This window comes from Manacus vitellinus, unplaced genomic scaffold (assembly GCF_001715985.3).
Source record: "Manacus vitellinus isolate BGI_N305 unplaced genomic scaffold, ASM171598v3 scaffold_2_pilon, whole genome shotgun sequence".
NCBI classification, from domain to species: Eukaryota; Metazoa; Chordata; class Aves; order Passeriformes; family Pipridae; genus Manacus; species Manacus vitellinus.
The window spans coordinates 30,171,175-30,243,263 of NW_021940208.1; the positions used below are offsets into that span (position 1 = coordinate 30,171,175).

General features: G+C 41.5%; 1 protein-coding gene across 1 annotated transcript; it reads right to left on the bottom strand.

Moving 5' to 3' along the window:
* Positions 1-1,535: 1,535 nt before the first annotated feature.
* RUBCNL (rubicon like autophagy enhancer) lies at positions 1,536-25,641 on the bottom strand. The gene is made up of 16 exons (XM_008929107.3): positions 25,625-25,641; positions 24,920-25,029; positions 22,838-22,946; positions 18,887-19,555; positions 14,573-14,658; positions 11,267-11,474; positions 10,284-10,388; positions 8,178-8,220; positions 7,688-7,820; positions 7,120-7,265; positions 6,265-6,329; positions 5,029-5,267; positions 4,218-4,279; positions 2,796-2,949; positions 2,588-2,678; positions 1,536-2,113 (listed from the first exon to the last, which is right to left on the bottom strand). The coding sequence occupies exons 2-16, from the start codon at positions 24,989-24,991 to the stop codon at positions 2,001-2,003; spliced, it is 2,295 nt and encodes a 764-aa protein (XP_008927355.3). The 5' UTR covers positions 24,992-25,029; positions 25,625-25,641; the 3' UTR covers positions 1,536-2,000.
* Positions 25,642-72,089: the final 46,448 nt, after the last annotated feature.

Here is a 72,089-nt window from a genome sequence, read left to right on the forward strand (position 1 = left end):
AAATACAGTCAGCTGCACAAGCAAGCTCTTTCTTACCCCATCTCACCCTGCACTGGTGATCTTGAGTAAGAGACGCTAATCTTGCTTCAGACCAGTAGGTAGGCAAGCTGCTTTTGGCCACAGGAAAAATAGCTTAGTGGAAGTGTTAGTGAGTTTAGTAGTATCATTACCATTAAAGTGGAGGCAAACTTACAAAGCTCCAGGTAACAGATCCTTTCCTTGCTAAAAAGTGGAGCAAGTAGGTGAGAGGAAGCACAAAGCACAAAAATGACAGCAACAAATTCAAAATATTAAAAGCATCCCATTAGAGAGATCAGAACTTTGGTATGTGCTTTACAGTTCTGGGGTTTCTCTGTTCATTGGTACTTCATAGCACAAACAAAAAATGGTTTTACAGGTTCAAGCAGCTATTCTACCTTTCTGAAGGCAAGGGCTGCTTCCTCAGCCAGTTTCATTAGAAGTAACCAATCAGGCAGGGAAAGCAAGCTGCTTTCCATTTCCAGCACTTCCCCTTTAGGCAAGGACTCAGTCTGCAAGTGTGAGGGTGGATTTAAACAGGAGCTCTCTCCTGATCACTCATTGCCTCTCCTCACATTTATAAGTGCTCTGGAAAGAAACTTCTAGAGTAGAGTACCGGGTGTAACTGGCAAGATGTTGGCAGTGAGGGACTGCATGGTGGCTTCTCTGCGAAGAGGCCAAGACTGCCCCATGCCAGACACAACTGCTTCTAGCCAGCTCTGATGGACCCACCGCAGAACACAGCCAAGCACCTCAGCCAAGATGGTGCTACCTCTAAGAGAGCGTATTTAAGAAAGGGCACGAGAAACAGCAGTACAAACACCAAGGTCAGTAAAAAAAGGAGGGGGAGGAGGTGCTCTAGGCAGCAGAACACAGATTCCCCTGCAGTCCATGGAAAGGGTCCCACTGGAGCAAACAGATACTACTTGAAGGAACTACATCTTCCTGGAGAGCCCATGCAGGAGCAGGTTTATCCTGAAAGACTGCAGTCCATGGGAAGGACCCACATTGGAGCAGGTAAACAGTGTAAGGAGGAAGGAGCAGCAGAAAGTAGCAGTTATAGCACTGACAGCAACTCCAGTTCCCCATTTCCCTGCACCATTTGGGACAGGGCATAAGGTAGAAGAGTCGGGAGTGAAGAAGAGAAGCTGAACCTGGAAAAATGGGTGGGTGAGGTAGGGGAAAATTACTGTTCTAATCTTTGCTTTTCACCACTTTACTCAATTTCTAATTGGTAATAAATTTAATTTTCCCCAATTCAAGTCTGTTTCACCCATGACAGTAGTTGGTAAGTGATATCCCTGTCTGTATCCTGACCTGTGAGCTCTTCCATCTTGTTTTCTCCCTCTGTCCTCTGGAGGAATGGGGGTGAGAGAGCAGCTGAGTGAACACCTAGCAGTAGGCCAAGGTCAACCCACCACAAGCTGCTGAATAGATCTGTTTAAAAGAAGCTTAAAATCCACTGGTTCACATTAAGCATTTGCCATAACAATCCCAGATCAGCATCTGCCTAAAACTTGTAGACAAGCCTTTTCTATTTATTGTAGAGCTTTTCAGAGAATGATTTTGTACATTACCACTTTTTCCCCATTTCCAAAATCTGACACAGATAACGATTTCGAATGCTCATTTACTATCTATACATTATTTGCAGAATTACAGAGATGAACCATTTTTCTATGAAAAAAATATAATATTAAAAATCTTACATACAAAGACAAAACATAGCAACAAAAGGCTGCCCACAGAATTAACATCCAGTCTTTCTGTCACCAGTTAGGATGAAATTCCTTTTGGGTGAGTTTTCAATGAGGATATTAAAGTTGTTGTTTGGTTTTTGTTTAGCCTTCCCCCCCCCCCCCATAAAGGAGACATGCATTAAAAACAGTAATGTCTAAAACAACATTATTTAGTTTTTAGTCATGCATTTGAAGATTTGGCTTTGAGCATCTTCTGAAGTTAGCAGTCAGAGGAATTCAGTTTCACTGAAGTACCAGTGATGGAGTTTCTGAAAGTGTCCTCCGAGCTGAGATCCGCAGACATCTGGGGCAGCCTCCAGATCTGAAGCATGCTTTGTGAAAGCATGTTTTGCACTCTGTTTATACATACAGAATAGCATTCAGGGAAAAAAAATAAAAAAAAAAAATTAAACAATAGCTGTGTTCCTTGAATGATGTTCTATCAAATACATACAAGCACAAAAGTAAACAGAAGCAGTGCAAGGCCAGGACAACAACCACCACTGCAACAATTTACAATGAATGTGGGCAAGATCTGATAAAACAGCCCTCTCTCATGCCCAGACCCAAAATAATAGCCTACCCCCGGGGGCATAATCATGTTCAGGCAAATCCCTGGTCTTGCTCTCTGAATTCACTGATGCAAAACAGCTGCCAGAGGCTGATTTTCAAAGATACACGCTGTCCACGGTTTCCAAATCCACATTCAGGTTTCCAAATATACATGCTTTCAGCGAAGCTAGTTCTCAAGGTTTAAATTAAGTCCAAACAGTTTTATGCACCAAAATTCCGCCAAGGAAGAAAGTAAAAACATTCACTCTGGAACATACCTGTGCACCTTTTACATTTGGCAGTCTGATATGGAAAGAGCAGGTCGGCGCTCTGACAGAATTCACAGATAAACCCCTTCGCTTGACAGAGCTACAACGACAGCAAAATTTAAATTTAAATCTAAGAAAAAATTATATGGGAATGGCAGCAGGGATATTCCTCATACTAGCAGCTGCAAGGACATTAAAAGCCCTAGCTTTTCCTTACCTCACAGCCATCTACATGGGAGATAGAGCTCTTCAGAATATCTTTAAGAAGGGGCAGTAACTGCCCTCGTTTGATCTTCACTAAATCATCCAGTGAGAAGAGATGCAGCCCATCTGTCAGATGGCTGGGGACCTGTTCAAATTCTTTCAGTACACTGTAAAGAGAAATGGAACCCAATTCAAGCTACAAAAAGTTGTTTTTCAAGTACATTTCAAGAATAAGCCTCTTTCACTTCTCTGGTCACACAGGAGTTATACAAGGCAAGTTCATGCTGAATCCTACCTCCCCTCCCAATCTGAGATCACTTTAACAAAAACTGGGGTTTGGGATTTAGAATAAACTGTCTGCTTTAAATGTGCATTCCTCAGGCATTGGAGTTGCCATACACAGTTATCCCAGCAATTCTTAAATAATATGTAAAGGGTTCTCTCCTACCTCAGGAACAGTAGGTAAAATCCCATATAGTATCTAATATAATAAACTAGGTTTATTTATTTTCTTTTGCAAAGAGAAAATTGATGAGTTTTATCCTATGTAAGTCACCACTGGGTGAAACTGTGCTTGTACTGAGTGGGTGAACACTGAAAATACAGCTCCTGCTTCTAAAATACCACTGATGTAGATATAGGTACAGTGAGAATTCTAATGCTTATTTCTATAATGGAATCACAGGTGGTTGATCAGAAGAGAGACATAAAATTACATTTCTTCTTAATTTTGGTGACTAACACATAATTGATGCATAAAAGAGGCTTATATCAAAGAGAGAACAGAACCTACTTACAAAGCTTATTTTGCTTAAGTCTGTTTTTAAAAAGGTCAGCAATTCTGCAGTGAAGGTCTTATTACTCACATGTCTACGCATTAGTTAAGCCCATAGTTTGGGAAGGTGAACACCACAAATCTTTCATTTGCAGCAACAAGCAAGGTCATGTTTTGGTCTTTATCACTTTTGGTTACTACTTTCATTTGAATAAGTTTATAGAAAAAACTGAATGTAGCATTATGACAGAGTCTTGGAAGAAATGTTTTAACCCTCGAGGAACACATCTGTTAACTTAAAAAAAATCTAATTTTTTTTTAAAGATAAATATTTTCAGAGAGATAAGTATCTTTGACCTTTTAAGAATGAGTGAGAACTTAAGAGAGATGGAGCAGGAAAAAAACATACACCAAATTAAAATCATTCAACATCTAAAACCAAATGTCTTTGGCCACAAGAAACAGAAAGCTACTACATAAAACCTATACTTCACTCAATATCTGCAGTGCAATAGAAGGCAACTTTGTTATTAGAATTTTCTCTAATGATCACATTAAGTTACTTAAAACTAGACTCTAATGTTGCTAGAGAAGAAGGCTCTATAAGCACCTCATGTACATTTTACTAAGCTATTTTTCACACACAATCACGGTCCATACCTTTCACCAAACCTGCAGGTTTTCAAAAGCTTTTTCAAGTGAAAAAGCTGTTCTTGGGCCTCCTAAAAGATGAAGGAGAAAAGACAATCAATTTTTAAATAAAAAGCAATTGCATTTATGTATTCATAAATGAGAAACACCATTGAGTCAGCAACCCTTGCAACTACATCAAACCATACCTAAAAATAGGAACTTCACATTTAGCATAGAATTAAACAACTGGATTTTCTAATGCACAGAAAACCAAGGCAGGCAAAGGCTGTTTTTATTTCCCAACAAGTAAGCAAGTCCTAATGCTACAAATGACTCCATGTCTGCACATCAAGATGCTAGACCCAAACCTGTGTAAGAACAGGTAAGTGTCTCCTCAGCCAAGAAGGGAGCACATGGCCACTTGTAATATTCAGTAGAACACCCTTCCTCAAGCTGTAGGAGGTACAGCCCTTAGATGAGCCAAAGGTGTTTTTTCCAATGGCCCACAAAATTAAGGAGTCATTCAAAACTTTCAGAACTTCGCAACAGCTGAAAACTAGGTAGAGGTAAATATTTACTGTTGGAGCCCAACTCTCCTTCATGAACTGAAACTGCAAACCAATAAGGAGACACTTCTCAAAGACAACAAGACAGACCTCTGGCATAATCTTCATCTGAGGTTAAGGAGAACAAGTCCCAGAAGCAGTGATGGGACAAGCAAGAGAAACCAACTCTCCTCCTTCACACATACATACAGAGCAACAGACATCCTGCCCTAAGGAGTTTTCCCCAAAAGTCTCTGACCCATAAATTCCTAATAAAAAAAGGCTGCACTTACCCTCACTCTGTCCATTTCTTTACTTTTTGTGTAGAGGGTTTTGTTAATACAGGACACATTGAAAATTGGTTGCTGCCATATGCTGTCCAGTAGGTGTTTGGAGAAGTTGCATACATAGTATTTTTTGAAGTCCCATTTTGAAAGTATTCGGGCAGGAATAGAAGACTGGGCATAGCTGTGGCAGCAGTCACAAAAGTATTTTCCCAGGTAGTCACAATAGCGGAGTCTCCTGATATATTCTGCAAGTAGACAGGAATTAAATTGTGACTATTTCTAAAATGGGAAATTTAGATTCAGAAATTTTATGGGACATACCTCTTGTTTGTATGCCTATTCTGTCTTAATAACTCCAATCTACTGGAGTGAGGGGAAAGGGATTTTTTTAAAGTAGGGTATTTTACTATTGTGGTAAACACATGCACAAGCTCTGAACTTTGCATTAGAACAGAAAGCTTTCCTCGTTTCCACATTTGTTGAACTGATTATAATTATCACCATGAGATCTTAAAGAAACTATTGTTGCTTTACCCACAAAAGAGACACATGATGAAATACAGAACAAAAAACTGCCACCAATATTGGAGTCACATTTGTATAATAGTTTTTCATATAAAGAATTTCGTGGGTTTTTCCCAGCTATTACAGCATCTCAGACTTGCTTGAATTAATGTGCTGCCATAGATTGTTGATACTTTGCAAGCCAAATGCTGCTCTCGTGAGCTGACCCAGAACAAGTCCTGGTCGCCACTTCAAAGATTTCTTAGGTAAGGTCTGTTTGTCATATCTGTAAATAATTGTGCTTTTGACCAGTTCTCACGAAGTATCACAAATAAAAAATTAAAAAGACACCCCAAAAGAGCAAAGCCACACATTCCATAAGCTTGCATAAAGTCTCTCTGGCACAGAGAAAGAATTATTGAAAGAAACAATTGGAAGATGTAAAACCAGCACTTTCCAGCGTGGAAGCTTGATTTTTTTAACAGTTTTTCCTGTTTTGTTGTTGACTGTCATAAATTTTTATTGTGTATGAGAAGGACATCTATCAAGTATTGTATTCTGTCCACAATGAGAAACTCCAGACACTGGAAAGATCCCACTGTCTGTTTTACTATTGCAGGCACATCCAACAATGAGATTTTTCTTCTAGCTCAGATAATTTTACAATTGTGGTACAATTATGGTCTGATTACTAGTAATGCACTTAGTAGTTTTTTTTCTGCTTTTGGTAATACTTACTGCTTTCTATCGGGGTTCCACAACCAACACACGTGAAGTTTTGAGCAGCCACCACTGCATCTCTCCTGTGTAGAGCCAAACAGTTAGACCTTTCAGCATTCAAGATACAGTTTTAGTTAACTTTCTTCCAAAGTACAAAAGAGCTACACTGGCACCAATGAAAATGCCCCAACTTAGGAGCTGAGTCCTACTCCTCCACATGAAGAAGGGGGGTTCTGTAAGGAGACGCAGATTATTATTTTAGTGGGAGACTCTCTATGCTCTTCTGTGGAGAATATATAATCAAATACAGCTTGCTGAAAGAATTAAATTATTTTACATTTCTTAAGATGGCATCAGTATCAAGTGGTTAGGAGAGGGGAAAGTCCATATCTGCAATTGAAAAAGCAAACAAACCTGCAGCAACACAAGGATTAGCCAGTTTGCCTTCTGTGTGCACTTTACAGCACTTTGTGCAGAGTGAGACAGCAATTTCCCCAAACATGACCTGTTTTCCTCCCCACTTTCTGAAAACCTACTATCCATAAAATATTAGCAGGAAAGTGGGGAAAGTCAAGAATATTCTTCAGGTAGTGTCATAAAATGAAATTTTTAGGAGCCATCTAAGTATGCTGCCACTAACACCAAATGGTATGCACATTATCACATGCAGAAGTGCACATGCCATGTTAATCAGGACATGCCAACAGAGAGAAAAAGATGGCATCTGCTTTCTATTGAGGCTGGTGACAGATACTGCAGAAGGTTGTGCCATGCACTAGCTCTAACCTTAGGATCTCTTAGTCACCCAAGCTCCTTCCATCAACTTCCCCCCTGCTATACTAAATGATAGTGCTCAGATCCCTCAAAACTTACTTGACTGAAGGATGAATATTAAATATAATCTGTGATCTTGGTGGGGACCAGCCAGAAGATCCTCTTAATTTGGATATGATCTTTATTTCTTCAGCCAGATTCAAACTGGACTCAAGTTCTCTTGGAATCTCTTCTTTCAGCACAGACTATTGGGAAAGAAACTTGTGAACACAACCAGCCCATCAGCTGGACATACATTAAATGCTATGGGAGATGTCTATCTCTCTTTATACTCCAGGATTTTAAAGTTCAGTTTTCACCTGCATGTAGTCCACCCTTAGTTAAACTCCCTCATATCAGTCCCAGAAGAAAGCACATTCTGATTGTTCATAACTCCATGTCTTAAATATATTGAAAATTGCTGGAGAAAGGAGACATTTTCTAAAAATTTATCTAAAGTGAAGCAATAAACTGTAAGCACTCATCTATATTTGTTTGGGTTTGTTTTTTTGTGGTTTGTTGTTTTTTTTTTAGCTTCCCCCTTTTGCTAGCAGTGAAACAGCTGCAGTGAGAAAATGATTATTTGGGGAACTGAATAAAGAGCTTGTTGTTTTCAGATCAGACTCACTCTCTGCTTAGATGAGCTCAGGCAACCAGACAGCTGAACTACAGAGTCTGTCTGCAACCAGTATTTTCTGAAAGCTCTGCACAACTCCTGGGCTGTTGCTTCAGCAGAATTGCTGCCTGGTTCAAAAGATGATCTGAAAGTTAAGGAATACAGTTAGTGAAAAATAGCAGCATGTCATCAGCATCTCCAGTGCCTCTTCTACATCCCTGAAAAGTTTTCTCCCATCCCGTCATTTCTACCCTCTTTCTTTGATACACCCAGGCCCTTGAAGAGCCACAGACACCACCCTCCAGCAAGACTCAGGGACGAGAGAAACACTCTGCTAAGCCAAGCACCAGAGACATTTGCTGTCAAGCAGCATTCCTTCCCCTTCTTTGGAAGGACCAACTTTACCACTCCCACACCTTTCCCTGCCCCAGCCAGAAAATCCACCAGAAAGCTGCTCCAGCAGAAAACGTAGTGCCACCGGGTTTGTATTAGAGATACACACCTTTTATCTGGAGTGACAGACAGATTTTCAAGGTCTTCAAGTTCTGTGGTAAAGGAGAAAACATTATCAAGCCATCTAAGAAACAAAGCTTCTGTTACTCAGCACTGTTTTACATCTACCTTCTGTATTACCACAGAGTCAGTTTCAAATATATTCATCTTTACAACACCCCTGCTGGATGCAGGAAATAGCCTCAATCCTAGCTGTAAAACAGGCATAAGGAGTCTTATCTCCTCTGCATATCTCTGACAGCTGCAAATGAAGAAGACTCCCTAACACCTACACTCCCTAATATCACCATCAGCTTCCCTTCAAGAGCAGAAGTCCTAAGGACAGAAAGTGCCTGCTGGTCAAGGTCCAGCCAGAAGGCACTTGAGGTAAGTAATAATATACAGAGCCAAGAGAGTGCACATTAATTTTCTTGGACACTGACAGATACTTGGAGACACTGATCACAAACTTACCAGCTAATGCTATAAACAAGTTAGTAACAGGTGAAATGAATGGAATTAAAGCACACACTTCTTCATTATGTTTATACACACAATATGCTTATACCAACAAGGTATTGGTAGCATTAGTTTCAGCCATTCTTATTGCTCTCAAGACAAACGTTTTCCCATTCATACATCTCTAAGTAGCACTTCCTACTAGGAATGGAGTTTTGAGAGCTAGTTCTTCATTCTTTGATCAGGGAAAGAAGAGGTGAAAAAATAAATCTCTAAAACCAAAGAGAGCAATAAAACCCCTACTTTTTATCAGGAAAAAATAAAACAGAGGTTAAATGTTGTGCAGGTTCTTTTAAGGGTTTCCGTTTCTGTATGTGTTAAACCCAGAAGCTAACCAAAGAAAAATCAGGATGTCCTGATGAGAAGCAAAACATGTGACGATAAGGGAACAGAGACATTCTGCTCTAGTCCTGAAGCAGAGGGAGGGCTGCCTAAAACCTAGTCAACCTGTTTAATCAGGAAATGATCATATCCTAAATTCTCTTGAACTGAGAGAGAGTGGCTGAGGCTGTGCCAGTTTCACATTTTTCTCACCTATATTCCTTGGGTTTAATCCTTAGCCATAACTTCAGTCCCTGTGTTGGGTTTGCATGGCAAAATTTTGGTAGAGGGGTCTACTGGGATAGCTTCTGTGAGAAGCTGCCAGATGTTTCCCCTATGTCTGACAGAGCCAATGCTAGCCAGCTCCAAGATGAACCCACTGCTGGACAAGCCTGAGCCCATGAGCCATAGTGGTAGCACCTCTAGACATAATAGAGTTAAGATGGGGGGAAAAAAAACCTGCACAGTTGCAGCTGCAGAGAGGTGTAACAACATGAGAGGAACAGTTCTGAGACATGAAGGTCAGTGAAGAAGGAAGGGCAGGAGGTGCTCCAGGAGCTAGAGTAGAGATTCCCCTGCAGCCCATGGTGCAGACCATGGTGAGGCAGCTGTGCCCCTGCAGCCCATGAAGTCCATGGGGGAGCAGAGACCCACCTGCAGCCTGTAGAGGAGCCCACTCTGGGGCAGATGGATGTCTGAAGGAGGCTGTGACCCAGAGGGAAGCCCATGCTGTAACAGGCTCCTGGCAGGACCCGTGGGAAGCACCAGGAGGTAGAGAAATAGGGAGTTAAGTTTATCCTAGGAAGGGGGGGGGAAGGTACTTTGAAATTTGGTTTTATCTCTCATTACCCTGCTCTGATTTGATTGGCAATAAAACTAATTTCCCAAGGTGACTCTGTTTCGCCTGTGACAGTAATTGGTGAGTGATCTCTCCTTGTCCTGATCTTGACCTACAAGCCTTTCCTTGTATTTTCTGTCCCCTTTCTAGTGGGGGGGGGGAGTGACACAGTGGTTTGGTGGTCACTTAGTATCCAGTCAGGGCCAGCCCACCACACTCTCAAATCAGCAAAGATATTCTTTTCTAGAAGGAAATCCTGCACCAGTCTGGTATTTCTGCATGTGTTTTAATAAAGAACCATGCATACATCGTTGTTTCCATCTTCTCATGTTATTTCTCCTGCAATAACCTCTAGAAAGTCAATGGAATTCCCAAGCAATGGAATAGATTCAGCTGAACAATAAATCTGTTTTTGCAGTTATAATTTTAAAGTCTTACCGATAATTACATATTCATCCTCTGAGTCACTGTGGCAACAAAATCTGGTAACCTCATGATGTGATGGTAGATGCACTGGGGAGCTGACAGGCAGCAAAGCACAGCCTGTCCAGGAAAAAGACAGTCAGTTAAACTTTTCCAGAATATAAGTATCTAAAATTATATTTACATTTTTCATCACTTAACAAAACTTTAGCACACAGACTGTATTTATGGAGTAATTTTAATTATTTATTTCTATACATACACAGAGAAAGCCAACTCTTGGGAGTCTGTCATACAGTATATCCTTCAGTTTCTCAGCAAGAAGCTTCAACTGATAGACCAAAATCTTTTATATTATCAGCGGCCTCTCCCCTTCTCACATGCAAGCACACCATTCATTTTTCCACAGAAGTTATGACATTTAGACTTGAGACTTATGATCCATCACTAAGAGCTGTATTACTCAAGCAACTAAAATCTACTTAAAAAATGTGTGTGCTGACTCAAGCATTACAGTGCCAGGAGTATTTATTATTTGCCTCAAACTATATGTGAATGAATACTCTGGGCAGTTTCATACAAACTAATTGCATAGCCTGATCTGCATACTGCAGAAGTAAGCATAGATTTAAAAAGCCAGGCTGCAAATCCTTTAAAAAAAAAAAGGATTTAAGCAGAAAGAAAATTAGCCAACTACAGGCACTCTTTTTGGAGAGTCATGCTTGGTATGTAGCACTTGAACTTTATATTTTCTTTTAAATGTATAAAATAATTTAATTATAATAAATAAAACATAGATGTGAGCATTCAAAAGGAAGTATTTGACCCACAGGAAAAACACTTGTGGTATAATGATCCTTGAGGGGTACAGCTCTCCAGAGAGAAGGGAACAGAGGATTTGATTCCATGCAGTGCCCCAATTAATTTAGTATTTTCTTGCACAAAAACAAATGGCAAAGGCTTTCAGACAAGGTTACGTTCTAGACTAAGTAACTTGCCTTCATAACCACTGTCTGAAGAGGCAACAGAAGAATCAGACTTCTTTACTTCAGGGTAAGAATTTAACTCCGAATCAGTGTGATAGCTGCCATCTGATCCACTTGTTTCTTCCACACCCCAGGACTCTGCTTGTTGACTTAAGATATTACATTTCATTTTTTCTAGTGATGCTATAATCATATCTGCAACAAAGAAGTGTGCGTTTTCCTGGACACAAGAATGGAATGCTCATTACTACCCAGCATATTTGATATTTACTTAAGATGAACTGAAATATATACTCTCCCCCTGCACTTTTTCAACTCTGTAAATAAAAATGCAAACCTATCTCACCTTTCATTTAAACACATAAAAAAATCACCCCAAGGGAAATTCAGAGACAACACACAAAAGTCAACTGCCCAGATAATTGTCTCACCCTTGATTAAAACATACAATTTACTTTTATCTTACCCATCTATTAGATAAAAATAAACTTCATTACATGACTAACTGATGAATATGTATGCACTTTAGGAGCACAGTCTTCTAGTTACACTGCATTATTTAGTATGCAAGTGTGCATCCATGTAACCTATTTAATATGATTTAATTTCCAGTAAAGGTGTACGAGCAGTTTTGCACACAAGCTAGCTTGGAGGGGGCCAGAAGTGGCAAGTTTTGGAGGGACTGCAGATCCTCAGGCAGTGGATAGTACAAGAGCTAGTAAAATGCTTTCATGGGTTAGAGTTGAGGCAGTGAAGTAGGGAATATGCAGTGAGATAGCTTACATGGTCAACTCAATGCTACATAGAAAGTCTGTGATAAGGGTAAATGGAAACCTGGCTCCCCTGGGCTTCATACTGCCTTCAACAAAAGGTAGCTGTTTCAAAGTTTCACTGTAGTATGTCCCTTGTCATCTTGCCTGCCTGGTTCACCCATTCTCTAGGAAAACAGATCACTGAGACATCGAGACAAACCCGGGGCTCCCTGTCCCAATGTCACTGCTGTATCGTTTGCTTCCTGTGGGCTAACACCAGCCCCACCTGTGCTACTGCTACTGCCATGGGCACAGCTCCCCAAACCAGCCTCAGCTCAAAAGTGGATGCATCATGGAGAGACAGGTGCACTCAGACACATGGGTGTAAACCAAGAGATGCCCAGAACACTCTCCCTCTCTCCCCTCAGCTGCATTATGCAAACCTAAACTTATGTCTAAAACGTTATAGCAGTATCTAAGGCTAGAGATTCCGAGTGCAGAATAATTCAAGCTTTATAAAAGTGGCTTATGTTCAGAAAATTGTACCACTTGACATCAGTATTTATGACGTACCCTCAACTTGTATGGGAAGCATGAAGAAAGACATCAGTGTTTAGAAATAGCTAAATCTCAAGGAGCACAGCAGACAGCAGTTTTCTTATTGCTCTCAGATAAATACATTTAGACAAGATTAGTTTCAACATTAGAGAGTGCCCACCAAGTCCCTGCAGGTGTTTAAAAAGACTTTTATCTTTTCCCTAACACTGATTAACATCACTTGCGTGGTATACAGTTTCTCCAGAGACAACTTTCAATGAACTTCAGGAGTCCAGGACTTTGCTACATTAGAAAAGCAATAATTAAACAGCTTTTCTTCCTTTTGGGAGATATCTCCTACTTCGAAGATTCAAAAAGTATCAAGTTAGGGGCTGAGCACAACCCTATCAGCCTATCAGTCCTGCTGATAAAAGCAATTACAAGTGTAAGAGAGAGCTACATTGCAAAAAGCTGGAACAGAATACAAGGACTCCTGTACTCAGCATGACTATCAACTTTCATCTTTGCCTACTGATATCTCCCTCATCCTAGGAAGCAGTCCCAACTCAGCTGTGACACACCAACCTTCTCATTTCTGTTCTGCCCCACTAACATCAACGGAAAGTCCCTCTAAGATTATCTGGCCCATTTCCTTCCTGGCTCACAACTACAACTTGACTACAACTCTCAGACTTGCAGACACCACACATACCTTAGTTTTCAGTCCTAAAGTTCAAATAAATTATTTAACAATCTAGAAGTATTTTTGCTTGTTTGGGTTTTTTCTGTTCTGGTTTTCATAAAGGCAGCATTTGGAGCTCATTTGGACTGAGCTCTTACTATCTTTTAACCTGTAATCACATCAGGCCCCAGTCCCCTGCACAGTAGTAGTAGCTGATATGATCTTGACTCACTCAATACTTGTCAGACTGTAGTTTCTAATCCAGATATCTAATCACTGGTCTGGTGACTGAAAGCAAATTACTTTTGTTCTCGTTCCCACATTATAGACAGAAACCTTGTCTCCTTTCTGAAACACCTTTCATAAAAAAGCACATGAAAACCTAATTCACAAGTTTGTTGGGTTTTGGCATGTGATTTAGTGGGTCGAGGTTTTTTGTTTGAAATGCACCTTAAGGATTCTGAGAGCTTCAAATCAAAAGCAGAACTTGTCACTCCAGTGAAACCAGTGCTGTGTACAAAGATGATTACTTCCTGGGCCCAGGACATGGGACCACTTGCACATCCACAGTCCAACAAAAAAATCTCCTTTTCTAGGCACATTTTTAAGGCTCTTTTGTATTAAGTCCTACCTGTTGCAATTCATTAACCTCTCTTTTCCCACTGTTAGGAAAGAATAATATCTAGCACAGAGAGTGATGTGTGACAGCATTATCTCCTCCTCTTTAGCTCTGTTTATAAGCTTGAGTGGACTGCCTCTCTGTCAACACACCTAAGACTGTTTGGGTCCCTTATTAGAAACCATGACAAACTTCTTAAATTACTGCAGTTTTTTGAGTTATTGTGCTTGTTATTCATAGTGTAACTCTTTGACAGCAATCTCACATGATCATCATAAGCAGATGCAAAAAAAACCCCCAGCTTCTCCCATCTTCTGACAGTAAAAGCACAAGGTAAATCCCATCCATATGCACATAGCTGCAACAAATTCTACATAACATATTGTAATATAACTTTAAAGTTACTAGAGTAATCCTATTTTTCTCAAGAGATGTGCAGGAAAATAATGGAATGAAAAGTGGAAATGTACGGTGTTCCTAAATAATTCCATTATTTTAAAATAATTAAAATGTTTAATTAAGGGGATTTAGAGTAGAAAATAAATTATAAAATAGGCATGTTACGTTTGTAAGTTCACCCACAGAGGGCAAGAAGAGGGAAAATACAGTATTTGTAAAGATTAGTACATCTATCAGGAAGTTCTTTTATTGAGAAACACCTCTTGTCATTTGGTTTTCCCACTATAAAATGGAAAAAACATTATGATGATAGTATTTGTTGTCCTCACCTTCTCCACATCCTCTGGAAGCATGCAGATGTCCTGCAATGAGCGATTCAAGGGTATAGCACTTATGTTCAAAGGAGAAGTAGAACCTGTGGGTAAAACAAGAACTTTTATTAGTTATTTCTTTCTCTGCTGCTCTCAGGATGTGTGCAGAGAGACTTCCAGAAAGCAAAGCAAGCTTTCTTTCCCAAACAGAACACTGCTGGGGCTGGAGGCTGTGGTGGAAGTTAGAGGAGAGAAATGTGAGGGACACACTGGCATTTAAACTACTTTGGCAACCTGAAGCATAAGTATCAACTATCAGAGAAACGTAGTTTAAACGTCATGCAGTGACAGCACTGCACTCCCACACCAGTCCTCTCTCAGCTACAGCCTAAGCTGCCGGGGACAACCACAGGCAGAACACGAGGCTGGGTTTACAGTGATGCTCTGCAGTTGGCAACACAGCCAGCTGACACTGCGTTCTTCTCGTTCACAATTCCTGGAACAAAAAGAAATCTCACTGCTGTCTGGGCGTGCAGAGAGATGCATCAGCCTTAAAAGATTCCCTGTATCACTGCCGTGACTACAGCAAGTTGAGAAAACACTTTGTCGTTATGTTTCCATACCCCAAGGAAATCTCTCTCCTGTTTCCAAATGCAACCCATACTGCATGGTAATAAGTACATTAGGCACAGTACTCCCTGCTTTCCAGAATAGCAGTTTTCTTCTCCTGGCATTCACTGATGAGTATGGTTGAGCATATGAAACAAAATTAATCTCTTTTTCCCCAATAAGAACTTTTCACTATGCAGCAGAGCGCACATCAGGTTTTTTATAGATGAACCATGGACTGCTTTTTATATGTAAATATACGTATAGCTGTAATATTCTTTCCCAGAAAACTGAAGGTGTGAGATCATGCCCTCAGAAGCATTTGGACAACGCTCTCAGGCACATGATGAGGTTCTTGGAGTGTCCTGAGCAGGGCCAAGAGTTAGACTCGATGATCCTCATAATTCCAACTCAGTGTATTCAATGATTCTATGAATTGTTTACAAAGCACTCACAGCCACTGGTACAAGAAGTTTACTGGAAAGATGATAAAGATTATATATAATGTCTATGAATGTACACACTAATGAGATACGAAAGAAAACAACTGATAGTGACAGGTGTTTACTACCTCTTCTTTCACCTTAAACTCAAGCAATTTCTCTTTCATTTTCATGATGTTTTCAGGATAAAACAGACTGAAAGTAAATGGCCACCACACACAGTATTTAAAGCCTTTGCAGATAGTATGCCTTAATCAAAGGCTTTTTATTTTTAAAAAAATGTAATTTTTAAATTTGTTTAAAATTCACAGAAAGGCTAAAGAGGTCCCACAAGATATGATCGTAGTTTATAAAAACTTTTTCTACAACTAAGGGGCACTGACTCTCAGGCCTAGTTTAGATTATTTATAATGCCTTATTTATAGAAACCATGTTATGCTGCCCTGAGCATCGATGACATCAGGCTGAAAAGTCAATACTGCGCTTGAGCGTTGCAATGTAGTGTTTTTGTACAGAATTATTAATACCTCCATTGTGAATACCATGAAGGAAAAATGAAAAGCCTGTCAATATGACTTTTCAAAACAGATTTAATGGCCTAATCAGGCTATTTTCATACCTACTTGATGATTCATCTTACTGGATAAGCAATGCTAAAAGTTCTACAGGTTGATAAAAGCCTGCATTCTCATCTGTTAAGATAACAAACACTACTCTCTGAACTAAAACTAATAAGCAGAAATAAGGAAATGAGAAAATTATTCCTTTCGCTTTCAAATATAAGGTACAATTCATCCTAAATGTAATTTGGAAATCTAATGGGAGCTTTCTCTTTTTCACACCTCTTGCATCCCATTTGCGTCTTAAAGCAAAAAGAATGTTAAGTGAGAAGAAGCACAGGAAGGAAGCTGGCTCTGATGCAAAAAAATTATCAGGTTGCCGTTGCGCTCCTGAACATTATTGCCTGGAAGCTGCTGGGGTTGAGGAAAGAGCCCTAAAGAGCCAAAGAAGGAAGTGACCTCGATGTACACAGAGGTCAAAAGCAAGAACAAGCCCTGTGAACTGTCAGTGACACATCAGCCACAACAAAGCCCCCAGAAAACAGCAAACTCAGTCACAAACTCTTCATTAACAATGACAGAGCCTTTTCAGAAGGTTGCGTGAGGCCACAAGAGAATGGCCCTTAAACATATGAACAAGGCCTAAAAGAAATCTCCTAGGACCAGCAGAAAAATCTCACTAAACAAAAACATTAAACCCTACTGAAAAAAAAAATTATTTATTCTGATTTAAGTTATATTATGTAATTTTCTTACATCTTGTGCATCTGTCACCAATTCTCCTGTGAGAAACCCCCTCTGAGATAGCAATAGAAAGGATAGTAAGTCAGGAAATGCTATTGCATAATTCCTGCCTTCAAATTAGGCATTTTGTTTCTTCATTTTGCTATCTGCTTTTCATATCCTCATAGCAACAAGGAATGATGAAATGTAGAAGTTTTCACTTCGTACAGAACAGGCCAGAGTCTAAACAGAGAAAGCCCACCACATTATGCAGTGTCTAACAGGATCCTTTACTCGTATTTTTAGTAAAATCAAGGATGCTACTTTTTCAGTCACTTGACTGCCACATTCCTCCCTTTGCTTTCTGGAGAGCCAGCAGTGCTACTAACCCAACATAAGCTTGTGGCACGTCCGACTCATGCCAGAAGATCGAGTCACGCACAATTTATTTGTTCTTACACACGTGCCTCGCAGTCCCCGCTGACCCCGAGAGCCTGGGCTGTGTTTTCCAGACCCAGCTACCCAAACCCGCGTGACTGGCTGCAGCCAGCCCAAACTGCTGGGTGCGGTTTCCTTCTCTCTGACGGGCACTTCTCGAAGGCACTGAGCCAACAAAACACCCAGCAGAAGGAAACAACCATAATCGTCACCATCCTAACTGTTGACGACAGCCTATCCCGGATGACAAAGGTGTAATTACTAAGAGTTCCCAGTCTTGCAATGGCACGTTCCTGTTTGAGTTCTGGTTGCCAACTTGAGACCTTGGAGGAGCTCTGGGTGAATAGCTAGGAAGGATCAGGAACAGTTCCAGTCTAGGACTACTACTGACCAAAGGGAGAAGAAAAAAACCAAAACAGAAACAAAAAAACCACAAATGCTAGCCTCTGTCATGTTTATTTCTAACAGAAAGGCAGGATGAGAACTCCCTGCTGTTCGCTTTTATTCCAGTAGAAAAATCAGGCCTCAACTGCAGCATCTTTCTGAGGCTCAGTGTCTGTCATCATGAATCATAGAATGGTTTGGGTTGGAACGGACCTTAAAGATTATGTAGTTCCAACCCCCTGCCATGGGCAGGGATGCCACACACTAGATCAGGTTGCTCAGGAACCCCTCCAACCTGGCCTTGAATACTGCCAGGGACAGGGTATCCACAACTTCCTCAGAGAACCTGTTTCAGTGCCTCACTCATGGCCAAACCAGCTGCTCCCCTATCCATCTCTGGGGTACGTACCGAAAATTCCCACTGAACAGCTCCTTACAGGCCTGTGCTGCCCTGAGCCCCCTGACACTGCAGGGACAGAAAACACTCTGCTCAGGGGGCACCCTCTGCCAGCAGCCCTCAGCTGGTGTCTCTTCACAGACAACACACAGGATATCCGTATGGTTGGAAACTGGTGATGCGTAAAAAGATCCTCTTCTGTCTTGGCTGGGGGTTTGTGTGTCTAAGACCTCAGGTGCACTTGGAAAGGGGAAAAGGAAAAACAGTCCCACTCTGGCACAAGCCTATTTAGTCGTAACAAGAATGGATGTTAATGCCCTGCCTACAAAACCCCAGAATCCAAGGACTCCCTCTCCTCCAGCTAACGCCAAACACAAGATGACTCAGGGAGCCCACGCACACCAGTGCCCCGATTCATGCTCTCTGCTATTCGGAGAAGGGCAACAGTGAAGACAAGACAAAGTTGGTAGAAAGCCCATCCAGTGCACGTTCTACATTGCTCACAGCTCAGCAATTTTTACATTTTACCAACAGTTGCATATTACAGATGCATTTCTGCATCACGAGAGATGCCTACCACAAGCATGGGAGCCTCCTGTTTTACCAAGTTCAACCTTCTGATTCTCCTTGTTTTTTAAGCTTTTTCTTTCTCCTCTCTCTCCTATTTTGAATGACAGCATTTGTCTAATTTGCAATCACCATAAGCAAGGCCCACTTCAATTACAGTTGTCTTTCCTAGTGTGAAAATCTTACAACAAAAATGCACCTGCAAAGTTACCTGTTGGATTGACTGGCTCTGACTGGGGAAGGCCACTGGGAGAACTGCTGTCACTGTTGCTGACGGGCACAGGCTCCAAGGCATCAGGGTATTGCACCAGATCTGTTGGCTTACCAACAGCTGAACTGGAAAGAAACCTTGTTGAAGTCAAGTCTCTTTCAGGGGAAGTGTAACATTCTTTTCCAGAATGCACAACAGCCGATGTGACAGTGCCTCCTGTTAACGTCACCTGGGTAAAGCAGTCCTGTTTCAGAGGGGACACGTCCGAAAGAGTGAAACCATTCAAGGAGGACGCAGCGGGATCTCCATCAGAGAAACGGGGACAAAAAAAAGTATCCAGCAAAGGTTTGGAGGAATCAGAGTCTGTGTTGTTCCAACACGCCCGGTGCCTTGTAAACCGAATGTCTGTTTGTGTACAGGCAGTGTTGCGATGTGCAGAATCGCTGTCGCTGTCATCGTGGCTATCCCCAGCACTGCTTTCTTCCCACTGCTCCATATCACTGTCTGGATGCTCTGTTCCCTGCATTGTGTTCTGCTCCAGCACCAAAGAGGGCTTCAAACCGGATGCATTTAAAACAGACATGAGAATGTCTTTGATAGCTTCAGCATTGTTTGGATACGATCCAAAACTTCCAGCATGTCCAATCACCGCTGGCCTTGAAGATTCATCTGTTCAGAAAAAAGAAGAAACCAAAAGGTTAAGAAACAGTCCTAAGAAAAGCTTAATATACAATGTGAATAAAATGCACATGAATAAAATTATTTTTGACACAGGCAAAAAGACAGGAAGGAGATGAATTCACTCACCACTCGGTGCTGTCTCTTCCTACAAGAAAGCTCTTGCTTTCTGTAGAAGCAATTCTGTCAGTGATAAGGCTAGGCAATAAAGCAACAGTAAAGTATTCTGCTGTTAGCCAAACACAGTTAGCTAAGACTTTAATGGTGACTGATTGTCAGCATGCTCAAAAACATCACTGTTCTACAAAACAGGATGAGGCACAGTTGCTGATACAGGTACTGGTCCTATTGCCAGTAAAAGAGAAGATTAAATTATAGCAACACAGATGGAGGATCAATAGAGTAAAAAGAAAAAAAAATACCCTTAGTCACAGGGTAATAAAAAGTCAAGTACTTGTGTGTTTCAATTCATTCAGACACTCTTTCTCATGAGGAAATGGCTAAAGTAACCTTCAGTCCATTATTTATAGGGGTGGCAACATTTACATGAACCCATAAAAAACTTAACTCTGTCACAAGTTCATTACAATGCCTCTGAAGGAATCAAAAACACTGCCTGCCAAGATCCTGCGTGATCCACTGCAAAACTGTAGTTCAACAGAAAACTGAAAAACTGCTTTTAGTGGCAGATATAGCAACATTAGCAGGGCACAGAAGCACACACTGCAATCAGTAGCTGTTGAAGAATAAGTTGAAGTCCTGTACCTCGAAGAAAAACGTCTCAAAGGAACTGCCATAATCCAAGTAATTGAGAGATTAGAAACGAGGTCTACGTTCAAGAAGGAACCACTGACCATATCAACACAATGAAGTTAACAACTGTCTCCTTTGGGTAAGATAAGTGGTTGTAAAATTCTAAGAATAGATACGATCAAGAAGAATAACTTCCAGGACAAAGAACTCCTAGCTAGGACCACAAGGAATGTTAAACACTGCTGGTGAAAAAAGCAGCAAGTCTTGTAGACTGCAGACTTTGTCCAGAGGTTGCTCTCCTTGAACATAATCTCAACAGAAAACAGTAAACTTCTGCACCAGTCACTCACCTGGAAGCCAGCATGCACTCAAACAACATAAGAAAGTTTACAAATTAAGGAATCAAAACCAAAACAAAAACCCTCACATACTTTGGAATAGCAAGTCTATATAAAGACCAGTCCTCAACAAGAAAAAGCTGAAAAAATTGAGAACATCACGTATAAGCTAGAGTGTGAGAGCTGTTAGCAAAGCTATCCTAGTAAAGTCAGAAGAAGAATGTCAGAATGAAGAGCATGTCAGTAACTGGGATCAGTCACCTGCCACTTAGGACAGATCTCTTGCAGAAATAGCAGCAAAACTGTGCATTTTACTGGCTGCATCTGCAAAGAAATACCTTGCCAATGTAGCCAGCCATGGCAGTACAAGGGCAGGAATGGGAAAATTAAAACTAGCTGACTTTCAAGCAAACATATTTCAATCTTTTCAGGAAAAGAAAGCTATTTTGGTAATTATTAACATTTCAATTGCACACAAATACCCTAACTTGGGCTGCAAACATCTTTTCCATGCAAAACAAAACATTTAGTGTTAGAATAAAAAAAAAAAAATCATTGAATTGTATGGGTTGAAAGGGAATTGAAAGATCACCTAGTTGCAACCCCCCTGCCATGGGCAGGGACACCTTCCACTAGACCAGGTTGCTCAAAGCCCATCCAAGCTGGCCTTCCAAGGATGGGTCATCCACAACTTCTCTGGGCAACCTAATGCAGTGCCTCACCAATTCCCTAGTAAAGAATTTCTTCCTAATATGTAATCTAAATCTACCCTTCCAGTTTACAACTATTTCCCCTTCTGTCACTACATGCTATTGTCCCTCTCCAACATTCTTGTTGCCCCCCTTTAGGTACTGGAAGATAGCTAGAAGGTTTCTCTGGAGCCTTCTCTTCTCCAGGCTGAACAGCCCCAACCCTCCCAGCCTGTCTTCATAGGAGAGGTGCTCCCACCCTCTGAACATTTTCATGGTCTACTCTGGACTTGCTCCAACAGATCCAAGTTCTTCTTATGTTGTTGGTCCCAAGAGCTGGATGCAGTACTCCAGTTGGGGTCTTACAAGAGCAGTGGGGCAGAATCACCTCCCTTGCCCTGCTGGCCACACTGCTTTTGATGTAGCTCAGGATACAGTTGGGTTTCTGGGCTGCAAGCGCACGCCGCTGGGTCATACTGAGCTTCTCATCAACCAACATCCCAAGTATTTCTCCTCAGGGCTGCTCTCAAACCATTCTCTGCCCAGCCTGTATTTGTGCTTGTGATTGCCCCAACCCAGATGCAGGACCTTAAACTTGGTCGTCCTCAACCTTCACGAGGTCAGCACAGGCCCACCCCTCAAGTCTGCCAAGGTCTCTCTGGATGGTATCCCTTCCCTTCCTGTTGACCACACCACACAGCTTGGTGTCATTTGCAAACAAGCTGAGGGTGTGCTCAATCCCGAAACTGTCTTCAATTCTTCTGCTCTGCTCTCCTATCACAAAGCCACTCCACTAGTCTTTCAATCCCCTTTCCTCCTTTGTCATCTCCACTTCTCTAGCATCATGGTACATCTCTAGTACTAATCATACAACCATGCTGACTAAATCCGCTAAATCCTAGTTCTCAGTGGATTATAAGAGAAAAAAGAACAAGTTTTAAAAATTTAATTTGTTCTTCTGCTCTGTGAATCTTAAAAAAAAAAACAACCCCACAGAAACAAAACAAACAAAAAACTAAACCAACCAAACAAGAAATAAAAAAACAACCCGAACCCAAACACCCTATTTTAAGATACTATCAGAAATAAGTTAGTTCCAATTAAAAAAAAAAAAATCTCAAAATCAGTTTTGTAACTGATACACATGTAATTATAATAATCTGTTAAAATCTGAGAAACTATTTCCTGAATGAACAAGAAGTTAACCTTCCAAGGATCATCTGAACAGTTCAAGTATTTTAGTCATGAGCACACAAAATGTCAATGTAAGTAAAATGGCGAGACTGCCATTTAAAAGACAAAAAGCACTCATACTTTCAAATTGTATAATATATTTTGACATTGTATAACCCTCAAAGCCAATAAACAAGTGACCCTCTTCAGTCAGACTACAGTTGTTTAGTACAACCAAACACTGATAGCTTTTGTTACCACTACAAGCACCAGCAAAACTCCCCCCACAGAGGCATTTTAGAACTAACTGGCTGGCATACCTGAAAGAACGGAGATTTGAGGTGTTGGAGCAAGGCAGCTAATCCTCGCTGAGGGATTTGAAGAACACGCTGACTCAGTGAAAGCCACTTTTAGGCTTTCGTGGTTTAACTAGAACAAGAACACAGAGGCAGACAAATTCGTTATAAAACAACAGCACTCTGCTAATGATAATCTCGGTCTCACGCTCATCCCAGCAGGAAAAACACTGTTCTGATGCCTGCCGATAGTCACCTAACCACTCCCTACATTTCTGGCTGTCTGACAATCTCCCCAGAAGCATGCACTGTCTGAAGAGCGCTGGCATCTCAGCTCTGCATCTCTCATTTCACTCCAGAAGGCAGGTGACCAGAAGAAACTCTCCACAGTAGGAGGATTAAACACGTGCATAAGGCATATATAAGACAAAATGCTGAATCGGAAGTCTGCGTATCTGCCAAAACAACAGCAATGAAGCAGAAAAGAACTGAAGGAACCACCAATCTGTATCTGGAAGCGTAGGCCTATTTAGATGTATACAAGGTATAAGCTAAATCTATGAGGCCCAAACTCCACAAACACCCAATCCACATGCTACTTGATGTCCCAGCTCTAAAAACTGGGAGGAAGCGTGGTCATGTCATCTAATTTGATAGAACACACTACGTGTGGTTCACAACAGCAAGGTGGTTGACCCAGTATAAAGAAGCACCACAGATAAATAATACTCAACCTGGCATACAGTCTGGTTTTATTTGGTCAGTATAAGCTGACCAAAACTTTGAACTGACTGAACAGGTTTGTACCAGATCAGCATTTCTCTTTCTGCAGTCGTGATGCTTCCAATTCAGTATTTTTACCACCAAAGCTGGATTTACCATATTGTCAAACCACTGCAAACTGAATCAGGGAAGCAGTTTAGTGCAGATACTGAGGAGCTAATTCCAACAAAGGAGTAAGATGCACACAGCAAAGCAAAATGTTTCCTCCATAAGCTCACAAATTCCTTGTGAGGGCCACACATTTGCCTCCTCCCCATCCACTACCTCAAGTATGTCAGGGTCCTTAAGAGCACATCACAGAAACCTGGGAAATCAAAGGGATGCCCTGCTCTGACATGCACATTATTAAAAGGCACTTCACCAAGGAGTATCTTGTGCCTTCTCCCCACATCAGTGAGAAGTCCCCATATAAAGGCATCCCCAGGATTCCTGTCACCCTGCTTTGCACCCCGTGAAAAGGGAGTTAAAGGTGTGCTATTCTTTGCTGCCCTGTTTCGTTGACCTTTACACTCCCTACATGGAAAAGTGAGGTGACTCAGAGTGCAGATCTCATCCAGATACTCCTCAGACCCACAGAAAGCAGAAGAAATTAAAACCCACATAGAAATTCTCTTTTAACTGAAGAATAACGTTTCAGGCCAAAAATAGTATGCTGAATTTAAAATATTTAGCATTTGATTATGCCAGTGCTTAGAAAAATACTCTTTCCAGTATCTGATGGTGTTCTTCCCCTTCTTTTGAGAAACCAGCATGTAAGCACGCTTTATACACAACATATTGTCAACATTACTGAATAAAGTAGGAACTATTTTTAATTACTTCTATTAAATTAAAAAAATTGTTATCAATATCAGCAATTAACAGACTCTACCTCTTAGGATGCAAGTATCCCAACTGCCTGATACCAGCGTAAATGGGAGTACTTTATCAGTAAACATAACTATTAAGAGTGATAAGTTCTAAGATTTTTATCTCTTTTAAACAACCCTCACATGTCTTGGTCTTATCAGATGCAACAAATGTTCTGTGAATTCAGATAAAATATTTCCATTTACATTCATGATGTTACAATTTGAACAACATTGGGAGTGAGCGCCCTCACTTATCAAACAATTACCACACAACTTCATAGCATAAAAGAAGTCAGCCTTTCCCCCCTCGATACTGGGACGGTATTTCCCAAGTTAAGTCTGTAATGAAACCTCTAGCATTTCAAAAATAAAGTATTTACTACAACCACTGACAACTAAAAGCTGTTTTTTGAAACAAGTCCCCCCAGCCATCGAGCACACTGAGCCACCACTGAGAGCTCCCTTGCCTCACCTTTTCAGAGCAGGGGTGCTTGAAGACTTCTGGTCTGCTGTAGCTGGCGAGTGCTACTGCATGGAGAGACATGATGGGAGAGCTTTCATTTTTTTGGAGCTCTTAAGTACCTGGAAGTAATAGAGAAATCATTACAGTCACGACCACGTTATCCGCGGTTCTCCATCTGTTTTGCAGACTCCACAGTTAATATTCCGAACTGTTTTCCGTCTTGACTTGGCATGCTTATAAGCTTACCGAAAAGCAGAGCTCAGCAACAATGGAAATGTGCTAAAAAAGGCCTAACTTAGAGGTTTGGAGGTTTGTTGTTTTCTGCGGTTTTTTTTACACAGCATAACAGGAACGCCTACCACATGCATAAGACGAAGCTAGTGATCTGTAGTACCCCGCAACTGGCTGCAAAAGGAAGAAGAGAAGGAGCCGGCTGGGCAGCAGCGAAGCCCCCGTGCTCCGGCTCCGCAGCAGAGGCTGCTCCCCCCACCCCCGGTGCCGGGCAGGGCAAGGCACCGGTGATGGAAACAACCTGGCGTTGTCCCCGGCACGCACGGCAGGGCTCAGCCTGCCGCACCGCTCTGGGCAGCGCTTCACCCGGAGGGAGACACCGAAACATCCCGCGGCCCCAACCAGACACGCCATGCTCCCCGCAAGGCACCGACTGCCCGTCCGTCCGTCCCCGGCTCCCCATTCCCGGGTTCCCGCTCCCACCTGCAGCCGCGGCGCCCGGCTCTCTCCTGCCCTCCGAGGAACTGCCGAGGCACTGCTCGGATACTGCCAATGCCACCGCCTGCCCGCTCGCCGTCCCTCCCACCCTCGGCCCGCCGGCCCGCCTACCCTCCCTCCCTCTCTCTGTCTGCCCTCCCTCCCGAGGCGGAGCCCAAACCAAACAACTCCGAACAAATCTAAACAGCAAAGACTGTTTTCGAAGGGCGGCGCTGAGTTCTGCTCTTGTCTGGTTTGGAGAAAAGGAGGCTGAGGGGTGACCTTCGTTGCACTCTGCAACTTCCCGAGGAGGGGAAGTGGAGAGGGAGGGAGTGTAATTCTTCTTCTTGGTACCCAGCGACAGGATGCGTGGGAATGGTTCAAAGCTGTTCCTGAAGTTTACACTGGACACTGGAAAGCATTTTTTTTTCCTGCGCGGGCTTCCTAGAGAGATGGTCGATGCCCTAAGGCTGTGTTTGAGGCATTTGGACAATGCCTTTATCAACGTGCTTTAACTTGGCCGGCCCTCAATTAGGCAGTTGGACTAGAGGATTGTCATAGGACAATTCCAAATGAAATGTCTATTTTATTATATTCTAAAACTAAACAAACCCAAGACAAGTCAATTGAGGGTGAATGGAGGGTGTTTTCTCAGTCGGTGGGGCCTGCTGAGGCCAATGGGCAACACGAATAGACACACCTCAAGAATCAGCTTTATCTGAGGATTTGCAATCAGCTGTTATATTAGAAATGACAGGTCCATTCTCACTGAGCTTTTGGAAAGGAATTGAGCCATCTAGTCCATGAGTCAGCTGCCTTAGCAGGCTCAAAACTAGCAACTGTAGTTCCTAGTAGCCAGTTTGGGCTAAAAATAAAGTGAAGGAATGCTGAGCTGTATTTGTGGAGCTAAAAAATTGCTGATTGTCCATAAAATGCAAAAAATATGTGCAGGAACTTAGGAAATTGCAAACCATGAGGAAGTAGAAAGGAGGTAGAGTCCAGATGCTACCATGCAGAAATAAGTTGAAGCAATAAATAGAATACAAACTGCTGCAGCTGTAAGTGGGGCTTTCAGATGCTCTGAAGTAATTGCCTCCCTTTTTAAGCAGAGATGATGACTTAGCCAGGAAATAGGTTAGTGGATTTGGGCTGTGGAAACTTAGGAGTAGCCGCTGGCTAAGATACACAGTTGATGTCTGAACTTAGTCTGGATGGGGCTCTTAGCAACCTGATCTAGTTGAAGATGTCCCCCATTGCGGGGGAGTTGGACTAGATGACCTTTAAAGGTCCCTTCCAACACTAACTATTCTATGATTCTGTGTTACCCTATGGTGTGTGTTTCAAATTCCCAGCTATGAAATGGTAATTTCAAGTGGTTATTTGTAAAAATAAATTCTACTCTTGAGACACATTCATGTGGGAAAGAGCAGGTAGTAAGATGGAAAAGGTTATAGATTTATTTGTAGTTGGCAAAAAAATGTGCTAGGGAATTTGTGCCTTATTCCTATAAGGTTTTCCAAAATCTTTACAGGAAAGAATATATCTGAAAGTAATACAACAGCAAAAAAAGCATGGTAGCATTTTCACATCCATTTAGTGCTTTTTTTTTTCTCTCTCTGCTGCATTCTTTACATATATATATGTATGCATTGCCTGGAACTCTTCTATTATGTCAGACCCCTTGCTTGGGATGTGATTAAAAGCCTCTCTGCTTTTTGCAGATGTCACCAACAGAAAACTGGACAGATACAGAATCACAAGGAAAATGAGGAAGGAAATGTCGGACTGTTTTTAAAGTTGATTAGGTGGAAACTCAACAAGGCCAGGGCACACCAAACTGACACCTTGCCCTAATATCAGAATCACCCACACTGGCTTAGGAAGAGGCAAACCCAGGCTAGCGTATATACTATTTTTTTTTTTTAATTTAAAGGACAATGTTGCGGAATAACCAAACTCTACCTTTTGAAAAGAATCAGTATTCCTAATTCTCCAGAAAAGAGTTACCAGTTAAAGTTAAACATGTAGGCAATATGCTAAAAGAAGGAAGTATACAAGTAATTGCATGTAAAACTAAAATAATTACAAGAATAGGAGAACTATCCCAAGCCAAGTGTACATCCAGGAAATTGGTGGTCAGCTGACCCTCTAAAGAATTACAGACATGCTGAATTACAGGCATCCACTCAAAATACAAAACACGTCTGAGGGTGATGGTGCCCTGGCAGAGGATTACAGCTTGAGGCAGTGTCCTCAGCTTTCTACCCCACTGGGTGGCTAGCCACGCTGCTCCTGAGTGAGATACCATAGCCTCGGTGTGCTGGTAGACCTTAGGATGCTGTGGCACAACTCTATCAGAGCAATGCCCATCCTGTTTTGGGGGTTTTCCTGGTAGATATTTAATTACAAATAGGTAATAAATTCTAATACAGCCAAAGACCATAGTTTCTGTGGCAACAGCATTTAATTTTAGTAATTTTTCTTAGATGTTTATGAGTTGGAACTTCCACCCAAGTTGGAAGGACAAGGAGACTGTAGGCACTTTAGTCATTCCTGTTCAGCAACTCTGACTCTGCTTTACTGGTACTGTGCAACTGCCATAATTAAGACATATTCATGTTTTAGATGAGATTAAGCCTTTTTTAAAGACCCTGTAATGAGTGAAATGATTATCAGTAGAAGACAGAATCAAGTGCCCTTCCACTTATCCTTTTAACCATTGGAGATCTTGGAGCAGAGTAAAGAACAGAGGGAAGCTGATCTCAGGAGGAGTGGAGCTGATCTCAGGAAGAGTAGAGCTGGACTCAGAAGGTCAAAGAAAGAAAAATGGAAAGACCTTGCAGTTTTCCATTAAAATCAGTCTGTAAAGGCTTTCCAGTATTGTCCATTTCAAGGCATATGGGAAAATTTGGTATCTTGGGAAAAGGCTAATCCTATGAACTGAACCACAGAAATAGTTGAAAAAACATCACTTTTGGATGTTTTTAATAGTGAACTGTACCAGTACAACTGTTGAGGCAAGGATTATACATGGTATTTAAAGTCAGTAAAATACCGTATGTACATTCATATTTAATTATTTTCTGTTTTTAACCTGTCCTATAGATCAGGATGCAACTATTCCTCATGAGTACAACTTTAAAAAACCCTCAGTAATATAGAAACATGATTTGAATAGCAATTTCTGAATTGAAGCAGGGTGTGGGGAGGAGTGGAACATGGAGAAAAAGGGAGAAGAGTGAATCCCACAAGAGGTTAAAGACACAGGAAATGGAGACATTTAAGAGCTAACTGTAGTAAATTTACATGAGGTAGAGTCAAACTCACACAATGCTTACCCATGACAGTGGAGTTTCTTGGCATGAATGTGTGACAGAGAGAGAACAGATACTGTTAAGGTGGATCAAACTTCTCCATATCCCATCTAGGTAGATACGTCATATATTTTCTAGGATAGCAAAACTGGCTTAAGTAGTTCTTGTCCTTGCTGCCAGGTATCTTGTCTCATAGCTATGTGTTCCCACATCTACTGTGCAGTTTATTGCTCCTTCAGTTGCCAGTGCCACTCTAATTCAGACTATATATTAAAAGGAAAAAAAAAGAGCTATTATAGGTTATTATTAAATTTAATTATTTGGCAGTCCAATGTACAGTACAGCTCCATAGGACTGATACCAATGAGAAAGTGTATGTGTATAATGAGAAGAAAAAGCAGACAAGGGCAAAATATGGGTCTGGTTGCCTGTTAAACCAGTTTTGTCATAAAATAAAATGGATCGAGGAGCTACAGCTGTATTACTAGACTAGTCACCTGTAGAGAGATTGTTTTTCCTTTTTCATTTTGCCCATCACAGAGGCTGAATGGCTTATTATGAGGGAAAGATTTGTTCTTTTGACAAAACTTCAGTAGCAAATAATTTCATGTGCATTAAATAATGCATCAAAGCACCCAAAATAAAAATGGTGAGAACTGTAATTGCAAAGAGGGAAAGATCAAGCATGATTAGTAACTGCAAGTCATTAAAGTAGGCACGGCTGATAGACACAGCTTCTTTTCCTCCAGTCTTTACTGGGAAAACTATGTGAATGGAATAAAAATGTGAAGTTGATGCACCAAATTTACATTAATGTCTCTCTGTCATTTAAACAGAACAAAAGGGTGGGCATGGCTGTTTTTGATTCAAATGTTTAATACTCAACAGATAAGTGATAAGCATTTTATTCGCAGAACCACAAGTTTAACTACTGAAGTCTTAGCTGTGTAACCACTGCCTTGGAGAGCTGCATGTTGAGGAAGTGATGCTTTATCTGTTCTAGTGAGAAGCAGTTGCCAGACAAGGTCCTGGAAGAACTGAGTATTTTCACAGGATGTCTTACCCTGAGAAATGTTAGAGCTGTTGCTGAGAAAGGTCCATTTGTCAGAGACAGACCCTCAGAGGCTTTCATATTGTAATACTGAAGAGCATTCTGTAGTGGCTTCTTATGCCATTTTCTTAGCCTGCAGAACTGGTGCTTAAAAGATGAATTTCTAAGATAAGTCCCATTGACATTTGCTGTTGTGAAAATGAAATAAAATGTATGACAGTATCATGGAAAAAAAAATTCCTCCTGAGTGATTGAGCAGCAGAAGCAAGACAAGTGACATCGCATTACAAAATATTTTCGGTTTCTTTGAGATACTTGTGCTTGCCTCTATCATCAAACTTTTAGGTCATTATCTACATGGAAAAGTATACAAAATGTATATTAGTTCAACAGAAAAGTTTCTTTTTTTCCCCCAAGCATTTTGAGTTCACAGAATACGAAAAAGTACTTACAGATGGTACATTTCATCACTGTCAACAGTGTTGATGGAAATGCAGATGTTTGTAATTCAGCATCTTTGAAACAGATGACTAGACTTTCGCTTACTTCTGCCCTTCCATTTTTAAACAGAAGTTCTGCTATTTAGACATCCTCTGTCCTTTCAAATGTGACATGAACCAAGCTGGGCCAAGGTTATTTTATTAACTTCTGCTTTTCAGCATTGGCAGCACTGAATTGATTTAACTAAACAAATCTTGCAAAAGCAGTTCAACTTTCTCTCTAACACTGTCATGCATTTGTTAATTAGATTGATTTACGAAGTGGTATAGTGTTTGTATTGCAGGCAGAGATAGAAGTCTCATTTTTGGAACAGTGTTCACACTCACACAGTTGCCTGGAAATCATGATGAGTGTATGGAGGCACAGCTGTCCACCCAGGCAAACACAGTGGGAGCAATCCAGTTGAAGGCTCCTTCATGGAGAACTTTTCTTGCTGTAATAGAGTCTTATTTATATAATGAACACTTTCTGCTCACCCACTGTTCTGGTGACAGAATATAGAAATGTCTTGATGCTCTTTCAGAGTGGGAAACTTTTGAACTGTCAAGTGCTTGAAAAAGAGGCAGTGCCTACAGTGAGAGGTAATATTTTTTATTAGACTAGATGATGCACTGGTAAAGAACAGGCTGGCTTTCATGAACACAAGAAGCCCTTCATCATACTGAGGGTGGGGCCCAGTTCATGCAGCCTGAATACCATCCAAGGCCATGGTTCCACATCATGAAAGGCTGGGTCCCAGAGCATAAAGTACAGGATCAAAACCACTGCAGTTACTTGGCACAAAGTGGTGCAAACTCATAATGCCAGCTGAAGTGTAATACATATTTTGCAGAGATAATTTTGTCCAAGCATATTTTATAGTGGATCAGGTATCATCTGCCGGACCCCAACTCCAAAGGACTACAACACTGGTGTAAACACCATCTTCTATGTTTTAACATGACAGAAGTGGTATTATATGCTGGCACTTCATATGGACTAAATTTGTACTTTTAGATGATGCTGTAGCACAGATTTGGTATCAATGAGTGAAACAGTCTAAACCAAATGCGCTTCTTTTAAATTACCTGGTATTTCCACTGTAAACATAGGTGAAATGTGCACACCCCTACACTGAAATCCTGTGATACTTCTTGGTGGAGTGCTGATTTTATTCATCAGTAAAATGCTGAAACTTTATAGTTCTAACTAGGTATGGATAAACAGCCTTCTGACCATCGCCAAATTTAGTAATGATGGAGGAAATTAGGTTTTCGTGTGAGAAAAAAGAAATACATATAGTGAAGTTCACATCTGATACTGATAGTTTCCTACATGGGGAAATCCATCAGAACATCCAAACAGGCATACCTATATTTCTACAAATATGGTGGAGTGGTGTGCAGTAGAAAAGTATTTTTATGGAGTTAAATTCCTCCCACATAGACACTTTTATATGATTCAGGGTAATGGATATGTGTTTGTCTGCCTTGAATGACAATGAAATGCTGCCGAAGGAAGACAAGAAAAAAAAATCCAGAATTACCAAGGAATTCAGAATTATAAAAGGGTTGTCTCAGAGAGGAACTGTATGAATATACCTGCATTAAAGTTTTTCAGCCTTACCTCCACTCCAGTTTGTATTTTTGCCAGTGGGAGAAGGATAGAATTTGCTAGTTCCCATCACAGGATGAAACTGCTCCACCCATGTGGTTTTAATAACAGGGATTCATTAATAATTGTCACTTGTTTATTAATGTCACATAATCACATATGGAATCAGTACCAACATTACAACAGATAAACTAGAATGCTAACAAACACCTACAAATGCCTGAGCAACCTTCTATGAGTAATCCCCAAAATTTCAACCCCCTCCCAGATGCACAAAGCTACAGGCACCCATAACTCACATGTCCCATGCCAATGGGGTGATGCCTTGTGTTGTCAGGCCAGGTTTCTCTTCCCTTATCATGAAGCTGAATGCTTTGTTTAGATTTCTTTTGAAGCTGACTCAATTTTTTTTTTTTTTCAGAAGTCTCTTGGTAATTTCCTGGTTACTATTTAATCCAGTTGATGGCCATCTCTTAAGCAAACTTCATTACTGTTATTTTCCTCTTTTGCATGACCTGGTTTGGGGCAAATGCCGTTGCAGGTGTTTTTGGGGAGCCTGTTCACTCACACTTTTCCCACTTGCATCCCGTCATATCAGCAACTACCCATTCTATGGCACTGAGATGGGGACCATGCACATTGACCCTATCTCCCAGATGAGGAGCCACAAGTTTCACTCAACACCTCCATCCCCACTTCTGAGCCACTTGGTCTCAGCCAGGATGGCATTCATGCACATTTAGGATGCAATTCAGTTCCTCCTAAGATGAAACAGCCAGAAGAGATCAGAAACCTGCACTGTAGGCATCTAAATAAGGGTCCCAGCTCCAACCTTTAAAGAATATATACTTTGTTTAAAACATTTTACTAATTATGAAGCTAGAAATGAGGCTGGCCTGGCTTGTTCTGCACAGTTGAAGCTAACTGCAAGACACATGTGAGGTGTGAAGTATATCACGAGAACTTCTCTTCCTGAAATTGCTTATATGTTGTCCTAACTTCACTGAGTTTAGTTACAGCTCTGATTTCCTCCCACTTTTCTTTGTGTGGCCCAAGGACTCTGTAACAGCTATGTAAAGGATTTGGGGTTTGGCCTTAAAGTGCCCTACACATGGCTGAGTCTGTGCCAAGACTTTGTTAGCCAGTGCTTGTTTGTACACTCCCTTCCTTTCCCTGCAACACATACAGTGTCAGAGCCTAGTTTCACGCTTGGTGGTAGCACTGCCTAAGCTGTTTTACTAGCTTAGTTCATACCCCTCTGTTCATGACTTCTTGTTCCCGTTGCCTCCTCAAACCACCCTTGCAGCAGCTTGCACAGCTAGGTTGTGAACCAAGTGGTGGAACAGGGACAGCTTGGGATGATTCGGAAAAAAATAGGTTGTTTTCCAGCCAGATCAGTTTACCATGCAGCTGCACACACACACCTGATTTGGCACAGTAAAGGGATAACACAGGCGTGAGAATTTGCAAGGGGAATGGGAGCTCCATAAAGCATTAATTCCATTCAAAACAATGTCTGTGTAACCATGTCCTCTGAGGACACAAATTAATTTAAATGAATAAGAAAATCTTGCTAGGGATATTTCTCAGGTGCTGCATTACCTGTTACTGAAGCTCCAGCTGTGCCTTCCGGATGAACTGCACAATATTTTCCAACTCCCCAACATTTGGAAGGGACACTGGAGAGATCTGGCCCTGCACATTTCTTGAGCTGCTTAGTCCTGCTGCTCTCAGGAGGAGCTGAGATTTTGCAATACTTCATAGATGTCACTATCTTCTCAGGGCTCAGATACTAAAGTAAATCTGGGGAGTGCACTGCCATCAGTAGCATACCACAAACCTGGTTCATGTACTCTGGAAAAAAAGGATGTAGTGGTATATAGCTAACAGCTTTTGCAGCAGCCACACTTGTGTTAAGAAATGCAGTCCCTGAGCCTTTATTGTTTAACTGCTTCTTCCAAGACATAGTTTATAACTGATGCCTCAGTATTTACTCTTGTTTAACCCTATTAATTAAATATTTGGCATCAGGAGCCTTCTGCTTTCATTCCCTAAATATGTATATCATCCACACTGAAATATCTATACCATTTTGTTGCTAATTTGAGCAGGTCAGAGGGATTTTCCATATGTATTATTTTCTTTCAAAAGAGTCCTCTGTTGAAACAGAAACATTTCCATGAAACCATGGAACTTTTGCTAACAAATTAGTTGCTTTTTGGTAAAGGAAAAAGAATGATAAGGAATGTCAAAGTTTTAATATAATAGTATTGAGAGATCATATTATATACTACTGTACATAGTACCACATCACATTATATTATTTTTCTTTTACTGCATAAATGAGAATGTCAGCTGTTTCTAATATCATTGCATGATGCTACATTACTTTTCAAAGATATTAAAACCAGCTGGTTTTCAGGTCAGGTTTGTAGCTGAAAAATTATGCTGAATTGTTACTGAAAAAAATTTCCTACTGTGTGTGCATCTTATACCAGCAAAATGAAATCCTAACACACAGAACCTATTTCAGACCCTACAAATTACAGAACTGATCTGGAACAAACTCAGTTTAAGAATTTAAGAAATAAGGTTTCAGACTAGCCACCCTAGTGTGTAATTTCACTCACTGTGTTAAATGATGTGAGCCTTGTTTAGATATTACTGCAGTATCTCCTACCATTCTCCATGGCTGCTTCAAGGTACCTTTCTGGGCAGCTTTTCAAAAACACCAGCAGAAACCTGTCCTCACAGGACTTCACGTGGCAAAATCCTTTAGACCAGATAAAATCTAAAGTGCCTGTAAGATGTAGGACAACCAGTTATGAGAAAGGCAGTTTCTTTCACAACACGGAAAAAATAATCCAGGTGTCTACTTAGTTATTTGTGAATTAGACACCCATTTGTGAATCCACAGTGGGCAGTGGGTGGCAAAAGCTCGAAGAATAAAATACTGGGTGTGCCCAGGTTGCCAGATGACTTTGGGTTTGAAGCTGTTTTCAAGCACAGACTTGTCATTGAGCTTCATTGTGTGCACAAAAGTACAGAGTTTATCCTGGCTCTGGAGTCTGCTGGAAACAGAATTTAAGTAGATCCAAACTCTCATTAATAATATCTATGCAAATGGCCAAAAGCCAAACCAAATCAGCTTTCCATTTCACAGCATCAACCAGCAGTCAGACTTGCGATGAATTTCATCTTGTGGGGGCTGAGGAACATGTGCAAATAAAAATGGGTGAGAAGCAGCTGATACTTATTTAAAATTTGTGTCTTGCAGCTTGGTTGTCTTCTTACACTAGCTTGACACAGGTATGGGTTCACTGAGAAAGGCAGACTTGTAGGTATTGCAGTACTACAAAGCAACACCATTATATAGGGAAGTACCCTTTGTGAAGGAGGGCTTCAGGTTGTGTTATTTTCAGAACATTTAACATGTACAGTATGTGAATTACGCTGGAGCTTTGGCTACTGGTAGCATTTCATAGTATCACAGAATGACAGCATGGTTGAGGTCAGAAGTGACCTTTAAAGATCATCTAGTTCAACTCCCTTGCCATGGACAGGGACATTTTTCAACAGATCAGGTTGCTCAGAGCCCCATCCAACCTGGCCTTGAACACAGGTATGGGGCCAGTGCCTCACCATCCTCACTTTAAAGCATTTTTATCTAATATCTAACCTAAACTTGTCCTCTTTCAGTTTAAAGCCATTCCCCCTTGTCCTGTCACTGCATGCCCCTGGTAAAAAGTCCCTCTCCAGTTCTCTTGTAGCCCCCTTTAGGTACTGGAAGGCTGCTAAAAGGTCTTCTCAGAGCTTTCTCTTCTCCAGGCTGAACAACCTCAATTCTCTCAGCCATTCTTCATGGGAGAGGTGCTCCAGCTCTCTGACCATTTCTGTGTCCCTCCTCTGGACACGCTCAAACAGGTCCATGTCTTTTCTGTGCTGGGAACCTCAGAGGTGGATGCAGTACTCCAGGTGGGGTCTCACAAGAGCAGAGCAGAGGGGCAGAATCTCCTCCTCCCTTGACCTGCTGGCCACACTCCTTTTGATACAGCCCAGTATACAGTTGCCTTTCTGGGTTGTGAATGCACATTGCCAAGTCATGTCCAATTTTTCATCCACGAGCTGCTCCAAGTCCTTTTCCACTAGGCTGCTCTCAATCCATCCATCCCTCAGTCTGTGTTGCTCCTAGGGATTGCCCCAGCCGAGATGCAGGACCTTGCACTCGGCCTTGTTGAACTGTATGAGTTTAGTAAGGGACCACTTCTTGCCCCAGCCTTTGTCTTGCATCTAATTTACTGAAGTTTTCACATAATTCTTGAAAATCATTTCATAATCAAGGTAAATTACTGCACTAGATAATGGGAGCTATTTACTGGGGAGGGAGAGGATAGGGCACCACCTCACAATACAGGGTATGGTAATATTTGAAACTTAACAATGTGTGATAATAATAAAATTAACTCTTACCAGCTACTAAGAAACTCCAAATTTGGAAGAGGCAAGGTTGAAGGAAGGGGCAAGTTTCCTGGACCTTAAGAGGACTGGCATTATCTGGATGAACACAGGCAGCCTTTTTCATTCACAGTCTGTTGTCAGTTCTTAAAAATATACTGCCACACAACTTACTGAATACATTACTCTCAAGTGGTTTGGTGTCAATACTGAAACCTTTGAACAGATTCACAGCTAATTGACACCTAGGTAGGACTACTTGAAAAAGTCACATTTTCATTTGGCTGGCCATCTGAACAGTTTAAAACCCAAGAGCAACAATTGTATCCTTTTCTTCAAGATCATAAATGTTGAGTTTTGCTTAGCCTTTTTTTTTTCCTTCTGAGTTTTGGAGAAAATGCTACCTTTCAGTTCCAGGGAAGCAAAGAACCAGGCTCTCTGAAAGAGGGTAGGGTTTTGACTGAGAAGGCTGCAGGGTTTGGTGGGTGCAGTTCCTTCCTCCCTGTGAGCAGTCTCGCACAACTGTGCTTAGTGTCTTCAGCATTAGGATCTGGGTTGCTCTGACCTGCATGTCCTCAGTCTCCCTCTGAATAAAGATGTAATTTGAAACAAGAATCCATTGAAAACCTCAAACCCCAACAAACTGAGTGTGTAGCTTTACTGTCTAAGCATTCACACAAGGGAGGGGATATTGGGAGGCAACCTTAGCATTGAACCATTCATAGTGTAAAGTACTTTTGCCAAGAAATCCTCTGTTAGCAATGTGTTGGCCTCTGCTGTATAAATGGCTGAACAGAGAAGAGACAGCAGACATCCTCGATTACCTGAGGAGATATTAATCTGACAATGAAGGATCCAATATTCAGCAACGAATGTGGTGAAATCCAGTGGAATACCTGTTTGGGTATATCCTACTACTGTGTCTTCTTTATAAAGCTGACCTGTTAGGACAGATGCCTCTCCTCACTACATCTTTCCTTCTATGTCTTGATTTCCACTTACTGTTTTCCCAGAAAAAGGGTAATGAATTTTCCAAAAGGCTTTCTGTTCTGTTTTTGACAAGACCCATTCTGTACAGGTCAATTAACTTAGGTGATCTAATGGATCTGTGCATTGAGATGCACTGGGATCCTGAGAACAGAAAGTATGCCAGTGTTTTTTATTTTATTTACGAAAAGTATTAACCTAATCAGAAAGCTCATAAAGGGAGCATTGTGCAAGGCTTTATCTGTAATTGCAGATAAGTTGTAGCTGAAGAATGTCTGATATCCATGGTATTAGTGTGAAATCATTAGACAGTCCACATAAAAAAGCATAAAACCAAATTGCACAAAAGCATCATCAGAGCATCACAGAGATTTTCCTTAAGGTTTTTCTGTGGTTTTGAGGAGGGCATAGTGTTCACTTTTGACAAGCTACTGGGTAGCCCCCAGTGCAATCTAATTAGCAAGAAAAACATAGCTCCTGCAGGAAAAAAAAACAACACAAACCCATCAGCAAATTACAACAGGTAATTAATGTTAAAAGTACAATTGCTGTATGTCATAGAATGATGCTGCTTTTGCTGCAGTTCCCCAATTTAATAGGCTGGCTGAAATATCTTCATTCTGTTGTTGGAAGGCAGGGGATGAGGTAGTAGTATAATATTTGGTACACTCAAAAGCAGTTCTAGGGCCATCTCAAAACTAAACTGAAATCAGATTCCTCAAAGTCAGCTGGTGGATAGATGACAGCTTCTGGGAGGGGAGGGAAGGAAAAGAGAGAGATGACAATGGTAGCCTTAGATGAGACAGTTTTAAGCCATCACAGAACATTTGCTTTTTATTTCACATTGTGTCCATTTGCTTTGGGGGGGGTGTGGTTCGGAGTGCATGGCTGTGGGATCTGACCCCAACTTGTGTCTGTACATGGACTTCCCAAAATTGGAGTTTTGAGGTTGAGAAAGGGGAAACATTTATGGAAGAATCCTCATACAGACATTCTCATTTATAGGTCATTAAATAGTGGCAAATGCTTTCAATTCCAGCAGCATGCACACTCTGCAAATACTGCTCTCTAGGTTCTTCACAGTATTTTTTTAGTTGTACTACATTTCAGACCTTCCATTTTAGGAGGACAACTTTCATTTTGATAGAAAATATTGGTCTCTGCTTTTTCAAAAATGGACATTGGATAGTCATTTCCCCAGAGTGGCTATAGGAATTAAGGTCTTGATGGTACTTGTTTTGGTATTATATAGCCACCCATGGCTGGTGAATACACGGATGAACTCATATTGGGTGGGATGCTGGAGACTGCAGTTCTGCCTTAGGTTTATGCTACAGATAGTTACAGAAGGATCAGAGGCTGCGCAATCACCTGTGCCATTGAAAAAACCAGCTTGTATTGCTCTCAGGTGCTTATGGCATCATGGCATTTGTCAGAAATTAGTAGATTTTGGGCAGTGATTGTCCCACTGTACTGGGGGCTGGTGAGGCTGTACCTTGAATCCAGTGTTCAGTTCTGGGCCCCTCACTATAAGAAAGACCTTGGGGTGCTGGAGTGTGTCCAGAGAAGGGCAACACAGCTGGTGAAGGGTCTGGAGCACAAGTCTTAGGAGGAGCAGCTGAGGGAGCTGGGGGTGTTCAGCCTAGAGAAGAGAAGGCTCAGGAGGGACCTTATCGCTTTCTACAACTCCCTGAAAGGAGGTTGTAGTGAGTTGGGTGTCAGCCTCTTCCCCCAAGTAACAAGTAACAGGACGAGAGGAAATGGCCTCAAGTTGCACCAGGGAGGTTTACACTGGGTATTATGAAAGATATCTTTATGGAAAGGGTGGTCAGGCATTGAAAACAGGCTGCTCGCCGAAGTGTTTGAGTCCCCATCGCTTGAGCGAGTCCATGACGGGCCCGCACTTCCAGCGCGTCACGCGCTCAACGCGCCACGCGGCGGCGGGCGGGGTGCGCGTGAGGCAGCCCGGGCGGGGAGCGCGCCCGGCAGGGGCGACAGAGCCCGCCGCAGCGCCCTCAGCGCGGGGCCGCGTCCTGCCGAGCTCGCCGGCACACGGACCGTCCGTCGGGCCGGCCTGCCCGGGAACCTCCGGCTCTCTCGCGCCCGCCCGAGGGAAGCGTGCGGAAGGGCCCGAGGTTACTGATACCCCGTCACGTCCTGCACGCCAGCCTGCCGTCAAAGTGTAGGGCTGGAGCTCAGCCTCCTCCCGAGGGGGGCCAAGACTCTCAGGTCTGCTTAAAACCATCGTGGAGATCTTTCCCAAGCGGTAAGAAAGGGATATATGTTTTGCCTAACCTCATGTTGCATGCTTAGACCACACTGTCTCATTCCAGTTTAGGTTGCAAAGATCTGCACAGAGCCACTCATCTTCCACAGGTTTGAATCTCAGCGTTGCCATCTGCCAGATAAAAGGGAGACTCATAATGCCCATGCTTTTTAAAGGCCTCTTTTCTCCACTGTAGAAAACAGAAGGAGGTACAAAAAGAATTTCACTACTAATATGGTTGGATACTGGAAGGGTAAATATACAAAAGCCCATAAATAAGCAGAGGAATAATGAGCCATTGTGCTGATACTACTGGCAGGTGGGAAAGAAATGAGGTCACCTGTTTCTCTTACCTCACCTGACCTGGAACAGCTTGTCGGAATAGTTGCCTGTTCCTGTTTAAAGCTGCCGTTCACATATAAAACTGGGATGTTTGTAGGGAACCTTACTCTCTCAAATTTAGGCTGTTTATCTAACCAAAACGTGTGGAAAACTTTGTTTCGGTCACAAGTATGTTAAACTACCTCGTGATGTCAGCCTTACCAATACTGAATTGCAGGGGGAAAAAGTTCAAGCAGAATTCAGGTGGAGTAAAGCGAAACATAGGTAAATAGCAGATAAATACTTTTCTGAGCTGACACTGGTGTAATTAGAGAAGAAAAAACACCTTGTAAAATAAGGATAGTATATCCCTGTCTTACAGAGAGTTATAAGGACAAACTCAACAAACAGCATTCAAATCTTCAAAATCTGCATTAAGCTCAAGACTTAAAAATGATGCACCTTGTCCCAGCAGGGAGATCCAGAATTCCTTATTTAGACTTATAGGCTCCTTTTTACTGTTTATGGAGGTACCTCTGAAGCAATATCTAGAATGCTCATATGCGGAGAAGATCCAAAGGAAAGAAAGAATAGCTGGTAAGAAGCACTTATCACATCTTCTTTCTGCAATGTAATAACCTAAGTCTTAGTGTCCCTTCGAGGAAGGGTTTCCCATTAAAAAAAAAAAAAAAAAAAGAGTCACATAAACAGAAAGATACAGGTGATGGCTGAGGATGTTGTTTGACTAGTTGAAGTGTAAATATCCATATTTTAATAAGTTCCCCTCCTGTTTTAATGCAGTGCCCAGGGATACCTGTTAATGTTCTTGTTAATGCTGTTGTCCCACTCAACAGAGTAAATCAACCAAGTTTGGGTCCTTCTGCTGAAAAAAAAGGCAAAGAAAATTTGGTTTCAGGTCAGTAACAATTTAAGTACTGCTTAGACACAACATCTCAGCCTCCTGCTTGGTTTGGATGGGACTGTGGCTAATACAGCCCATCCTCTTTAAGGTAGCCACAAGTTCCAGTAGAAATGCAGTTTAAGCATCTGCCCCGGGGCAGTGTCATTTAACTTCCTCAGGGTAAGCCACACCTTGAGTCAAAATAGTTAAAATCAGTATAAAAACTATGTTGAGCAGGTTGTGCTGTAGATCCAGCTTATACATTTGCTTTGGCTCAGACAGGCATTGCAAAGGCAGTGGCTACAGCGACACTTTCAGGCCGATCAGAAAATGGCCATCCAGTAGTTTATCAGAGTTCAATAAAGTGTTTAATAAGCTCGGTTATGTTGTGACTGGTAAAAAAGGCACTTTTTTTATGTGTTCTGTGGGAAATAAATCCATTAATCATTCTCAGATTCATCTTCATTCATCATTCAGGGATAAAGACCAGTAAGTTTATCTCTCTGCCTGTCTCAGCCATGAAAAATTATTTCCTATGCTGCAGTTTGATTATTTAATCCAGTCTTTCTAGAATATAAGAAATGTAGGCTATTTCTCATGCAAGATAGTGCATAATCCAGCACTTTTTTCTGTTCTTATTTAATGTAACCTTTTTATTCTTTGGTTTCAGTTCATTACCTTAAGTTACACCTGTTTCCACCATGGAGAAATCCAAAATCATCCTGTGCTTCCATGGAAAGGGGTATGTGTGCATACAGTAAATTTATTTACATGCTCATATATCCTTCTAGTGACTAACTTTTGGATGGTGCAGCTGATGTCTCTGGAAATGCCAAGCTGTGTGAGAAATCTAAACTGAAGTACATTTGGCCTGGTTTTCACAGCTGAAACATCTCTAATCCCATAGGAGCTGGGGAGAAGAGAAGCGGCAGGTCCATGCAATGCACTGGGATTTAGGAGCATGACTGAGCATGCTCTCTGCAGTGTTGTACCAAGATGCCCAAGCTCATTTTTCATACAGTTAACCTCAGTGCAACATGGTTTATCAGCTCAGCTCTACAGTAAAGCAGACATATGTCTGCCAGATCCTAGAAGAGGTCCATTTGCAGATGTTGTTGTGCATCTAAACCAGTAAAACTGACTGTACCTGAGCTGTCTTCGTATGCAATCAAGTGCAGTTGATCCTTGAACCAGATAAATCACTCAGGGGTGCAAAACAGCTAAGGACTTCTAATGTTAAGACTAATGGCTAAATATGCACTTCTTTGGTTCACCCTTATTTTCATACACAAGTTTTCATGTTTACCAGCGCCTTCTGTACCACATGCTTTCCAAACAATGCATCCAGTGGGTCCCAGACCATTTCCTTCCTGTTTCCTTCCTAAGTGAAGTGTTCTTTCAGTAGTAAAGCAGGTCCTGCCTCTCCTTGCTTTTCCCATCTATGTCCCAGCATCTGAGATCAGTACTGGTTTAGTACTTCTGAGCATTATATTACATAGAGGAGGTCTGAGTGAGAGCCAATCCTCCTTCTCCTTCCTCAGATACAGCAAAAAGCCTTACTAGCACCTCTAGGCCTGACACTCAGGTGCATGAGCCTAAGACCAGCTGTGCTGGTTTAAAGGTAAACCAGCAGGGGAAATGAACCCAACTCAAAAGAGAGATTATAAATCAGAATAACAATTTAATAAAATAATACAATAAGTACGATTATACAGACAAACAATTGGTTTTAACCCACAAAACCCAAATATATAACCCAGCACCCTGGGGCATGAACAGAGTGGTGTTCTTTGGGCCCCCTGAGTCCAAAGGAAAAGGAGAGGGGAAAACCTGTTGGTGAGAGTGCTGTTGCAGTCTGGTCAAGAGTGGTGGTGATGATGTTGCAGTCTGGTTGAAAAGTGGTGGTTGCAGTCCAGTCGAGAGTGGTGGTCTGCAGTCTGGTTGAGAGCGATGATCTGCAGTCTTCCTCTGGATCCCACGAGTGGTTAAAAAGGTCCCAAGACTCCAAGATTATATATCCTCCAGTTCAGGCAGGAATGCTCAGTACCTCCTTCAGGGCAGTGGTGGTTCCTTAATGGGTGTGAGGACAAGAGCAACTCCTATCTCACAGGCCTCTTAGCACCTAGTTTATAGCCTGAAGAGTCAGGCTCTATGTGCAGATAGTGTAAATGGTTCATTGATAACAGTTTCTGGGAAATGGCATGGAAGGCTATAGAATACACAGTTTTGGGTTGCACCCATCCAGTGATGAACTGGTCTCAGCTGTCCTAACTAGCATAATTAAGCAGCATAATTAAGCATGGGGTTCTCCCCCCATATGGATGCACCAAAATAGGAGTCACTAGTGCTGAGTAGCCATGAATGTTCCAGCAGAGTCTCCTTAAAAAATGCTAGGAGTTTTTTCAAAGTATGGGCTTGATATAGGTACCTAATTCTACTTACTGAACTTAATTCCAGATAAGTGTGAGGGTGGATAAGGTAACTTTGTCTTTGAAGTCTTTGCAGGAAAGATATTACTTTGTTTCCCATAAGATAAAGTCAGCATAAATATTTAAAGATTAAACAGTCCATGGTGCATTATCTCCTAAGTTCAGCAGATTTGCAATGGTGTGTCCATGTTTCACTGGGCATAAATTCATAATGCTACCTGACCAAGCAGTGTACAGCTCAGTATTAATGACCAAGGAGTTCTGTGCATGTTGGAATATCCAGGTCACAGTATAGGAACCTGGTGGGACAGCAGGACTGTACTGCAATGAAACAGTTCCTCAGCCAAAATTTCACTTCCCAGCACTGTGTCTCTCTGCCCTCTCCATTGAGCAATGCAGCATCTTGTGTGGCTGGACTGCGGAGTGGATTATTGACATGACTTAAGCAAAATAATAATAATAAAAAGCTTTATTTTTAAACAGAGATAATTTAGCCAATCCTCTTTGCAGCAGTCCCCAAAGAAGCTGCCTTGGCACAGCTGAGGGAAGTATGGGCTGCAGAGTGTGGGTGGGAAGGAAGGGGCTGAAATGGAGAGAGGAGCAAGTTTTCCAACCAGTTTCCCACTGGAAGAGATGGCTTTCCAGATCAAGACCCTCAGCTTCTAAGGTGTCAACTGTTTGCTCTGCACTGACACTAAACTAAACTGCTCTGTTCTGAACTCTCCCCTCACCACCTTCATTACTGTGAATTTTAGAACACTGAATGGTGCAAAACTACCAGAACAAGCCATGGCTTTCCTTTCTGGAAGAGGAGTGTTTTGAAGGGCAGGTGAGAGAAAGGTGACCTGAGCTGCTGCATTCCTTTTATTCTCAGCTGTTGTAGTGCCCTTGAGGGGAGCTGCAGGGGGTAGGGATGCAGCAGCTCCCTGCAGCTGAACAGAAGTCATCAGAGAGCTGAGGTTGTAGCTTGTGCAGTGGGGACACTGCAGGCAGCACAGGGGAGGAGGAAAAGGCCAAAGCCCTTTCTGTTCCTTGCCTCCTATTCCCTGCTTGACACAATTGATTTTAAAAACCAGACAGGCCCAGGAAGCCTTTTGTTCACACTCCTTAACTTCAGGAAAAGCAATTTTGCTGTGATTGCACCACATGTTATTCCTCAGCCTGGCCTTCTCAGAGCACAAGATGCTCTCACAGCATAGAAGGGAAATGCTGAACAAGGAATTACAAATAAAGAGGATCAAGCTATGTACATTGAATCCTGAATGCTGACGCTAAACACATTTTTCCTTAAATGGATCTCATTTGACTGCTGCCCGCAAGCACAGCTCTGAGGGTGAAATTAGGATAGTAGGCAAAGCTGGATGCAGCAATATACTTTTCGTTCATCTTAGTGGAAATCATGTGGTTAAACCACTCTCCAAAGTCATCCTCAGTAATTAAGGAACATACTTAGCCCATAATGGAAAATTAATGGATTAGAGTGATGCCTTTTTCAAAGTGGTTTGACTATACACAGCTGCTTTCATCCTAAAACACTTGAAAATCCCTGGGCTCAGGTTTGTTATTATTGCAATCAGTGCTGAAATTATGACTGACTGTCCGTCAGCCTTGCAGAGAGACCTCATGGTGCCCAGCACTACTGAAGGGACCTCCCTTCAGGGATCCCTGCTCCCCAAGCCCCATCAGAGCTCACGCCTGAATGAAGCAGGGTACTTTCTTGCCAGTCCTTGTTCTACAGGCAGCTTACCTGTTTTGCATTCATCTGAATAAAACAGCCCTTGAAGAAGAGATAAAACAAGTTTTCTTCCCTTCTGGGTGAATCCCTTAATCCTTGGACTACAGCTATGTTCTGTTGCTGTCGCCTTCAATCTTTTACTGCAAAGTAGGACAGCTTCACAGGGCAAAGTAGGGTCTTGCCACCAGGTGGGAGAACTGATATGGGTGTGAACCCTCTGGCTCTACTCTTGAGGATCAGTGTCTGAGGGATATTGTTGTCCCAGTTGTAGGGGCTTTGGTATCCTCATCTTGTGTCTTCTCTGAATGAATCCCCAAAGCACACAGTGGCACCGCAGTCCTTTTCATCTGATAAAGAATTAAGCTGATATCTGCTTGAAGCTATAGTCTAAAAAAAAAATCTGCATAATCATTGAGTCTTTTTGAGAATTAAAAAAGAAAGACAAAGCACAAAAGCAACTGATTTTTTTTGGGGTAATGAATCTAGATGTTCCAACCTTACCTGCAGCTGAGCAAGACTGTAAGAGGAAGATTTAAAGTGCCAGTGTCTTAAAACAGGCAAACACTGTTGTTCTATATTTAATATTCATCTATATATTAATTTTATAAAGCTCTGGGTTCATAAGAAGTTTGAAATTAAGAAATACTCACAGAAGGCCTGAACCTCTTCTGAAAATGAGAGCAAATTAAACTTAATGGCTTATTTGTCTTCACTATTATTTGCCCATTTTGAATTAGACTTAATGCAGAGACAATGGAACTATACATTAGACAGTTGCAAAGGATTCTCCATAGTCTTTCTTTCCTTTTGTAAGTTAGCTCCCAGGCCCATGTGCCTCCATCCATTCTTCTGAAGCAAATCAGAAGTGCTTGGAAGCCCCAGCCTGGGACTAGAGTCTTGCCCTGTTGAGGAAGATATATCACTGATCATAAAAAATGTGTAGTTTATTCATGCTCAAGCACAGACTATACTTTCAAATGCAATTTACTATCTAATTTGAAAGACTTATATGCAGGAATTTTTCATCATTAATTAAACTTAAAAGTCTTTGATAGGTTAGCAAATGCCTACACAGTAATAGCCAGAACTTATTAACAATGGAGTTTAGTAAAGCTGAAATGGAATAGCCAGGTTCCATTCTGATTTACTAGTTTTCCAGTAAAGTTTTTAATCAGTTAATTTATGCATTCTGTTGAATCCTTTGAAGTCTCACTAATCACAAATGGGCATACGCTATGTCCTCGTCTACCAGTTTAATGGAGTGACATTCCTAAATCCTAGTTTTAAAATGTCTCTTACTTCCCTTGTAGAAGAAATAGGATTCTGACAAAGGATTTGCAAGCAGCTCTACAGATTTTTGTGTTATTTCTCCTTCACCTTGTCTTTCATAGTGAATTCAAGAAATATCACATATCCATGGAACAGGGTAATTCAAATCTTTAGCAGAATGTGGCTGCTGTCATTTGTGAAAAACTACACTTTGATGCGTGGATGGTGGCACTGAATTCAATGAAGCTAATGATTGTGAGCAACAAGATACTTCAGGGGTGTGTGGCAAACTTTACCCCTTTACAACAGGGATTGTTGACGCTTCAGGACAGAGACAATGTCTAAATAGATAACACATAGAGTCGCCATCTCAACTGGCAACTCTGGGCACTGCTGTAATGCATATTAATAACAGTTTTGTTGAAAGGTCTTATTGTAATGTTTGATTTGGTTTGGCTCAGCCACATGAAAGGACATCCAAGTAAGAACAGAGTACACACCATGGCCAGGGACAGAGTCAACTAGTTAGGAGCATCTGGGGCCAAGAGCTTAGTGGCCCAGTAAACCAGTCTGGCATCTGATCTGCATGGCTCATTTGAAGCAGACTGTTAAAAACTGCAGATAGAAGAGCCAGAAAAATTTTAAAGAATTGGGAGGAAAAAAATCTAAAATAAGGAAAACAGAAGGCTTCTCTTTGTTTAGCATTAAAAAAAAAAAAAGAAAATTAAGGGACCAGAGCATTGCACTGCTTAAGTACCTTGACTGAGAGAAAATGCAAGACTCTTTAGGGGGACAAGACTCAACAAAAACAAATGGCTGTAAATTGACTCATTTAAACCAACAAGTGAAGTTTAAAAATGAGGCAGGGATTTTACATGAGGGTGTCTTGCTATTGCAAAAGACACAAAGGGAAGAGGTGGATGTCTCTTCAATAGGATCTTGAAGTGAAGTCTAAAGTGTGAATTGTTTGTATTTTATGACATCTAAAAGTTTTTCCACTGTGGTAAACTTATATTTGTATACTAAATGACACCTTGTTGTATCACACTGGATTATACTTAACAGCTTGACTTTTCTAACTTGCTTGATTTAAGACTGAAGTTCCTGCTGAGTTTCCAGAGCATGGCTCAAGTTTTCTGCTTTCCTTCATGCAGAATCAGGAAGAATTTGCAGTATTTTGATTACCTTTCTGAAAGACAGTATGGAAGGAGGATGTTTAGAGGCAGAAAGGTGATGAATTTTGTTGGAAGAGGTTTTGAGCAATGTCTACAAGAGAAACACTGCTTTTCAGTAGCTACGATGACAAGGCTACACAAATTGTACTGCTGGGAGACAACTCAAATTGCAGTAATCCATCAGCTTGTTGTGGTTTCACAGATGGGCCATATCCCACAGGACCAAAATGATCAGCCCTGCTCTATAGCTTGTTTGCAGAGATAGAAAAGGTTTACCACCAGCCCCTGACCTCTACAGTCATGCAGGAGCCAAGCTCCAGCAATCGCAGAGCAAAGAGTCCAAAACTAAGTGTCCAACTAAAAATATACCAGGAACCATGGGAACTAAGCAACTGAATTCAGTGTGATGCTGTGAATAAAGAGCCTGATATATGTATATAATACATATGCTTTGGGCAACATTATGTAGGAGCAGGAAGGTTGCTTTCCTGTGAACTGATCCTGCTATGATCATTACTGTGCATTTTGATCCAAGAAAGTTTGGAGCAGGGCAGCTCCAGATGCACAGTCACAGGTCTGGGGTTATGAAAGACAAACCAGTCCAGGGAACATCATGTCATTCAGAAAAACAGTCACAGTGGTCTTGAATGTCATTACTGCTGGATGTTGATAACCTGTGTTTTCTGTGGGTGTGGCTGTAGTGCCTCTTCCAGCACATCTGTGGTGTTTCTTTGGTTAAAGATGGTGCTGCAGCATGATCCTACTCTTTGCAGGCATCTTCCAAAGCCAGGGTCCCACCCTGACCACTGTGGTGGGACTGTCTAAGACTGTACAGTTAAAAAAAGACCAAAGCATGTTGTCATGCACACAGAAACATAACAAAAGCTTGCAAATTATGAGGGCTGTTAAAAAAAAAGATTAAATCAGACCAGTTCGACTTAAATCAATTCAAATAATTTTAACAAGTGGAGAAACATGATGAGGATGATGTCAGAAGTGTATTATATTTGTCCTCCCTGGCAGAGGGGAGGCAAAACACATAAAACGTGTATTAGGTGGCTTGAGAAATATAAATCTTAGGTACAAATCATGTTTGTTGAGTTCCTCAGTGCAGAGCAGCCTTTCTGACAGACACATTGATAGAGTTTATCTATAATCATGAGGATCTCCCCAGGCAACCTCATACATTATCTCACTGTATTTTACAATAGCAGCAGCTTCAGTGCACAAAATTCAGTGTTATTATTATGTAACTGCTATATATTCAAATAGCTTTCATTTAAGCTTCTCCAGCCCTTTCACTGGACTGAAATATAAAACTGAGTAACGTGGCTGATTGTAAAATCATTTCAGCTAGAAGTGTTTATAATTTACAAAAGCTGTTTATCTTTCAATTTGTGTATGTTTTGTGCCAGGGCTATCTATACATATCAGTGATTATACCAGCATTAATGCATAATCACAAATAAGCAAGCCAGTAAGTGTTCTAGGTCACATTACTATCCACAAGCACAGAAAAGACTGTGAATGTCAGCAGCATCCATATTTATTTAAGATTCTCACAGAAACTGAATTTTCTGTGCACTTTAATTCTCATTTTTGCTCAGGTATTTTACTGGTAGCTTGTGATACTAAAGCAGACATGCCAGCATTAGAAGGATTTACATCTCCGATTTTCATAACATGCTGGTAATGTATAGATCATGTCATATGAGCAAAACTGAGAAAAATTATGAGGAAGACCACATCCTGATATAACAGGGTTATAGCAAGAAATATCCTGATTATGAATGAAATTAGATGGGGGGCAGTATAGCATGGCTATAGCACCAGTGAAATGTGGGCTTTTATTAGATTTGGACTATGAGCATTTAACCTGCCCAAGCTAAAGGGCATTTATAAATATATAGGCAGGCATTAGCCACAAGGTGGAGGGATGCTTTTCTTGTACAGTACCAGCATAAACATCAGATTGACAGATCTATTTAACATCATGCCCAAAGGGGAAACTAGTTTCTTATGCTTCGACTCACTTCAGATAGGCTGATTTCAGCCCTCAGTTTATATATCACAACTCTGCTGAAGGAAACGCAAATGCATAAATGTACCTTGAGGACAGACCACAGATCATCATAAAAATGACCTGGTGAGATCACCTGGTCTGCAGAGCCATTCAGGGCAGCCGAAAACACACACAGAGTCCTCTTTCTCACAGCCTTTAAGACAGGACCGTCACTCTAATGAGAGAGTCCCTGCAATAAGAAATTACTTTCCATTGTTATTGCCATTTTCTTTTCCTTTCCTATATAACAGCTTTGTGGCTTCTCTCCTATGTTCTCATTATGTATAATCCAACATTTTCGTGCTACTGCTGGTTTGGCTCTGAGCATAACAGATCTAGCTCAAAGCCAGGGCTGGACCTAGCCCCTTCGTGGGACTAATTCATCAGTTATGATCCTGGGAAGGCAGCACACTGCTTGGACAGCAAGCTTTGCATGCAAGTCCATGTAACTGATGAACCAAAAACGTCCCTGCTGATTTTTGGGGGCTGGGGGAAATCCATGTGGTTGGCAGATAGCCAAGTCACATTGCAGCTCTGAGAGCCCTTTGCTTTAATTTGTCTGTCCCAGGCAGGTGCCTTTTTTGCTTGCAGAATGTACCCAATCCTCCTGTCCCTTTCAGTCGTACCTCCCGTGATTGTGGAGGGTCTCACATCTCCCCCCTGAGGGTATGCCAAGCCCCTTCTCCAGAGACAGCAGACATCTAGCTGGAGTTGCATGCCTGGCTAGAGCCCACATATCTGACCAGTGGCATTTCTTGCAGCTGTGTTTGTAGCTATCAGAGCACATCCTGGCACCTCCGAGGGTGGCTGAATAGCTGCAGGTATCCCAGATGAGCATCCATCTAGCAAGAGACCACACCAGATTCCATTCATATGCTTCTCCTGTGAGCATAGTGCACAGGGTTGGGCTTTAAACCATGGTGTCTAGATACTTTTTTCTAGCATGGCCTGGAGATGTCAAAGTGGTCTCAGCAGGGGTCCTGGAAATGATCATTGAGCTTCAGTAAGTGGGGGAATTGAGTGTGCTGTGCCCAGGGCTTTGTGATATTAAGGTGGTCAGCGGAAGAAAAAAAGCTCCCTGATAATCCCAGCATGGGAAAGCAAGTGTTCCCTTCTGAGTTTAGGTCAAGGCTTGGGTACGGATTTTACAGGGGAACTGAGATGGAAAAACCCTTCAAAAAAAAACGGAAGCGGGGATGCCCATAGTTCCTATTGTTTGCAGAAGGAAAAGCATGGTCGGGATAGGTAACCTCTTGGGGAAAATGAACAGAAGAACCCAGCATACTCCCTCCTGCAGGATGACTTCTGAATGAATGACCTTGAGTTATCTCTGCTGGAGGCCACTTTATCTCCCCCAAACTTTTTTGTTGTAGCTCTGTGCATATTTACTCAAACCTATGTTCATGTTTAAGAATTACTTATAAAACCAAAGGGTCCTGTTTCTTCCTAGTCTTCATACAGAAGCAATTTTAAGCACTGTACAAATGTAAAAAGATCAGTGTAAAGGCATTTCAAGTGATGACAGAATCAATCATAGAATCATTTAGGTTGGAGCTCTAAGATCATCAAGTCCAACTGAAGTTTTAGCTTACTTGAAAGAAGAGCTAAGATGACCCTTCATACCCTGCCTTTTATTATCTAAAGATAATTTATCCTATTCAGTTATTAGGGGATAAACAGTGAGCTGAATTAGGCATAGTATATGGTATTGCTCCAATATGCATAGTGTATGGAGCAGATGAAATGGTTTTAGCCAGAAGGAAGACTGACAGCAAGGAGAGCTGATCACAAGAGGAATTATTAATGGACAAAATTCTTGAAAAACTGTTTTTTGTTGTAATAGTGGGATATCTGCTGCTGCTCCTACTACAGCAGCATTAGCCATAGTTAACCATGAAGATCACTCTGTAACAACTGTAAATTAAATATTATCAGTTCCAAGATTAGCCAGGAGCCCCTATGATACATTTTGTAGGATGAAAGTTTTCTGTGTTGTCCTCAGATTTGAGCTTCTTTTCCAACTGAGAAAACGCTTGAGATGTCGTTGAATACAGCTTGTTTTTTTAATCTATGCTTTCAACTAAAAATGTCAAATAGTTTTCCATAGTAATTCATTATTGTACAGATATGAAAGGAGAGTAACCCATCATGGTTTTTTAATTGTTTTCAGGGTGGTGCTAAAACTACACAAAGAATATCTGCAAATGTAAAAAGTTAACTCAGTTCAAGTGATTTAAACTGTCACAGTGTCATCAATAGCTGCTGATAATGCAGATGTGAACTTTGGAAGAAGCCTCTCTAGCAGAAAAAAAAAGGATATTTTCTTCTTACTGATCAAACCTCTCATATACTAATATATAGCAAAGTAATTTGATTTTAAATGCAGCTTAACAATATTTACAGACACTTTCTTAATTATAAGAGTTTTAGAATTGCAGGAGAGGTTTCATTTTCGCTAACTTTAGACACGTGGAAATATCAAGGTATATGTCCAGATGATTGTTATCTTATAGGGTTGCATTAAAAGGAATTGAAAATATCTTTTTAAGCTCCTTAAGCAAATAACAAAATTCTTTCTTTATCTCTTTGAATGTTAGATAACAATTTCCCAGTCACCATTTTAAATTCTTAATGATCACTTAGATGCAGTTGACAGAGGGTTATTATCAGAAATTTAACATTTCTTTCACAATGTGTCACAGGGTTTTTAATATGATAACATTAAAATTGAATGACCTGATGATGCATGTGCTGAAGTTAATTATATCATGCATTCATTGAGAGGTAAGTCACAAGGCAGAATTGGTAGTTCCTCAGTCATAGCTTTTATCTAAAACACTTCTTAGTGAAGAAGAAAAAAAAAGAAGGGCTTTTATGTCACATACCCAGATACTTCACATTTTAGTTTTAGTCCTTGATCTGAATAAGATGATTTCTCTGAAAAAAATGGTGACTTTCAGGACACTCTAAGTTTTCCTGAGTGACTTCAATCTGATGGAAAGCTGAAGATATGGCATATTTGCATAAGACTTCTTATATACTGAGAGTCTCAGCATAGCTGCTTGAACAAGTTTCAGGAGTCTTTTATTAAGAAATAGACTAAATCCTGCTCCTTTCATGATCTTAAACCCCTCAGAACTCATGATGCCATTCCTACTTCAGATGCAGAGAAACACTGAGTATTTTTCACAAGTGAACCTGTTAAAAACTGTACTAACGTAAGGTTTCAAACTAAAGTAATTTCAGTTTTTCTAGGAAGAATTACATTAGCTGACTTCAAGGCATGGAGGATACTTTGAAATGTCTCTAAACATATTGTTGTCAATAACAACAAAGTAAATGGTGCCCTGAAGCTTGGTAAATTGATTGGATACCAGAGGGTATTTGAAATTAATGTTTTGAAAGACACATCCACAATTAAAAGGAAAATCTTGTCTCCCTAAAGTATCCCTTATCAGTCATGGTTCACTCACAAGAGGTGACGCCCTGTGCTGTGAAAGACCTGCACTCATCCACCCTCCCAGTGAACCCTGCTCCAAATGGAGCCCCAGATGTCTTGCCCCACTTTGGCCCCCTTCCCCTCACTTGTCTCCCTCTAAGCCCATCCTGAAACCTCCTAATTCCTGCTCAGAAAACATTAAAGGAGGTTGCAGCAGGGCTTGGGTGAACCTCTCTGGCAGGATGCGGGTGACCCAAAGCCACCGGATGCTGATGTGGGACCTTGAAGTGGCTGGCAGGAGCACCGGCTCACTTCCTGTGCCGTGCTGCTCCCTGAGTTGCAGCAATTCAACCCCTTGTCACTGCCAGACCAGACCTTAAAATAAAAAGAGAAGTGAGGCTTTTTTAATGTGCTTAAGCAGTTTAAGGTGGCACTTGGTATGCAGCTGGGTGCTCCACTGCATGCAGTAAACGTCTGCCCTGGGCAAGCAGGTTTTTTTCACAGGGAAGAAAAAAAAGTTGTCAGTAAAATGCTCTTTCTAAACAAAGCTTGGCAGGAGATTCAGGATAAGGTACAGTGCTGCACTTAATCATTTTTCCAAAAGAACGGATTTGAAGTTAATGACCCCTGAAGCACATTTATTGGCTCTGTAGTCAACAACCAAAACATCTTTTTTTTTTTTTTTTCACTTTTTTTTGGGACAAGAAAGGTTTGCAGCACCGATTACTTCTATTTTGCTACTTGAAAGACAATTCTGTGTTTCATAGGAGAATATTTACAAGATGTTCCTGACCTAGGAAATATACTTGGGGCTGCAGCAGCAGGAAGCAACTACTGCAGATATTTTAGCAGAGTCTGTGGACTGTTGGCATTGCCACAAGCACAGGTCTGTCTACAGGCAAGGGCTGTGCTGTTTTCAGTGTGACTTTGTCTTGATGTTGACATGTGACCTGCCTGACCAAGCCAAAGCACGATAAGACTCTCAACGTGATTTAGCAGTGCAGGAAGAGTGAAAACAATGATTGTTTTTGAGAGTGTCAGGAAAAGAAATCCCATTCCACTCAACTTTTTTTTTTTTAATTGTTTTCCAGAGTAACTCAAGCTTTAAAAAAAAGAGCTTGTTCTCAGTGTGAATTTTTCCTGTGGCTAATTATCTGGACTTACATAAAACTGGGTCAGTGGTTCCCACCCTTTCCAAGCCATGTTTGCAGTTGCTGGATTTCTGCCAAACTTTGCAACCTCCCTCATTGCCTTTAAGTGGAAGAACTGTGGCAGATCAGACCTCTACAGCCCTGTCACTCCCAGCTGCAGTCATGCTGCAAACACAACTGTCTTGGAAACTACACAAACAGTTTTTACTGATCTACAGTTACTGAGGCATGGCTGAAAGCTGGGCCTCCCGTCTTTGCATGTATCAGGGTCATTTAAAAATGTATATAGTCAAAAACTAGGGATGCTGAATGATGGGTACTTACAGAACAGAGTGAATGGTCAGAACAAAACTTTTATGTCTCTGTATGCTGACAGATCTTGTCACTCAGTGATCTCAGAGTGCACTGATAAGGTATTTTGAGGCTTCTGCAGTAAGAAACTCCACTACAGTGCAGGCACATTTTGCTAATATATGTCTGAATACAAAGTATAGCTTTTCTACCCAACATTAGTCGTACTTGTCAGCTGAGCTGTTAAAACTATGGGTTCATGACACCCCAGGAGAGATGAGCAAGATTTGCAAAGAAAAAGCACTTACCAAACGACTAAGTCAGCTCATCAACAGTGTTATTGCAATAACAGGTCATAAGAGTGTGTGTCTATGTGTATGTATGTGTCTGTCTAATGGGAGGTACCTGTAACTACTAACAGCATGGGAGGGTAACAGCAGGTATATCACAGCCTATACAGCTGAACTTTGTAAATGTTTCCTCTGACAAAAACGGTATCATTTTAGGGCAAAAAGAGAGCAGTTTGGGAAAATGTATGTTCCACACTAGCTTTCCCTTCTGCTCCTTCAATGAGACTACCCAAATAACATGGTGCATACATATTATATCTTCTGAAATGTGAAACAGCCTTGAAAAGACAAAGAGAACCTTGCCTTTTTACAACCTCCTCCATGGCCTTTTCCCAGCTCCGGTACTCCACACAAACTCCTTGCAGAGGACCGGTTCCTTATCTTGTGTGTGTCATTGGCTTCACATACAGGGGAAAGCTGGGTTCCCGTTGCTCTCCAACACAAAACATTACTTTTGTCCTAGTATTAGATTCATAGCTCTTCAAACAGACACAGATAAACCTATAAACCTTTGAAGTCGTGATCTGAAACATAATGCTGGCAGCAAAAGCCAGGATGTGGGAAGCACAACCAAGGGGCACAGGCACTCTGCTCTTCTGTTTAACCAATAGATCACTTCCTATTAGCAGCAGAGTTACCTCCTGCAGGCAAAGCCATAAATCATGCTGCCCAGCAGCCACCAAGTTGAGAAAGCCACCTCTGAATTTAGAAGTTGAGTCTCAAGTTGTGCCACGTATTGCTCCATGACCCATTCATTATGCTTGAATCTGTGGAATTTGTGGGGTTTTAGCCTAGCTCGTAAAAATAATGTTCTAGATGATCAAAGCTCTACTTTGATCTGCAGACCTCTTCCTTTGTCTTGAGGCACCAGCCCCAAACACCTGAAGGGCATCTGCTAATGAGACTGAAATGAATCTGCCCTTTACTGTGCTGAGCAGAGCTAGATGGAAAAGAACAAGCAACCCTCAAGCCAGTTTGTGTAGTAACATGTTGGACAGTTTTTCATTCATCTTTAACATGGTGAGGGCTCTCAGGTTTCGCAAGACATCTTGTCTCCACCTGGCCTATCTGAAAGAGAATGTTTATCCCAGGATTTCATAAGCTGTCTTCTGCTCAGTCCTGGCTCAAAACTCCAGTTACTCTGACAGGAAATGACTCTCTGTCCAGCAAATCTTGGAAAACCGTCTTTGTTGGGGTCAGACTCACCTCAGACTATTCTCTTTCCCAAGAAATACCTTGGTAGCACTCAGGCACAGATTTTGGCTAATTTTCAGCTTGGTCTGATGGAGAAAGCCTGAACTATGGCAAATCAAATAACATTGACCACAGTATACCCCTGCATGTACGGATGCTCTGGGAATGCTGTGTCTTGGCTGCTCCTATTGCTGTCCTGGTAGCCTGTCGTATGATGATGGGAAAGACAACATTTTTCTAGGAAGCATCATGACATTGCCTGCCAGGGCTAACTAGGATTTGTAGATACCTTGATCTGAACGCTCCCTTGCATGTGAGTGCTTGCTGCTAAACCTGATGCACACAGTGCACGGACTAGCTGTGAGGAAGCATACCAGGTTTTTCTGGCTTGGCCAGCTCAGCTAGAGTTTAGGTTTGCCAGAAAACTGCTGGGCTTTGCTGAAACCTGTCACAACCCCAGTATCTCCCTCTGATGGCCTGAAGAGTACATGGTCCCCAGGAAGAGTAGAACTGGGGTTTTGTTAAAGAGAGGAGGGTTGCTCTGTAGAAATGACTATATGAAGGAAAGAACCCGAACTATGTGAGATTTGCACAGTATTTAATGCTGTAAATATTAGGCAGACTTCTGGTGTAGCTGTGTAGGGCAAAAGCAGAGGGGTGGAGAGTTGCATGATGAGTAAGTTCCCAAACTTTTAACATTAATGAGTTTGAGAACCTGAATTAGGAAGTAAGACTGAAGCTTAGAAGAATACAAGAAGTAGAATTTATTGTCTATAATTTGATTTGGGGTTTTTGTTTGTTTTTTGGGGGGATGGTTTTTCGCTTTGGTTCATAGGGAATGAATGCATGGTGTTACAGAAGAATGCCCATGCACAAGCATGTGGCCATCAGTGTGGCAGCAAATTAGTAGGGCACATATGTCACATAAAGAGAAGAATATCAGGGAAATCCCATGATACCTGGAGTTCCCAAGCAGATCACAGTCAAGACTAACAGGAAAAGAAAAGATCGAGGTCTAAGTCTAGGTAAAAGGTCAAAATCAAACAGTACTTTGTTGTGATGCAGAGACAGATAGAGATACTGAAGTGCACAGTAGAGAAACAACTAGAGATTAGTACTAACCAACTGAGTTAGTACTCAGTCACCCAATCTAATGGGTTTCCAGTTCTTTTTCTCCCTGTATCTAAGATTTGCTCAGTACCAGTGAGCAGTATTTTAGACACAAGGATGTGTAGCATTTAGAAACAAATATCTGTAGCATATTATCCAGCCTGTGTGACTAAGGTTTACATCCCTTTCTGACTTTGCCCCTAAACATTAGGGGTGCCACAGAGGGGAGATTTTTGCTGGGAAGGAAAACTTGGAGTTAAGCCCAGGCTAAACACGTGACTTGGATATGCACAGTATTTCTGTTAGGTTTACAAGCAATTTACTTGACTCTTTCATGTTTTAAGTATGATGGTTTTGACCAGTCTGTGTGTCAATCCATTAATTTAATCCTATTCATTTTGTTATGAGCATATCTGTATGTGTGCATTTACACTGCACTGAGCAGTGACCTTGTGGTGGTTTAACCCCAGCCAGCAACCAAGCCCCACACAGCCCTTGCTCACTCCCCCAACAGTGGGACAGGGGAGAGAATCAGAAGCGTAAAAGCTAGAAAACCTGTGTGTTGAGATAAAGACAGTTTAATAGGGAAAGCAAAAGCTGAACACAAGCAAAGCAAACCAAGGAACTAATTCACTGCTTCCCATGGGCAGGCAGATGTTCAGCCATCCCCAGGAGAGCAGGGCCCCATCCCACGTAATGGTTATTCGGGAAGACAAACATCCCATCCTTCCTTCTTCTCCCCCCACTTTATATACTGAGCATGATGCCATCTGTTCTGGAATATCCCTTTGGTCAGTTGGGGTCACCTGTCCTGGCTGTGTCTCCTCCCATCTTCCCACGCACCCCCAACTTCCTTGCCAGCGTGGCAGTACAAAAAGCAGAAAAGACTTGGGTCTGTGCAAGCCCTACTCAGCAAGAACTCTATATTATCATCACTGTGTTCAGCACCAATCCAAAATATAGCCCCATACCAACCACTGTAAAGAAAACTAGCTCTACCCCAGTCAAAACCAGCACAGACTTAAAGTCCTTCAGGACCCTGGTTACTTGAGTCAGATCGGTACATATACAGAAGCCAAGTCCCAGACTGACTGCTGAAATTCAACTGTTTAATGTTTGAGCAGCTAGGTGGTATTAGGAAAGAGGTAAAAGGCCCAATGGATATAGGCAGGTTTCCTCTCACGGCATATTTAATTCTTAGAGGGGAAACAATCATAAAATTTGAGATACCTGATTCTGATGAATAAAACAATATTGGAGCAGTTTATACACATACATGCATATATACACATATATGGGGGGAAACAGTTTTCCCCCTGAAGTTATAAAATGGTAAATCCCCAGGGGGTGGTGACCCTTGAGGTTTTGAGCCAATGAGCGCTTTTGCAAAATATAAACATATCACAAGCAGAATGGAAGAGAAGGTAGTTGTAGTTGTTGTTGGAGAGGTGACCATGTTCTGAGGCCACAAGAAGGGGCCCCCAGCCCCCCAACCCCCCAGCAGGGGGGCTACAGGGACTTGGAACAGTGTAAAACTGGGCTAAGTACCTGTAGCTAGAAAGCTAAAGAAGTTTTCTCCACTGTGAGTGAGCAGAGACAGAGCAGCAGCAGGAGCAGCGTCCAGAGACTGTGGCTGAGAGCCAAGAGATAATGGAGCAGCAGCAGAAACAAACATGCAGCCGAGCAGGAAGACACAGAGTTGTCTGAGAGAGCCAAGAGAGAGCTAGCAGCAGAGAGAGCAAAACTAAGCTCTATAGAGACAAAATTTGGGTAAGAACTGAATCAAAAACCCCCAAACTCCTTGGAGACCCCTCCTAGAAAGGAGGAGGATGATGAACTCTTACTTGAAAGAGTCTTAGAGTGCTACAGCACTGCAGAAAGGAGCTGAGAAGCTCAGAAGGAATGTGGAAGGGGTGACCTTGCCCCCCCCTGCTGCTTGAGACAGAGCACAGAGCTCTGCAAAGGGAATTTGATTCCCATGAAGATAGGGACCGTCACGAAGACCCCTGCGCTTCGTGATATGACGTGGTGAAGCGCCCTTGTCCTGGGAAACGCAGCCCATAGAAGAGAAGACCCTCGCTTGGAGACGACAGGCCGAGAGGGCTTGGATACCCCCTCGTGTGTACTGGCAGAGATCCAGCTACAGCTGCTGCATGGAAGAGAGAGAGAGAGACTGCTACTCTGAAGAGAATGCTGCTCTGAAAGTGGAAAGGATCTTTCCTTCTTCCCTCCTGGACTTTTATTTGGAGGGGAGAAGAGATTTGATCCATTGTAAATACTTTTATGTCATGGTAGAGATAGCTAAGATTGTATGTAATGTATTGTAGTATTTATTTTGTACAGTCATTGTAATATATAATCCCTTCCCCCCATTTTGAGTCTTGTGTAGTGTCTGGAAAAACCATCTCACACTGGGTTGAGATGTGGGAGGGGGGCTTGGACTAGGGAATTGGATTCTGGGGTTCTCAAACCATGACAACACACATATACATAAAGGTCCTATATTGTTGGGGATTTACATAATTGTTCATATGTATATGTCTTTATGTGTATATGTGTATGTGCATGTGCATCTGTATGTGCATGGAGGAGTATCTATGTATTTGTTCTGCTGATGTTGTTAGGTAGGGGCTAGTGGGCAAGAGCAGCTACTGCATTGTCCCGCCCTGCGGGATTGGGAAGGTTTGATGGAGTGCCCCTCTGCAGAAACCAGATGTCTCTGGCATGGTACTCTGATGGCACAATTTCTGATCTATCTTAGAGTGAAATTACTTACTCTCTGAAAACATGTGATTCTTGGCACTGAATAAATGGGAAGTAAGGTTGTCTAGCTCTAGCAATGAGTACTTACATGTACTTTGGATTTGTCTGCGTTTAATCAGATGACAGAGAAATCTGTGGTGTTCCCTAAATCACTACTTCCTTTTTGCAGAGATGTGTCTTGAGAGAACAGCTGAAGCAGAACATTATCATTTAGGGGTGCACAACAGATAAAGCCAGCCTGACCATTTCATCTCTGTATATGGAGAATTACATAATTTTAACCAGAAATGAAGTATTTTATGTTAATTTTATTATTCATTCATATACATAATCCACTGGTAGACAGGCTCTTCTAATCCTCTTGTTGGTGAGGGTTTTGTGGGATTTATGGTCTCTAAGATGATATATCCTAGCAACATCAGAATTAAACTAGCTGCAGTGAAACAGGAAAACTGCAGGAATATTCAAGATATTGGACATTCACCATCATTTAATTAATACAGCTGCTTGCAGTGATGTTTCAAACAGCTCAGTGGCCCAAAGAGGCATCCTGGCATCCTTGCATGATCAAATGAGGTATAGACCATTTCTTACAGTGACATTTTCGGAGCCCTAAAATCCTCTTTGATGCTATGCTAATTCGTAGAGACTGTAACATGGTTACTCAGGTAGCTCTCAAAATTGGAGGGAGGGCATAGGAGTAGCTTACAGGGAGAGATGACACCATTTCTATATCTTTGAAGGAAAGGAGATGCTCCACTCTCCCATGCTGATTGCTGGATGCCTCTTGGCATGTGAGCTTGAAGAGGAAGATTTTATTTTAATAACAGCACTTGCCTCCATTTTTTGTTTCTCTTGACCTTTTTGTTATTGATGGAGAATTGTCTAAATGGGGAAAACAAAATGGAGTCCTCTACAAGAGCCATATCTGATATGATGCAGCTGGGGCACCACTTTGATCTACAATATCCCTGGATTAGATTCTGCATATGTTCCTGTTTGATACTGAAAGATATCAGTGAAGAATAAAGTCCATAAAAATCTCCCTCTTTTTTTAAAAAAAAACAACAAAAACAAACAAGAAGAAAACCCAGCAGAGAAAGGTTCTTCCCACCAATGTTGAAGACTCCCTTTTGGGCTGTAGCTTGGATGAACAGTGCTTTTCCCACTGTCTCTTAGCACTAGGCTGTGTTTTGCCTTTATGTGCTGAACTTCTGTGAGGAAAAGCTTTCATCCTGTCAAAAGTGATTTAAAACTTTTTTGCTTCTCCAGCCCAAGCTTATTCATCTCATTCATTTTCCAAACAGACCATGTAACTCAGCTGCCTCCTTTAATGTCAGCCCAGTTTTAAAGAGCAGACAGAATGTCACACTTCCTAATGTGACATTTGGCCCTGTTCATTGCTAACCCCCCAGCATCCCTGTAAAAACATGTCATATTCCCGGTCTCCTGGTGCATCCTTTCTTTTGGGTATCAGCCCTCCCTCAACTCCAGGGCAGTGTAGGAGGGAGCTTGCCCTCCCTTACCCAAAGGATTTCAATGTGCTCTGGTTTGCCCTCTCATTCTGGCCATCCTCCTACTAATGCTGGTGGCTCCACTGGCCCTTCCCCAACTGTTTTTACTTCCCCACTCCCTGGCATTATTTTTTAATTCATTTGCAGTCTGTAAAAATGATGCTGACATCATCTGGGGCTAAAGCCAGAGCTGAGATAAAGCAGAAGTATCTTCCTGTTGGGAGGCAGTAACTCCACTACCCATGAACTGCTTTGAAGCTGATAGTTAGGGTAAGTGCATACCATGTCACACCTTAGTCCCCTACTCCTTTCTGTGATTCCTCTCTAAATCAATGAGTTGTGCCCATGATTGAAGTCACCCCATAATTCTGGAATTGACTGACTTCTTCAGCATCCTCAGATGGATGCATTGGGGCAGAGACTTGTCCTGTAGTTGAACACAGAGGTTTGCTTTGCTCTTGGAAAAAAAAGTTTCAGCTGAAAAATGAAAAAAAAAATCTCAAACCATTGAAGAATGGTTACTTACTTATTAAATGATATTTCCCAGAGGTCTGTAAGCCATGCAGGCTGAGTTCACACAACATTCCCTACACAAATGCTCCAATCCCTGCCCAATACCTTCTTATGGGGATTCTGAAGCAGAAATAGATGAATTTAAAGAAAAGGCCGTATGAGTAAGTTCACCAAATCAGTGTAACTGTACTTCAGCATATGATTAACTCCCAAATTTCAGAATACTGGGAATCTATGCATACATTAATATGGTCAGACCACATTTAGGGCACATATATAGTACATACAATGGCATCCTGAACAACAGCATATAAAAATGATTGCTGTAATCACTCTGTTAATTACTTGCTCTTTATCAGAAAATTTGTATTAAATTTATCTTGCTAATTTATCACTACCATCACAATATTTGGCATTTTGCCACTACTTGGAATGATTTGATTCTGAGAAAATCAGGACTTTTATTAAAAAAGATAATTTTAAAAGGCTTGAACCACTACATAAGATGACATGAAAATATGAATTAAATAGGCCCTAAAGGTTCAAAAACCAGAAGGCAAATTGAAAGAACCTACTATTTATTAAACAAAAAATTTGAAAACAAAGAAAGAAAAACCTTTCATGATTTTCAAGGCAGCTTTCTATTGCTCAAGGATCTGGTATATGTGGTTTAAAATTCTGATCCTGACAATGTTGCTAAACTCAAAAAACTTCTCAGAAGTAGAAACTTCTGGTATACTCCTTCATTGAGCCCCTTCCTGCTCCATGCTGGGCAACATGTTTTTTCCAGAAGTGTCCCAACTCCCTGTAACATCATTACACTTTTCTCGATTCCTCTCCTCTTGCTCCCTTCTGATTTCTGCCGGTGTGAGATGTGCTTGCACTGCTCCTAAGTCCTTGGCATTTGCTTTGCACTTGCTCTTTTGTTTCTATTGTTGTTCACTTGGACTTCTCCCTGGATGTAGCTGCAAAGAAACAGCCAGTTGCAGAATTATGCTGTCAACCTAAAAGGGGAAGGCATGTCACCACAGAGCTGCTGTGGCGCTGCAGGCAATCTCCAGTGGCTTTACCAGCTTCTTCTTGGCCACAGCAGATGACTCCTCCTCTTCTTCAGCGTTTTGCACTATTGCCTGTCCCACTGGGCCTCAGGGACAAAGTGGGTAGTGCCCTTCTGGCCCCATCAGGCTGCTGGAGGGGTTGCTGTGTCAGGGAGAAGGGATAAGTCATTGAAGACTCCTTGGAAGAAGCATTGGGGCAGCTCTCCTTCTCATGTTGCCATTTCTGCATCCACACTTGTTACAGTGTCCGTCATGTCTCCACCAGGACAGCCACGGTTGCTTTCCCGTGCCCATCCCCTTACCCCACCTGCAGGCAGTGCCATCTCCCTGGATGCCAAACTTTCATGTCGTATTTATGTTTGTTGACAATACTAAAAACAAATGCTTAGATGGACAGAAGGACATTTGTTGGCAACTAATGCAACACACTTGTAAATATTTGTCTTAACGTTCAAAGGAAATGGCTTTGGCCATATCAAGGTCGCTTTCTATAACTAGTCAAACTGCACCAGCAAAAAAATGTTCAGAGAGGTGGGAAGAGCAGCTGGCTCTATGCAAGCTCTCTCACGCTCAGTGATGCCGGAATTAAAATTTGGTATACTCTGTGAATCTAATTTCTGTGGCACTGGCTTCTTAAAGTCTTTGTTGCAAGTTTTATAGCAGTGTTCCTGCTAGTGTATGCTTAACACCAAAATGCTGCTTTCCTCCAATTTTCTGCCTCTCAGAGGAGGTTAAGAATGCCCTGCTGTGAGTGGGAGCAGGCATGAAAAGCTCCAGATTACTTCCCAAAATGAGGTTTGAAGACAAAATACAGATACAACTACTCATTATGGTGGAGCTTTTGAGAACTGAGCATACAAAGTGTGCTTTGTAAGGCCAAAGTGAAGGTAATCTGAAGGTGATATTGCTTAAAAGCACATCCCCACTGTTCCAGACCAAGTCCAGTTCAAATACATTGCACTAACGCAGCAGTCAGCAGTAAGGGGGGTTAGAAATGCATGTTCTATCTTCAAGTCAAATAGAAGTCAGCTGCTGTTTCCATTTCAGCACTGGAAAGACATCTGAATTACCACCTGGTATATTCAATGCAGGATACTGGATGTCAAAAAAAAAGACATTTGATAATGTCATTACCTATAATGGCAAAAAATGTTTGATCATCTCTTCAAACCTCTACCTGAGACGGACTGTTGTATTCTGCTCCACTTCCCTCAGCTCAGCCCCCCACTCTTTTTCTGCTGGGGCTGCCAGTTCCGAGCAACCCTGCCTGTTTACCCCAGACATGGAAGACCTTCTATATATCTATTCTAGTTCATCTACATTGTGCTAATTTGCTTTCCCATGTCTTTTCCTTAAAGGCAAGTTGTCATTTAGCCACTGATCTCCACACCAGGAGGAGCCTCCCTTCAGTGGTAGGAAGTTTTCTGTCTGGGTATTAAGCAAAGTACTTTGAAATCTCTTGGAGTTTAAGGCACCAACCAACTGCAGTGTTATTTTCTAACTGAGATGCATTAAAGAAACGAAAATATCATCTCTCTCTGCACTGCAGATCTATTTAATATTCCTCCCTTATCTGCAAGCAGAACTTCTACTGACATTAACTGGAGCTTTATGTTCAAAATACGGTAAATAGTAGAGTCTTCAATGCAAGCAGAATAGGGAAACAAAAACATATCAAACACAGGAGGAAAAACTTGCATGGTGGGCACCCAACATCAGAGGTCACTGCTGAAAACTTTAGATGTGATCTTTTTATGGATTGTTTTCTTCCTGTGGCTAGGGTTTGCAGTATCATATGGATAAATTCATTTAAAATAATTTGAATGTCTGGTTCATCCAGACATAATAGAGCATCACATAATGGCTTGTGAATACACACATGAGCTTATCCTAATAGGAGGTCCCCACAGATGAGAGTTTTGAATGCATGCCTGACACTCAAAAGAGCAGCACGTGTGATTTTGCTTGCATTGACTCAAGGTCTAGTCAAGTATGCACATATATGGGGAAAGATGTCAGGTCATGATAGTGTGCATCATGCACCCCAGCACAAAACCAGGATGACTGTTGTGTGTAAAAATAGCAGGAAAACATGAATCTGCTTGTGAGCAAGTGAATCAGGAGCTGTGAGGGGGCAGGGAAGCAGCGGTGTCAGTGTACCATATAGGGACTGCTTTGGAGACCCCTGAGCTCCTCTGGAGGACGGTCTTTGAAGCACTGATGGGTTCCTGGAAGCTGTCGAACACATCTGATATGTTGAAACAAACTCCTCTGTGCAAAATGCAGATGGCATTTTGTCAGTCTTAGCAAAAGATGATAAGAGTTGTTCTTGTACACTCATTAGCAGGAGCACTCTCCCTTAAATGGCAATCCTGGCCTCCTCTCTCACCCTGAACTGGAAGGAGCAAGGCTGTTATTCCTGAGCCCTCAGCAGCGTGTGTGCTTGTTAGGGTGAGGAGGAATTATGTTTATTCTGGTAACAGATTGCCACAGGGTCATTTGCTCACTCTATTCATCACCATCTCTCAGACTACACCCCAAAATCCAGTAGCCCTTCCTGTAAGGCTACATCATGCAGAACCACGATCTCATGGTAGAGATGTAGCTTGGACATACTGGAGCTATTTTTGAGATGTCATGTCCTTCCCTGGGATGGAGAAGTTGTGTAATACATCTACAGCCATTTGCAATGCATGTTTCACTCTGTTTGATTAAGTAGGCAATTTTTACCTTCATGCCTTTTGGTGGAGGACCTACACCGTAACCCCTGTGGGATGACATCTGCAGGGCTGATCCTTTCTGACATATGAGCAAAACTGCAGTCATATTGGATCTATCTCTGAGAAAATTGCCTGGAAACCTTCCCATATATCCTAATCTTGCCTTCCATCCTAGCAGCCAGCACAGCCCTAATCTGATCAAAGAAGCAGGTTCTGCAACTATGGGGCAGCAAAGATATCATTGGGGTGCTTGTGTTCTTGTCCAGGAAACCCCATGATTGTTAACAAGTCCATCCTTCTTTATTTGGGGGGAAAAAAAATAAAAAAAATTGGGAGAGATAGAGAACTTTTTTTTTTCATGTTAGTTTTATAAGATTGCTCCCATTCCCCCAGGGATGAAGGAAGAACCTTTTTTTCTGAGTTAAGAAAGTATGCAGAAATGTTCTTTAGAGAGACAGGAAGGGTCAGGATTTCCCTAACCAGACCAGTCTGGTTCAGCCTGGTTTCATTTCCTTTGAAATGGGTTGGAAAGCTATGGAAAAATCCAACTTTCTACAGGGAAAATTCCCATCAGCTTCAGACAGAGTTTTGCTTAAATGTAGTCACCAGGATATGGTCCAAAGAAGATGAAAGCTGTATGCAAACAAGTTGCATAGCAGTCCTGAGACCAGAGTGGCTTTCTCTACCCTGCAACAGATACAGTAGCTGCCCAGCAGGATGTGAAGAGCCACAGTTTGCTGACCTATGTGACAGATCATGCTAAAACACCTGCTGCGATTAGTGTGCTTCTGATGGGAATGTAACAGAACTGGAAGAGCCAGATCAAAATCTGCCAGCACCAGGGAGCTATGAGCCTCTGGGAGCGTGCAGCACAGGGAGAAGCAGCTCAGGAAGGAGCGTACAGTCGATGGAGGATAAGGGCAGGGGGAGAAGGGAAGAGCCATAATTTATGATTTGACATTTCTTTCTATAATTTTTCACTGTATCTCATGGACTGGAATATGTTTTCAGTGGCTTCTAAACTTGCAGACTTCAATGGTGGAACTTTTGAGGGTGAAGAAGTAATGATGAGCAATGCAGGCTGTCAGAAAGGCAGCTTTCAGTGGGCGAGCTGGGACATGGCCTGTTGTAGCCGATAGACCCCTCTGCCTACAGTGATTATACACTGTATTACATCCATGGTAATGTAGATTTATGGAGATTAGTGCAGTTCAGTTAGTGGAAGTGAAGGGAGAACTAAGCCTTTTAAGTATCCTACATGTAGATAGTCCATTTCATAGAGGAATAATAATATCACAGCACATTTTTACTTTGTTGAGCAGATGACAATATGTTCCCATAGCAGCCTGCAAAATTTAGGTATGAACCCTTGATTCAGTTTCAGCTGTGACTGAAATTGTTTCAACATGGGCATATAATGATTTAATAAGCAGATCAGTACATCTCGGCTTGGCTTTAGAAAGGCAGGGCAAAGGGCAAGGAACAGGCAAAATTCTGTCATACCACATCATTCTTCACTGAACCGTGGCTTTCAACTAATATCTAGATATTGTTTTTCAGTCCTGTTTTCAGTTCTGGTTCAAAAAGACTTAATAAAAAGAAAATAAATAGTCAATCACGTTCAAAATGCAGCTTGAGAAAAAAATCAAGTTGGTTTTGGTTTTGGTTTTGGCTTTGGTTTTTGGGTTTGTTTTTTTTTGAATCATAGAATTGTTTGGGTTGAAAAAGACCCATTGAGTCCAACTGTTGTGACCAAGTTACAGCCCACATTTCTCAATTCTGAGTTTTTATTGCCATGCAATATATAAATTATACATATAAAATAATATATAAATTTATATGTATGTATGCAAAACATACAGTTCAAGAATTATCCTCCTTTGGGCAGTGCCAGCACATTACAAGGAAGCCCTTTGATTTCCCAGCAAATGCATTGCCTACAAGGGACCACTTGCTGCTGGAAGTGATCTTGGTGCTTGGAGATGGAAACATGCTGGAGCCTGGCAACAAACCTTCTGGTGGGAGATTCCTGAGGCTGAGGTATAACCCTGCCTCCACGAGGCAGCTATTGCTGCCAGGAGCTATTGCAGGGTTGCTCCTGCTGCAGGCATGAGGCCCTGGGGAAAAGGTTGAGTTGCTGGCTGGCAGTAGCTCCCATGTGTAGTTGTAATCCTCTGAGAGTACAGAAATGTTTCAATAAAACAAAGCAACTCCTTCTCTTTTGTTACTTACTGGATTTAAAAAAAAACCAAAACAACAAAAAACCAAACCAAAACCAAAGGGTGAACAAGGCTCAGAAAGCTTTTCATGGTCTGTCTGAGCCTCCTTGTTGCAGAGGAGGTGATGCTTCCTCCCATCTGCTAGGAAATGTTTACAGGGCGGCATTTGACCAGAGGCAGTCCTTAGCCAAAATTCAGCCAGATGAAGCTATTCTAAGCTGGGTCATTTCTGTTTGAAAATAAAAACTGGAAATTGCTTGGAAGATTGAAGCCGAACAGAAAACTAAGGATACATTTGAGATGGTGGTTGGGAATACAAATAGGTTACAAAGGGTTAAAATGAAGCACAGAAGTAATTTCCTTATGGCACAAATGTACACAGCAAACCAAGAAAATTCAGAGTAAAGAATCAACTTACCAGAAAACAACCTAAGCAAAACATGGTGCCATATGGAAATTTACAGCAAAGGCACTCAATTAATCTCATCTCTGTCCTCATAGGGACTTGGCACTCCCTCTGCTTATGAATTATAAATGCAGCAATGTTTGCTACAGATCAATGCCTTTGGTCCAAGAAATATTAAATTAGTTGTTAATCAAAACAGACTGTTCCTCTCTTTCTTTGTGTCCTGTATATATAACGCTAAGCTAAGGCAGGTTTAAGTACTCATTTGGAGATTTTAATGCACTATAAAAATCCAGATTAAAAAAAAAATCTGAAACTCTTCTGATAAAAGGAATCTGCTAGGGGGCCTACATGGTATTCCAGCCAGCAATGTTGGTGTCCCATGTGTCATTGATGCATATGGACATGTTAAGCTGGCAGCAGCCTTCTCACCCGGCCTGCTAGCTCTTTGTTCTTCCCTAAACTATTTTTTCTGTCTTCTTCTCCAGTGGAAACACCCAGACTGACTTCCTCATCTCTAAAATAAAAAAGAAAAAAAATTACTATCAACTGCAATCCATTTCCTTGTGTGGCTCACTGCATGGCTGCACAGATAACTCTGGAGGGAAGGCAGAATAAATAGGACTGAATAAGCTATCACTGACAGTGGAAGGAGCTGCTCTTCAAGTCACTCTATCATTGTAATGACTCTTTTCAGCACTGCAACTAAAAGCAAACATTACAGCCTTTTAAGGCTGGAAAGTTACCAGATTTCCCCTGTGATGCTCGCTGTGCCTTGTATTAAATAAAGGAGGAGGTCACTGCAGCCTTGCTGTACATCTGCCTGGGGGTTGAACTTTGCTGCTCTTCCTCCTCATAAACTATCAAACAAGCCTTGAGAAGCTGTAGATGAGGGATACCCGGGGGAACGATTTGGGAAAACAATTTAAACTCCAGTCACCCCTAGTATTGCTATAGCCCTACAATAGCTGCTGTAAAGCTGAAGGTGGACAGGATCCTTCCTTCCAAGAATATCTTATTTGTTTCTCAGTCCTGAGCACCTTAATCCCTGAAGGATAAGACATAAGGCTCAGGATCAGCTCCGCAGAGGGCAGAGCATTCTGCTTTCCTTATAGCTGACCTTACAGCACTCAAAAGGTAATAAAACACCAATCCATTGCTACATATTTGAGACATGCAAGGTTGGCATAGGTACTGGTGTAAGAAAGATAAAGGTTTAGAGATCTGTATGTAACTGCAAGGTGTAGGGAGATAGAAGAATTTGAAGCTGCTCTGCTCCTTTCTGGAAGTATTTGACCCATGTGGTGTGTGGCAAATTTTCCATAGATGCATTGTATTGTAGGGGAATATCACCAAATTTTCTACTTCATGACTAAGTCCTTTAGTTCTCTCTAGATTTATAATTTCCTTCCTTAAAGCTCTTTACTGACTGCATCTGATCCTAGTGGGGAGGTATTTTATGTGCCTTGAATGTTTGCTACACTTAAGATTTTGATGATCCGTGAACTCAGAGACTATTTCTTCTGGAATGCCTTTAGCTTAAGTTTCAAGCAGTATTTTTGTACAATATGGAGATCATCAAAAAAAGCAAGTATATGGCTTTCTCAGACCTTGAAAAATGTGTTGAGCAATAATAAAAATAAAACCTTGATGGCCTTTCCCCATCCTAGAGGCTGCTGTACAATAAATAAAGGAATTACATTTTTTATTAGTGAGGGTTTTTGAACCACACTGTGTCTTTTTTATAGACAGGAATATGGAAATGATGTTCTAGGTCCCAGAGCTGGAAGCAGTATTGTTGATTCTGGCCAACAGCAGCATGGACATTATTTGTTCTGACTATTTTTTGCTTGTGCTAACCCACCTTTCCAGTGGAGGCAAACAAAAATTCCATGCTTTTCTCAAAGCACTTGACACCTAGTACTTTAAAGAAATTTTTATCAGTACTAATGTGTAAAGAAGAACCTATTCAGTCACATATCATAATTTTGCAATAACAATGCTAATTAAACATATATACATCCAAGCATCCAAGGGATGATAGAAGTTGACTGCTTTTAAATTGACAAATTTCTGCCATAATTTTCAAATTCTAATGCATTCAGCTACAATGATGTATGCACATAATCCAGTTTTTGCAAGATGCTGAACATTGGAACATCTATTTCTATTACATCTTTTAAGCTGCCTCATTGGAAACAATGGGTTCTGAGTAATTTTCATTGAGGAATTAAATGCTATGTTGCTGTGCCTATTAAAAACTAACAAGCGATTATCAGTACCCAGGCTCACATTTCTATTGCTCTGAATCTATCTATATTCATAATCTACATTACTGATAAAAGCCCCAGACAGTGGAATTAAATATGGAAACGGAAATGTTAAATACTGTTTCCATGTGTTTTGGTGGTAGTGATTCAGACCTAAAAAGGTGTCTCTAGATGTCTCCCTGCAGAACTGTGCCTGCAGTTATGTTGTGTTAAAAGCCCTGCTCTCTGGCCTCTTTCTTTTGCAGAAGGTGTTCAGCTCACAGATGTCCATGCTGCTGGGACAGGTGGGATGTCACTTGCCTTGGGAGTTCTGATGGTGGAAATATAGTGAGAAAGGAGTTGCTATTGCAGGGAGGGATGTTGTGGACTCTCTCATCTTTGTGTCACTGGGGTAGTTAAGTAGTGGATGACAGCACTTGACACCAGGGGCTGTCTTACAATCCTGGTAAGCAGTGGCTCTGCAAGGGGTCTGATCTGTAGACACGTTTGGCAAAAATGAGTATCACCACAGGCTTGCTCCCAATTTTATTTTTTTTCAAATTAGACACTTGACCTTTGCTAATAGTAGTGGATTGAATAGTTTCCAAAACTTTTTCCTAAAAATAATTACACTGGGACTAGGTACAGCACAAATCTCTTTGAACTAGTATTGCACACTTTGCTATTACACTTAAATACCTTCTATTTGTACTTAAAGATTCTTATTTTAAGAGTCAAAGTGCACTGAGAGTCTTAGTGCAATGGATTAGATCCTGAGCACAATTGCTGTGTGATTTAGCTTTCATCATCTTGCTATGACCCACTTTTGGAGCATATGCTTATGTTGCATTCAAAGCCATAAGTGCAATGCAGATGCACTGAATTGACCTTGAATAGAAGTGCTGAAGCGCTAAGAATAGCATAGGTGCCTGCAATCACCCAGCTACGGCAGCAGCCAGTCCAAGGCAAATGACTTTGATCCTTGACTGGGATTTGCAAACCCCATAGTAGTGGCCATAGTAGTGTCAGGCAAGGAAGAGCTTTCGCCTTCCATGTAGAAGAGAATTCACTTTTTAACATACCTCCATCACTATAAGATGCTCATCAAGCAAAGGCACCTTCTCACCTGTGATGTGGGAGATAAGGCTCAATTTCTTGCCTCTGACAGAGTTCCAACTGTTGTTCCAAGCTGAGTTATTCAACCACTTCAGTGCAGCTGTTCTGAAGCAGTCTGAACAGCAAATTTTCTTGCCATGCTCCTTTTTTTCTTTTCCAAGGAAAAGATTTTGGTTTTGACAAATCAACACTGTCACAAGACATTTTTTCCCCAACATTCCTGAAGCTGAACATTCTCAAACACTGTCATTCTGGGTGGAAATGCAGTATCAGTAAAGCCACCAACTGTATATGCTTTAGGGGAAGATGGTCACTACAA

Coding starts and splice junctions, on each gene's coding strand:
- RUBCNL (XM_008929107.3), bottom strand. CDS start 24,991: ATGTCTCTCCATGCAGTAGCACTCGCCAGCTACAGCAGACCAGAAGTC. Junction 7,821..8,177: donor TCTGTCACTCCAGATAAAAG/GTGTGTATCTCT, acceptor CTTAACTTTCAG/ATCATCTTTTGAACCAGGCA. Junction 2,679..2,795: donor CCCATGTAGATGGCTGTGAG/GTAAGGAAAAGC, acceptor CTGTCGTTGTAG/CTCTGTCAAGCGAAGGGGTT.